The sequence below is a fragment of the Rhinolophus sinicus genome, chromosome X (assembly GCF_036562045.2).
Source record: "Rhinolophus sinicus isolate RSC01 chromosome X, ASM3656204v1, whole genome shotgun sequence".
Taxonomy (NCBI): domain Eukaryota; kingdom Metazoa; phylum Chordata; class Mammalia; order Chiroptera; family Rhinolophidae; genus Rhinolophus; species Rhinolophus sinicus.
Window position 1 is genome coordinate 37,943,374 of NC_133768.1, and position 72,089 is coordinate 38,015,462.

The window sequence follows — 72,089 nt, forward strand, 5'->3', positions numbered from 1 at the left end:
GATCTATTCTTGTCTCGTAGGTTCTACTTTCTTTGAATGCCCAGTTGGAGAAACTAAAGGTTCCACTCTCCTTGAAAGATAGACATTTAAGGAGGAATAATAGAGATATCTGTACACCTTCAACAATCAAACCAAACTTAGTACGTGTATTACAGCAAGCAGTCTTTGGAGCTTGGAAGCCACTTGACTCATAAGAATTTGGGGTCCTACTACTAGTCTCTCTATCAGGCAAAACTGTGCTATTCAAGGTGGATCCCAAGTGCCTTGCACAGAGCCAAGAACAGAAGAGGTACCTGGTAAATGTTTGTGAATGAATAAACTTACGTGTGGAAAAAATGATGACCAATCCATGCAGCCCACCAGGGCAGTGCTTGAGAGCCCTAGAATTGAAATGGCCAACTCAAGATGAAGAGAACTATAGTGTACATAAAAAACTAATATAATATGGTATGTTGGCTATATTTTAATAAAAATCTTTTAAAAAATAAAATACAGGAACCTATTGCAGGCTCTGCTTTCTTGCTGAATTATTTGTGACATTGTGAGAATTTGTAGCATCAGAATAGTGCTGGCTAACTCTAAATTCTTTTTATAGTGAGCTTCTTCTGCAGCAGTTGGAATTAAAATTGGAAACATGCAGGCCTTGAGCGCTAAGCTGGAGATGAAGAGCAGGAAGTGGTAAATGAATCACTACTTTATTAGATCATATCCTCATTTTACAATTCTTTCGAACAAAGACATTTGTAGTCACAAGACTCGTGACCTAGTGGTATAGTTGTACCGATGCCAATAATAATTGTACCATGCTAAAAGCCTACTCGAATCCATCACTGGAAAGTATAAAGAAACCTCGGACACTTCAGGATTTACTGTATTTTTTTCTGGGTAAATTATGACTTTGTAAGGGAAGTTTTGAAAATCAAGACATCAGCTAAAATAAAATATTTTAAACAATGGCATAAAAGGATCAGTGTTCTCTTGATTACAAATAAAATCTATTCTCTTTTTAAAAGAGAAAAAGCATTTAAGACAAAATCCTTTAGGAGCCCTTTCAAACTCCCAAATGTCTGAGTAAGGTTTTAAATAACAATGGATCAGAGAAGGAACCCCTCCCCCCCACACACTACAACATACTTATCTACATTAATTATTACACTAGGCTGAATAAACTAATCCTGAGTATTCAACAATATTATTAGTAGAGGCAGCTCTATTTGAAGCTCTGACTTTACTCCTAGTAATTATGCTTCATTACAGGTATAAAAAAGTTTTCCGTAGTGTGTGTCTTATAAAATCTACTGTGAATGTTAATCACATTTCATCTCATGTGGAGCATTAAGCCTGTGTGTAAATAGGGTAGAATTCAGCATAAAGCACTAATCAGATGATTATAAGGTATGAGACAGAAACAAATAAGTGGCCACTTTTTTTACTAACAGTGCTTAGAATTGCCTGATGAGATTATTCTGAAGAGTTCAAGTTCTAGTTGAATTATTTGTGGTGAAGTGTTATGAGGCTATTCAAAGTATGTATAAACAATAACCTACTCCAATTTTTCATGGATGCCATAATTATTTAAGGTTCCTGTTTTCAGTTAACTTCTAAAAATACAGGTTTGTTTCAGAAATGGATTTTGGAGAATGCTTGAAAATTACAATCTTAAAGAAAAACTATTAGTCAAATAATCTACCAATGAATGGACAGCAGTTCACATTTAGTAAACTATAATTCAAGAAACTATTGTTCACAGTGACTCCCAGAATAGCTTAATTCAGCGTTGTTCCAAGTTTACCCTATGACCACTCCCTTGCAGAGCTCTGTCAACTACCTGCATTCCTACACCTGGGGGTGGAAGGAAATCATGTAAAAAGTCAATAATGAAAGGGGTAAAAAGCATTTTCAGAACCTGATTTTCCCCATTCTTTACCCTAGTGCTCAGAGCAACGGGAGGGGAAAGAATACATGCATTTCAAAGGAAACTACAAAAGCTTATCCACATTTAGATAACCCCAGAAGGTATAAGTTTTACACAGGTCATGGAACCACCCACTTCCATTCAGGAGGTAGTCACACCTACTTTTATGTCCAAAATAAACCTATACAATTGGAGGCATTGTGGAGGAGAGGGAGTCAAAGGTTAATAGTACTTGCAACCAGGCCAGGGGTAAAAGGAATACTGTTTGTAGAACAAGGGAATGAAACAGAGTGCTCAAAGGAAATATTAAAAAATATGCTCTTGGACGAAAATACTAACATAAATGAATATGAACCAGAAAAGGTATTCTTCAACAAATTGATGGGAGAGAAATAAATTTCACAAAATTTATCTTTATTCAAAACATATTTTCTTCTTTTCTCCCCAGCAAGCCAGAAGCATATGCCTCTTAGTAGCATCATTCCTCTGTGAGATCTCACCTGAAGCACAGCTAAAAATGGATCCATATGTACCTTCATAATAGATGAAATTTGCTTGTGTGCTTATAATACAAAATTTAGCAAGGTTTATCATTACACCTGATGTTGTATATAAAACTGTGTGTACTATTTAAAAATCTCTGACAGATTTATAAAATTAACCATAGCACAGGAACTGTATGCTAATGTAATGAGTGAATGACTGCATGTGAATTTCAGCCTACACAAGGTCTGAAAATTAAGTTCGAGAATTTGCTTTTGTGCGCTTACATTGGCAGCACTGTACAAACAGTTCGGTAAGGTTACATAACCTTGGTATATCAGTATCTCATAGCTCTGTTCGTGTGGACGAGTGGTGGTGTCTTGCTGAGTGGCATTTATTATTGTTGTTGTGTGTTTTTATGTGACTTCGCAAGAATGTCTGAGCTTGAATAAGAGCAACGAACAAACATTAAATTTCTTACTAAACTTGGCAAGAGTGGAAGTGAAAGCAGGGACATGTTAGTCCAACTTTATGAGGATAATGCCATGAAGAAATGTAGTGTACAAATAGATTAAACATTTTTCTGAGGGGGCAGAATGTGTCACTGATGAAGACAGGTCAGGGCGGCAGGTAACGAGCAGAACTGACAAAATGTCATCAAAGTGTCAATTTCCACCCTTTCACTTTGAGTTTATGCTTGTCCTTGTAGCTGAGATGCATCTCTTGGAGACACCATATGGCTGGGTTTAGTTTTTTTTATCCAATCTGCTACTCTGTGCCTTTTTATTGGTGAGTTCAGTCCATTTACATTTAGGGTGACTTGATATGTGAGGATTTCCTATCATCCTATCTTTAGTTTTCTGGTAAGACTGTGTCTCCATTGTTTCTTTGCCTTTTTGTTGTTGTCTATTATCTCTGTGTGGTGGTATTCTATGATGTTGCCCTTTGTTTTTTCTTTTATGACAGCATATATTTCAGTTCTGGATTTTTTTTGAGTGGTTACCCTTAAGTTTCTGCAAAAGAAAGTTTGATATTTAGAGTATTCCATTTTCTTCAGCATGCCTATTTTCTCCATTCCCATATTCCAGTTCAGGCCTTTACTCTCCCCCTTTTTTTGTTTTGGTTGCCTCGAATTTTCCCTGTTGACAGTGGTCGAATAGCCTCCTTTAGTATTTCTTATAGTGCAGGTCGTGTATTAGTAAATTCCCTAAACTTCTGTATGCCTGAAAAGGTCTTTATTCCTCATTCATATCTAAAGGATATCTTTGCTGAGTATATCATTCTTGGCTCATAATTTCTTTCTTTCAATAGTTTCAATATTTGGTTCCACTCCATCCTGCCTTGAAGAGTTTCTGCTGAGAAATGTGATGATAATCTAATGGGCTTTCCTTTGTAGGTTACTATTTTCTTTTCCCTGGCTGCCTTAAGGATTCTTTCTTTGTCGTTGATTTTAGACAGCTTCAATACAATGTGCCTTGGAGAGGGCCTGTTGGGTTTGAGGTAATTAGGTGTTCTGTTTGCTTCTTGGATTCAAGGATCCAGTTCTTTCCACAAGTCTGGGAAATTCTCATCAACTATTTGTTTGAATATACTCTCTGTTCCCTTCTCTCTTCTCCTTCTGGTATGCCCACTATTCTTATATTGCTCTTTCTGATGGAGTCAGAAAGTTCTTGCAGAGTTATTTCATTTCTTTTAAGTCTCAAGTCTCTGTCTTCTTCCATTGGTGTCATTTGCAGGTTTCTGTATCGATGTCATTGATTCTTTCCTCCATCTGGTCAACTCTACTACCTAAGCTGGCTATTTCATTCTTAATTTCTTCTATTGAGTTCTTAATCTCCAGAAATTCTATTTGGTTCTTTTTTAAAATTTCAATCTCTTGGGTTAAATGTTCATGTTTTTCTTTGATTGTGTTTCTGAGTTCATTAAAGTGCCTTTCTGTGTTTTCTTGCATCTCTTTGAGTTTTTTTTCAGAACTGCAATCTTAAATTCTCTGTCATTTAAGTCACATATTTCCATATGTTTAAGTTCATTTTCTGGGGACTTTTCACTTTCTTTCTGAGCTGTCTTGTTGCCTTGGTTATTCATGGCAATTACTGATTTATTATTTCTCTTCCTAGACATCTACAGGAGTGGGTTCTGCAACAGGTTGATAGGAAGAGGGCTTTTTTTTTGTTTTCCAATACATGTTGGTAGAATGTTTTATTTTCTCTCTGACTTTAGCCTTTTTTTCTCTCTCTCACATGGTAGTGCTATGTTTTCTCTGCACTATTCTAGCTTCTCACACAATGTGGGGATTCACTGGAAGGCTTTCTTCTCCTCTGTTAACAGTTTGCCTGGGTCATAGGGCACTGCGTCCCTGTGGGGATGCGGAGAGATTTTGAAGTTCCAAAGCTCTTCCTGCACCAGATTCAGAGCCCGTGTGTTTCAACAGTTCTGTTTACTCCTGCAGGGATCCACCCAGATAGGTGGGGACAGGGGCAGGGGTGAGATGTGAGAATTGGCCCACAGCAATGGTGGTGACCACCACCACAGCCAGTCCTGCTTCCACAGATCTCTCCACTTTGCCGGAACTAGTTGATCTGCGAATCTGTGTCTGTGGACCACAGTTCTCAGAACTGGAAATATTCTGTTCTTTTTATCTGAGACTGCTACTGTTCCACTTCTCACCCTGGGCAGGTGGGGGCGGGGCGAGCTCTGGGAGGGTAGGGAGAGGACGGCAAGTCTTAATGCCTAAGGCTTCCATTCTCTGCTCGGCAGTGAGGGCTTAAACCACTATTTTCAGCCTTCTTCCCTCAGTCTTTTCTCAGAGGTCTCTGCCGTCAGTGTTGGGTTCAGCCATGTTATATGCTGCCCCCTCAGCCCTGTGGGCCATAAGTGGAGCACTAGCAGTCCGAGTTCTTCCCTCTCCCGCAGCTGCGGTAGTTCCGGGATGCAGCGAGCTTGGAGCACTGAGCTAGGTCTGCATCCTGGGCCTGCGTGGCTCCGTCTCCGCACTTCTCCCTTCCCTCGTCCCCTGCTCACACAATTTGCCCAGCTTTAGGTGAATTAAGTGGTGAGACTCTTCATCTTGCCTGTCTGCTATGCGGGGAGTCCTCTGTGCAGTTATAGTTTTTCAATTTGTTGTAAATTCCAGGGGAGATTTTCAGAAGCTCACCACTTGCCGCCATTTTGATGACGTTTTGTTTGGTTGGTTGTTTGTTTCCATTTTCATCAAATATCTTTTTCTATCCCTTTACTTTTAGTCTATGTGTGTCTTTCAATATGAAGTAAGTATCTTGTAGGTAGCGTATGTAAGGGTCTTGTTTTCTTATCCATTCAGCCACCCTATATCTCTTGATTGGAGCATTTAATCCATTTACGTTGAAAGTAATTATTGATAGATATGTAGTTATTGCCATTTTATTATTCATATTTTTATCTTTTTCTTTTTTCATCTTAAAGAAGTCCCTCTCACATTCCTTGTAATAGTGGTTTGGTGGTCATGAACTCTTTTACCTTTTGCCCGTCTGGGAAGCTCTTTATCTGTCCTTCAATTCTAAATGATAACATTGCTGGGTCAAATAATCTTGGTTGTAGGTCCTGGCTTTTCATCACGTTGAATATTTCCTGCCAATGCCTTCTGACCTGCAAAGTTTCTATTGAGAAATCAGCTGACAATCTTATGGGAGCTCCCTTGTAGGTAACTAACTGCTTTTTTCTTGCTGCTTCTAAGATTTTTTCTTTGTCTTTAACTTTTGGCATTTTAATTATGACGTGGCTTGATGTGGGCCTCTTTGGGTTCATCTTGTTTGGGACTCTCTACACTTCCTAGGCATGTATGTCTATTTCCTTTCCCAGGTTAGGAAAGAATTCTGTCATTATTTCTTCTAATAGGTTTTCAATTTCTTGTTCTCTCTCTTCTCCTTATGGTACCCTTATGATGTGAATGTTGTTAGTACACTTAATGTTTCCCAGAGGTCCCTTAAACGCTTCTCTTATTTTTTGGGTTGTCTTTTCTTTTTGCTCTTCTGATTGGGTATTTCCTGCTACCTTATCTTCTAAATTGCTGATTCAATTCTCTATTTCATCTAATTTACTGCTGATCCCCCTGATGTATTCTTCATTTCAGTTATTGTAATCTTTGTTTCTGACTGGTTCTTTTTTATGGTTTCTATCTCCATTTTTATGTTCCTTAACTCTTTGTTGAAGTTCTCACTGAGATCATTGAGTATCCTTATAACCAGTGTTTTGAACTCTGCATCTGGTAGATTACTTGTCTCCATTTTGTTTAGTTCTTTTTCTGGAGCTTTTCTCTCTTCTTTTATTTGGGACATGTATCTTTGTCTCCCCATATTGCCTCTCTCCCTATGTTTGTTTCTATGAATTAGGTAGGGCTTCTGTGTCTCCCAAACTTAGTAGAGTGGCCTTATGTAATAGGTGTCCTGTGGGACCCAGTGGCTCAGTCTCCATCGTTACCAGAACCGGGTGCTCAAGATGTGTCCCTTTCATGTGTTTTGTGTTGTAGTTGAGCTTTGGTTGCTGTTTGCTCATCAATAGAAGGGATTGACCCACAGTGTGATTGGTTGTGAGAACTACTGTGACTACAGTGGAGGAGATATGGTGCAGGGGTTGTACCTACAGAATAGGATTCACTTTAGCAGGATTCTGGTTCCTGCCCCGTCTGCCCTTTGGGTGTGTCATAGTTGGAGGTGGCCAGGTGATACTCTGTCTCAGTCCAAAGCTGGCCATAGGGTATAGGAGGAGACTAACTGCAGGCCATGTTCATTATTCATATTTTATCTTGTAGTGCCTGCCTGAGGCCACCTGGCATGAGCCACAAAGTAATTTGAAGATGACTACTGCTCATGCTGTGCTTGGAGGTGCCTCAACAGGCCAGGCCTCGAACAAAGGCCACCTGTACTAGTGCCACGCTTAGGGCTGCTCAGCCAGAGGTACATGACATGCCAAAGCCAGATGCTGCTCGTTTGGATTTTGTGAACCTTTTAGAGATTTTAGGAAAATCTGTAGCATGAGCCAATGCAGGTCATTTGTATGGAAAAGCCACTGAAAGTGGCTTGGGTGTACTCAAAAGTTGTGTGGGGCGGGGTCTCAGAATCACCACTGCAGGGTGAACCAACATTGTTATCCAGGTTGATGGACACTCATATATGGCAGCCACCTGTGTCTGCATGCCAGGAGTGGGCAGGGCTCAACAAAGAAACAATGGTGTCTGCCATCTCCTCTGTCTGGGACAAACCTGCCCCTCTAGCCCTTGTCCTGAAGCCAGACAACTCAATTCCTCCATATATGTACCTGGTGCCTTTTAACTGCTGCCCCAATGCTGGAACTTAAAGTGATGAGTCTGTCAGCAAGTAAATCCATGCGTAGGCCTTTTAAGAGGATTGCCTGAGACTGCAGCTGCCTTTGTCTTACTCAGCCACAATTTCCATTGGTTTTCACAACCAAAATTATGGGGACTTCTCTCCCTGGCACTGAAACCCTAGACTGGAAAGCATTTTGTGGGCCTGGGAACCTTCATTCCTGGTGTGTGTGTGTGTGGGGGGCCTTGTATGGGATAGAATCTCTGCAGCTGAGATATCTCTCCCATTTGTTTTTAAACTTTTATTTATTTAAGTGTGTTTTTCTAGGACCTATCAGCTCCAAGTCAAGTAGTTGTTTCAGTGTAGTTGTGGAGGGCACAGCTCATGTAGGGATCAAACCAGCAACCTTGTTGTTAAGAGCACTGCACTCTAAACAACTGAGCTATCTGGTTGCCCCAATCTCTCCCAATTTTTAATTGTCATGTGTGGATGTGGGATCAGTTCTTTCTGCATCTCTTCTCCTCCTACCAGTCTCAAAGTGGCTTCTTCTGTATGTCCTTAGTTGTTGGACTTTCGTTCAGCTAGACTTCAGGTGATCTCAATGATAGTTGTTCTGAAGTTTAGTTATAGTTTTGAGGTTGTTGGGAGAGGAGGTAAGCACATCATTTACCTACTCTGCCTTCTTGACCAGAAATCTGATGATCAAATATTATAAGCTAGACCCCAAACAATCAGTTTCCAAGTAACTTAACTGCATTCCTGAACAAAGCTCAAGAGTAATTTTAGAATATAAAAATATCTGACACAGAAAAATGCACAATGTCTGGCATCAAATATAAAGTTTCCCAGAATGATTAGGATAATATGATCCTAAATGAGGAGAAAAACCAATCTATCAAAACGAACACAGAACAAACACAGATGTTAAAATAGCAGATATTACAACCATTTATGACTGTATTCCCTATGTCCAGAATGAAAGATGGGTACATGAACAATATTTAAAAGACACAAATAAAACTTTTAGAAATAAAAATTATAATGTGTTAAATAGAAAATACTCTGGATGGGATTAATGTCAGATTAGACATTCCAGGAAAAAAATAGCAAAGTGGAAAACAAAACAATAAAAATTATCCAAACTGCAACACAAAAAGAAAAAAAGTTAAAATAAAAATAAAAATTTTAAAAAGTAAGAAAAGAAAAAAGCAACTAAAGCAAAAAGAAAGGAGCATCATTTATCTGTGATATATGTGTAATTGGAGTCCCTGAAATGGTGAATGTGGAGTCGGGAAAAAACAGATTTGAAGACTCGCCATCAGTTTGTTCTCTGTATCTATGAATCTGTTTTGTTGTTCATTTATTTTGATAACTTTGTGAAGTACATAAGTGTCTAATCATTATGTTGTTTTGTACACCTGAAACTAATAAGATTTTTAAAAAAGAATGGCCAAATTGTTTTCAAATTTCCAGGTCCAAGGATGCAACCTTGAGAGAGCAATTTGTTATTGAGATCATCTGGAAAATATACATGATTAAACCCAGTTAAGTCCTCTATATAAACTTTTAAGATTCTTGCAGGTGAGTGCAGAGATCTACTCGTCTTGTAGTAACAAAAAACAAGCCTTGTAAGTAAATTCCCTTGCTTAGTATACCTGCTACCTACCTACCAATCTGGAGTGGTCTGCCTCTTTCTTTAGTCTCTCCCCTGCCCTCCGAATGAGGGGGTAGCAGTTTCAGATCGCATACAGGAAGCTCCCAAAGAGGTTGTGAACCAACAGTATATCTATATGAATGTTTGCATATGAATGTTCAAAGCATCTTTATTTATAAAAGCCAAAAAGCATCACATCTCCATCAACCAGTGAATGGATAAACTGTTCATTGAACAGAATAACTATTTAACAATATAAAGGAATGAACTATTGACATAAGAAACAACATAGAAGAATCTCAAAATATTATTCTGAGTGAAAGAAGCCAAAGAAAAAAGAGTGCATAATTTATGATTCCATATATATAAAGCTCTAGAAAATGCAAGCTAATATACTTGAGTGAGTGATAGATAAGTTTATTACTTTGATTATGATGACAGTATATATATATATATATATATATATATATATATATATATATATCAAAATTTACCAAATTGCACATTTAAATTATGTGCAGTTTATTATAGGTCAGGTGTTCATCGATAAAGCTGTTTTTAAAAAGGAAGCCAAAAATGGCACTGAACATTTGGATGGAGGATCAGATAGGGAATAGAGCCTCTTGGTATGGGTATTCAACAAAGAAGATTAATATCTGTAACCTATTGCAAGGGAGGTAAATTGTGAAGTATTTACAACTAACAAAAGGGGAAAAAATGTAAATTCTATGTATAACATTCATTTTTACTAATGTAGTTTATGTCATATGTCATAAATATTTTCCTTATTTAAAAAAAATTCTCTAGAAGAGGGAAGGTTGAGGAGTGGAGACGTGGCCCGCACCTGTGGCTGTGGGGACACGGCACACGTCTGCGGCTGTGGAAATGCGGCCGGCATCTGCAGCTGTGGAAACGCGGCCGGCATCTGTGGCGGTGGAAACGCCACCGGCATCCACAGATGCAGAGATGCAGGGGATCCCAGGACGAAACAGAGAACACAAAAGCCAGGAGGTGGGCTCTTTCCCTGCTTCCCACAGCTGATCTCTCCCACTGAGGGGGCAGCATATCCAGCATTTGAGGCAATAACCTCAGCTGATACCTCCAGTTGAGCCCTAGGCCAGACAAAGGACACAAACTCCATACCTGGGCCCCTCCCCCCAACCCCCTCCCTCCCCGCTCTTCCAATTCTACCCCCGCCCTTCCAGAGACTTAAACTGGCCCCTGAACTGAGGAGTAGTGTCAGATTACAGAGGAGCCTTAGTGCTCAAGCTCTGGGAAGTCTGGCGGGCAGCTCTGACCCAGGGAAGAGGCTGGGAAGAGTGTGATTTTTGCTGGGCTAGGAGAGAAGAGAATCTTCCACCCCAAGCCACCACCTTTTCTGGCCTGCAGGAAGAGTGTGACACAGCTGGGCTGGGAGAGAGAAGACCCCTCCATCCCCAGCCCCCACCCTTTCTGGCCTGCCTAGGGCGGGGCAATTACAACTACGGAGGCACTCCCAGGGATCAGCAGTAAGTGCCAGATGCAGCTCTGGGCTTTCAGCAGCTCAGAAATCTCCCACATGCCACACACACACACACACACACACACACACACACACACAAGTGCCCTAAGACTCAGGAGACCTGGGCACAGGGCTGGTGGTGCTATTCTCACTGTGCATATGTGTAGGCAAGGGCAGAAACTGCACTGACTTTGTAGAAACTACCATCCAGACCCCTCAGCCACACGCATCTAAATCTGCACACCCAACGTCACTCTGGGTACCAGGTGACCGGCTCTGCCTGCACAATACGCAGGGGATTCTTTGGTACAGCAGAGGACAACCTGGAGATTACTTGGTGGGCTTAAGCCAAGACTGGCACTGATTTTTGTTTTGTTTTGTTTTGTCTTTATATCTTTGATATCTTTGCCTGTGTTGAGTGGGGGTTGTCGGTTGTTTTTACATGTGAATGTATTTGAATTTTTCATTGTTGTTGTTGTTGTTGTTGTGCTTGGTGATTTGCTTTGTTCTGAAATTGCCCTACCAGGGCCCAGCTTAAGAGGCACAAGATTCAATATATCCAGAGGCCAACTCCAGACCAAACCAGAGTACTACTGGGTTTGACCTACAAGTGACACACCCAGAGGGAATTCTCTACAGGCACAAGAGCCCACAGAGGCCAAACCACATTTAAGTGGTCAACCCTCACGCAGCAGAACACCTTGCGGTGGGCAGAGCCAAGTCTCACAACTAGTCAGCCTAGGAGTCAACCCCACCTACTCACAAGTGAAAAGCAATTAAAGATCTTCTTTAACAGGACAATATACACAACACAAGAGTCACCTTTGGAGCACACGCAGAGGAGAAGAACGAAGTAGTGCAAGTCAAATATAAAGGACACATACTACATAAGATAACCCAGCAAGAACTAAGAACTCTAGGGGATCTACCTAATACATCAAAGCAAACACAGAGAGTCAGCCAGAATGGGGAAACAAAGAAACATGTCCCAAATAAAAGAACAGAAGAAACCTCCAGAAATGGAACCAAATGAAACAGAGGTAACCAACCTATCAGAGACAGAGTTCAGAACACTGATGATAAGAATGTTTAAGGAGCTTAGAGACAACATAAAGAAGGACGTAGAAATCATAACGAACAAACAGTTAGAACTAAAGAACACAATTACTGAAATAAAGAACTCACTTGAACGAATTAACAGCAGGTTAGATGAAGCAGAGGATTGAATCAGTCACTAAGACAAGTTAGCAGAGATCACCCAAACAGAACAACAGAAAGAAAAAAGAATAAAAAACAATGAAGATGGTTTAAGAGACCTATGGGATAACATCAAGCACAACAACATTCACATTATAGGAATACCAGAAGGTGAAGAGAGGAAGCAAGGGATTGAGAACATATTTGAAGTAATAATATCCGAAAACTTCCCTAACCTGATGAAGGAAACCAACATACAAGCCCAGGAAGTGCAGAGAGTTCCAACCAGGATAAACCCAAACAGGTCCACACCAAGACACATTATAGTTAAAATGGCAAAGGTTAAAGACAAAGAGAGAATCCTAAAAGCAGCAAGAGAAAGACAGAGGGTTACATACAAGGGAACTCCCATAAGACTATCAAATGACTTTTCTGCAGAAACATTGAAGGCCAGGAGGGAGTGGCAGGAGATACTCAAAGTGATGGAAAACAAAGGCCTACAACCTAGATTGCTTTATCCAGCAAGGCTATCATTTAAAGTTGATGGAGAGATAAAGAGCTTCCCAGAAAAGAATAAGCTAAAGGAATTTATTACCACCAAGCCAGCATTGCAAGAAATACTAAAAGGACTTCTGTAAATAGAAGAAAGATGAAAACAATCTAACTACAAATTTAAAATGGCAATAACTATGTACCTATCAATAATCACTTTAAATGTAAATGGATTAAATGCTCCAATCAAGAGACATAGGGTGGCTGAGTGGATAAGAAAGCAAGACCCTTGTATATGCTGTATACAAGAGACTCACCTCAGATCAAAAGACACACACAGGCTGAAAGTGAAGGGTTGGAGTAAGATATTTCATGCAAATGGAAATGAGAAAAAAGCTGGAGTTGCAATACTTATATCTGACAAAATAGACTTTAAAATGAAGAACATATTAAAAGACAAAGATGGGCACTATATAATAATAAAGGGATCGATCCGACAAGAGGACATAATCCCAGTAAACATCTATGCACCCAACATAGGAGCACCTAAATATATAAAACAGATATTGACTGACATAAAGACAGAGATCAACAGTAACACTATCATAGTAGGGAACTTCAACACACCTCTGACAACAAGGGACAGGTCTTCCAGACAGAAAATCAATATGGAAACAACAGCCTTCAATGACACATTGGACCACTTGGATTTAATCGATATTTTCAGAGCATTTCACCCCAATGCTGCAGAATACACGTTCTTCTCAAGCGCACATGGAACATTTTCCAAGATAGACCATATGTTAGGCCACAAAACAAGTCTTGATAAATTTAAGAAAATTGAAATCATACCAATTGTCTTCTCTGACCACAGTGCTATGAAATTAGAAATGAACTACAGGAAAAAAAAACTGGAAGACACACCAATTCATGGAGGCTGAATAACATGTTACTAAATAATGAATGGGTCAAGCAGGAGATCAAGGAAGAAATCAAAAGATATCTTGAGACAAACAAAAATGAAAACACGATGACCCAAAATCTATGGGATGCCACGAAAGCAGTCCTAAGAGGGAAATTCATAGCATTGCAGGCCTACCTAAAGAAACAAGAAACATCACTAATCAACAGTTTATCTTCACACTTAAGGGATCTGGAAAAAGAACAGCAAAATAAGCCCAAAGGGAGTACAAGGAAGGAAATAATAAAGATCAGAGTGGAAATAAATGAAATAGAAACCAGAAAAACAATACAAAAGATCAATGAATCCAAGAGTTGGTTCTTAGAGAAGATAAACAAAATTGACAAACCTTTAGCCAGACTCATTGAAAAAAGAGAGGACCCAAATTAATAAAATCAGAAATGAAAGAGGAGAAGTGACAACAGACACCGCAGAAATACAAAAACATTTTAAAAAATTACTATGAGCAGCTATATGCCAACAAATTTGACAATCTGGAAGAAATGGACAATTTTCTAGAGGCATACAACCTTCCAAGGCTAACTCAAGAAGAAACAGAAAACCTGAATAGACTGATTACCACCAGGGAAATTGAATCAGTAATCAACAATCTCCCAACAAACAAAAGCCCTGGACCAGATGGCTTTACAGGTGAATTTTACAAAACGTTCAAAAAAGAATTATCACCTATTCTCCTCAAGCTCTTCCAAAAAATCCAGAAGGAGGGAAGACTCCCAAACACTTTTTACGAAGCCACTATCACCCTGATCCCAAAATCAGACAAAGACACCACAAAAAAAGAAAACTACAGGCCGATATCGCTAATGAACATAGATGCAAAAATCCTCAACAAAATATTAGCAAACAGAATTCAGCAATACATTAAAAAGATCATACACCATGATCAAGTGGGATTCATCCCTGGTATGCAAGGGTGGTTCAACATCCGCAAATCAATTAATGTGATACACCACATTAATAAAATGAAAAATAAAAATCACATGATCATATCAATAGATGCAGAAAAAGCATTTGATAAAATCCAGCAGCCATTTATGATAAAAACCCTTAAGAAAGTGGGAATAGAGGGATCATATCTCAACATAATAAAGGCCATATATGATAAACCCACAGCTAACATCATACTCAATGGGGGAAAGCTAAAACCATTCCCCTGAAGATCAGGAACAAGGCAAGGTTGCCCACTTTCTCCACTTCTATTCAACATAGTGCTGGAAGTTCTAGCCACAGCAATCAGACAACAAAAAGAAATAAAAGGCATCCAAGTCGGTAAGGAGGAAGTAAAATTGTCATTATATGCAGATGATATGATACTATAAATAGAGAACCCTAAAGACTCCACCAAGAAACTATTAGAGCTGATAGATGAATTTGGTAAAGTAGCAGGATACAAAATTAATATTCAGAAATCAGTTGCATTTGTATATACCAATAATAAAACATCAGAAGTAGAAATTAAAAAAGCAATCCCATTTACAATTGCTCCAAAGACTATAAAATACCTGGGAATAAATTTAACCAAAGAAGTAAAAGATCTGTACTCAGAAAATTATAAGACACTGAAGAAAGAAATGAAAGAAGATACAAATAGATGGAAACACATACCATGTTCATGGATAGGAAGAATTAATATAGTTAAAATGTCCATACTGCCTAAGGCAATATACATATTCAACGCAATTCCTATCAAACTACCAACGACGTTTTTCACAGAAATAGAACATATAATCCTAAAATTTATATGGGACCATAAAAGACCCTGGATAGCCTCAGCAATCTTGAGAAATAAGAACAAAGTGGGAGGTATAACAATACCTGACATCAAATTATACTACAAGGCTACAGTAATCAAAACAGCATGGTACTGGCATAAAAAACAGACACATAGATCAATGGAACAGAATAGAGAGTCCAGAAATAAATCCATGCCTATATGGCCATTTAATCTACGACAATGGAAGCAAGAATGTACGGTGGGGTAAAGACAGTCTATTCAATAAATGGTGCTGGGAAACCTGGACAGACACATGCAAAACAATGAAGCTGGACCACCTCCTTACACCATATACAAAAATAAATTCAAAATGGCTTAAAGACTTAAATGTAAGATCTGAAACCATAAAATTCCTAGAAGAAAATATAGGAAGAAACTTCACAGACATTACCTGGAGTAAGATTATTAATGATATATCCCCTCGCACAAGGGAAGTAAGAGAAAAATAAACATGTGGGATTACATCAAACTAAAAAGTTTTTTCACAGCAAAGGAAACCATCAATAAAACAAAAAGGAACCTATTGAATGGGAAAAGATATTTGCCAATGATATATCTGATAAGGGGTTAATATCACAAATTTATATAAAACTCACTCAACTCAACTCCAAAAAAACAAACAACCCAAGTAAAAAAAGGGCAGAGGACATGAAGAGACATTTTTCTAAAAAGAACATACAGATGGCAAACAGACATATGAAAAAATGCTCAACCTCACTAACCATCAGAGAAATGCAAATAAAAACCACAATGAGATACCACCTCACCCCAGTCAAAATGGCTGTCATCAGTAAATCAACAAACAAGTGTTGGCGCGGATGTGGAGAGAAGGGAACCCTTGTGCACTGTTGGTGGGATTGCAGATTGGTGCAGCCACTATGGAAAACAGTATGGAGGTATCTCAAAACTCTGAAAATGGAACTATCTTATGATCCAGCAATTCTACTCCTAGGTATCTATCCGGAGAAATCCAAAACTCCAATTCAAAAATCTTTATGCACTCCTATGTTTATTGCAGCACTATAAACAATAGCCAAGACATGGAAACAACCGAAATGCCCATCGGTACATGACTGGATTAAGAAACTGTGGTACATTTATACAATGGAGTATTACGCAGCAATAAAGAAGAAAGGAATCTTACCATTTGCAACAACATGGATGGACCTAGAGAACATTATGTTCAGTGAAATAAGTCAGACAGAGAAAGACAAATACCATATGATCTCACTTATATGCGGAATCTAAAGAAAAGATAAGTGAATGAACTAATCAGAAACAGTTTTGGAGACATAGAGGAAAAACTGAGGGTTGCTAGATGGGCGGGGGCGTGGGGATAAGGGGGAAGGTGAGGGGATTAGAAAACAGTCGGTAACCACAAGATGGCCACGGGGTTTTGAAAATTGATTTGGGAACGTAATCAATAATGTTGTAAAGATTTTGTAGCGTATCTGATGGACACCTGTCCCATTTGGGAGACTACCTCAGGCATGATATAGATGCCTGATCACTGCACTGTACACGTGAAGCTGAACAATAATGAATGCCAAGTATAATTTTATATATATATTTACAAGAAGCGGAGTACAGCATTAGGAATAGAGACAGTGGAAATGTAATGGCTCTGTGCGATGTCAGAGGGATAGTGGATGGGTGGAGGGGGTTCAGACAGTGTGAGGGATATAAATGATAAACGTCTAAGTATTACTTTGTCTTGTGCACTTGAAGCTAATAAAAAAAAAATCTCTGAAGAGTGTATCCCTTATAAAGCTAATATGATGGATCCTACGTGAAAAAGCATGCCTGTCTACCTGTTACGCAATCTAGATTTAAAAATGTATCACATTTTGCTCCTAAATCATCTGGAGCTGTGTTTTTACTCCATAATTAGTTAGAAAGGGAATATTTGAAGGTACCTCCCTAAAGGATCAGCCAAATCTTTGAAATTGGGCCAGATCAAACTCTTAGGCAGGGCTCTGTCTTGCACTGGTGCTACGTGCTTTCCTGACAATACCCATTCAAAATAATTATTATTGTCTCCATTTTGTAGTTGGGAAAACTGAGCTCAGAAATGTCGTTGGCTTACTCAGTTGTACCACAGGGCATCATCAGGCTCTGTATTAGATAGGCTAGATTATAAATTATAGGATATTCACACAAAGAGCATAAATGTTAATGTTCATTGAGGACCAGGTCTTGTTGTTTTTGGAATTCCCGAGCAGGGCCATCTGTCAGGGGGTGGTAATCACACAGATTCTTGGACTCCACTCAGACCCATAGCAATAGGATTGAATCAGCTGCACTTGAAACTGTGAAGATTATGATGCTCTTCAGTGAATCCCTGATGCTTGTCTTAGCATCTCAGAAGTGCCTGCTCCTGCCTCTCCTTCCCCTCTGTTGCTCATGCACACAGCTGCTGGTCACTCTCTGCTGGCTCCCTCTGTTGCTGTCAGTGTACTGCGTACCCACTTTGTCATCCACCCTGTCTTAATGAATTTTTTTCCCAGCTGTCTCCAGGGCCCAGCCCCTTACTGTCAAGTACAATTCTGTGAAACGAAGGATTATACACGTCAGAGAGTAAGACTGACTGGGCCTTGTGTTGTCCTGAGCTGCTGGGACCTCCATGTTTGGGCACCAGATCCTCGGAAAAAAGAATAGCAAGTGAACTCTGGTGCTAGGCACTGTGCTCAATGCTGTATACACACGATTCCATTTAATCCTCTCCAACCACCCCAAAAGGTAGGTTTCATTATATCCACTAAAAGGACCATGAGGTAAAAGAGGTGAAATAATTTCCCAACATCACATGCAGTGTCAAACGTTTTCTATTTGCCTCTCCACGTCTACACCCCACGTTGCTCTCTGTCCTGAAAGCTGACCTGTATGATCACATCAATGGTCCCTTTGCCCAATTGGGTTCAGCCAAGGTGTGCCCTGCCAGGATATGGGAAGGCAGGAGGAGACTGAGGTCAGGGTAGTTATTCCTTGGCTTCCTCCCTGCAGGATCATTTCAGGATGGCTGCAGCCCTCAACTGATGGTCACAGTTCCTACGAGATGCCCTTCTCTGGGTTACTGTAACTACTCCCTTCTTTTATTCTGTCAGGCCCAGGAGCAGTAACAGCCACACCATTAGTGCACTATCTCACGTGGCTCCCTCTACACTTCCCACACCTTTGTAAATTGTTCCTTATTTAAGCCTTCCTGAAGTCATCCTAATTTGAGTGTGCCATGTGTTTCCTGTTGAGATCCTGAGTGATACACATTGTTATCGAGTAACAGAGGTGGGATTGGAACACAAACGTAGCCCATGTTCTTACCACTACCCTACTCTTATACTCTGACATCCTAACAAGGGCAGGTCCAAAAAAACAAAAACCCAACCAATCAACCAACCAAACAACCACCACATCTCTTGCTCACTCATTTCAATTTAGCAAACATGAACAGAGCATCTACTATGTGTCGAATTGCTGAATCTTTCTGAGTCCCCTTTATCTAGTTCTATGAAGAATGAATAATCTACCTAAATTATAAGAGTGCTCTTAGAATAATATAATATTCTTTATGAAATGAGACTGGAAAAATATGTTATTTGTTTTTTTCTCAGAACCTTTTACAGTGCTACTCGCCCAAGGGTCACCCTCCTGAAAATAAATGGGCCAAGTCTGTACTTATGCAAAAAACTTTACATTGATTTTAAGACCATCAATAGAACTTTTTGCAGATACTTGAAGAAAGAGTCAAAATGTGCTCAAACACTCAATAATTTCCAAAGAAAGATTTTAATGAATTACAGTAAATGCAAATTGATCAGGAGCGTATGGATTTAATTTATCCGTAAGGACATGCATTTAAACATTTAAGGGGAAAATGTGTCTTTTGAAATATATTCTGGATTTTGTCCAATATAAAACATTTAAAACAAATTTTCAGATTTTAGATGAATCTGGATCTCTGCTATGTTCACTCAGTCTTCATCCAGAGATACAGATGGAAAGTTATTTTTAATTTAAAAATGGAATTCTCAAAAGGAGCTAAAAATTGGAAGGCCAACACTCAAGTCCCGGCCTGACTGTTTATTGTGTGATCTTGGCAGAGCTGCTTACTTCTGTGAGACTGTTTCTCTCTTATGAAAACCAGATAATACCTTGTGTACTTCACCTGCTTTCTCTGAGGATCAGATTAGATAATTTATGTCAGAACTTGGTGACTGGTAAAGTGCTACACAAATTAAACAATTATTTGGTGCCATGCACACAGTAGACACTATAAATATTTTCTCTCCATATAAATATTGACTTAAATCATGAAATAAATATGACTTCTTTATTCTTTGTGTTTCCTTTCTATTATCACACTCTCAGTTTAGAGTTCCCTTAACTCTAATCCATTTGACTGAACTGCACATGGGTGCTTATTGATGGTTTTTGACATTAGTTTTTCACAGACTCCCAGATTCCCTGGAAGAAGCACTAATCAAGCTTTATTCAGTTAACAAAGAACTTGCACTTTTATTCTTTTAGTATAGCTTATTGAAATGTATTCTACCAATAATTTTGCTGATCATCTCTGGCCCAGGGCAGGATAAACTGTGCCTGTCCCAAACTGCACCAACCTGTTCAAGGGCATTTACATGGTACAGTGTTGATTTATGCTCACTGTTCCAGTAGCTGAGTCCTTTGACCTAAAGTAACCTCAGGTGTGGAAGGCAGCCATTCAGGAATTCCAGAATCTGTTCTCTCTAGCACACTTTGTTCCCCAACCCCAAAGACAACATTTGTGTTTTGTGGTTATTTTTTTGCTTGTATCTATGCCACATCTGAACTTTTTTAGAGACAGTTTTAGCTTCTTATTTTAAATTTAGACATAGAGAAATAATTTTAGATATAGAGAAATAAAGCAAAGATAGTAAAAAAAAATCCCCATATGTTCTTCACCCAGCTTCCACTAATGTTAACATCTTATATAACAATAGTACAATTACCAAAACCAAGATATTAATGTTGGCACAATATTAATTAAATTACATACTTTATTTTGATGTCACCAGTTTTCCCACTAATGAACATGTTCTGTTCTAGAATACAAATGAATGTACCAAATTTCATTTAGTCATCATGTCTCCTTAGTCTCCTCCAGTCTGTGACATTTCTTCACTCTAACCTTGTCCTTTATGACCTTGACACTTTTGAAAAGTACTGGTCAGTTACTTTGTAGAATGTCTCCCAATTTGGGTTTTCTGATGTTTTCTTATGATTATACTCGGTTTTCGAACGTACTCTGTTACAAGAGACCGTTCGAGTTCTGAAACGTTCGAAAACAGCCGACAGCTAGGCCTCAGGATCTTGCACTCAGTGGAAGCCGCATGACATGTTCGACTTCCGAGGCATATTAAAAAAACCAAAGCATTTACTTCCAGGTTTACGGCATTTGTAAACTGAAATGTTCATCAACGGAGATGTTCGGAAACCGAGGTACTACTGTATAAAGGATATGCATTTTTGGCAAGAAGACCACAGAAATGATGCTGTGCCCTTCTCAGTACATCATATCAGAGGATACATGATAGCAATATGTCTTTTGGCTGCTGATGTTACCCTTATTTGACTAAGGTGGTGTCTGCTGTGTTCCTCCACTGTAAAATTATTATTTTTCTCTTTGTAATTAATAAATATCTTAGGAGATATACTCTTAACATATGGAAATATCCTGTTTCTCCTGAAATTGTTGTTGACTAATTTTGGCTTTCATTAGTGGATATCTTGCCTGCAACAATTATTACTGTGGTGTTCTAATAGTGATTTCGTATTTCCCTCATTCCTTCTACATATATTAATTGTAATTCTTCTGTAAGGAAGAGCTATCTCTTCTCCCTGTTCATTTATTTATTCAATTATTTATTTACATCAGTCTGGACTCATGGATATTTATTTTATCCTGTGGTTTATGATTCAATACTATTGTTATTCATTTTTTCACTCAAACTGCTCCAGCTTTGGCCACTGAAAATTTTTCAGGTTGGTCTGTATGCTTTTCTGATTAGTCCGACACTTGGTAAAGAGCTTCCTTGTTTTCTGGCACACGAGATGTTTCAACCTGTGTTTTCCTTTCTGAGCCCTGGAATCAACCACTTCTTCAAGAATCTCTGGTTCTTTTTATTGGAGAATGGTGTTTTAGAAACCAAGATTTTGGGTACTAATGTGTATTACTGCTTCTAGGCCCTCTCTGTGGACAGAACTAAGAAATATATGTATGCATACATATAGACCTGTATTTCTGTATCTATTTCTCTGTATATATATTTAAAACACATGAGTTCACACTGATAACTATGACCTTAATCCATCATGTGAGGCAGGATTCATTCCCACCTTCCCCTTTTCCTTATTTGTATCACTGTATATCTCCAACAGTGAAACCTGACTCTCATTATCTACAAAATATTTACTTATTTGTTCAACTCTAAAATTCACATAAAGTAACTTCAAAATTGCTAACCCATTTTCTGTAAGAGTCACATTTACTAACTAAAGTGCAGTATTTGTGTACAGTTCTTTCAATCCCTGGGCTTGCAGTATCCACTCAAAATACTGTTTTCCAAAGTTACTTAGGTTAATTATTTCCTTCCCCATGCCTTTCAGCATGGTTATGTTATTTATTTGCAAAACAGTTGGGTTCATCTGTTTTTGTTTGCATTCCATTTTGGGTTCCCTCACATCCTAATTGATTTTTTTCTAATTACATACAATAAAATTCACTCTGTATAGTGCTCTGTTTTATGGGATTTACAAAGTGCATAGAGTCATCTAACTGACACCATACTCATGATAGAGAACAGTTTCATCACAATAAAAATTATCTCATGCCACCCCTTTGTAGTCCATCCTCCCTCACCCCCCCAAACCTGGAAATCACTAATTTGTTTTCCTTCTGTATAGTTTTTCCTTTACCAGATTGTCATATAAATAGAACCATAATAAAATTTGGTCTGTTTCTTTCACTTAGCAAAGTGAATTTAAGATGACTCTTCATGGTTGTGTGAGTCGATAGCTTGTTCCTTTTTATTACTGAAGAGTATTCCACTGTATTGATATACCAAGGTTTGTTTATTCATCTGTCAATTGAAGGACATCTGAGTTTTCAGTTTGAGGCAATGATGAATAGAGCTGTTATAGTCATCTGTGTATAGGTTTTGATGCAAACATAGTTTTCATTTTTCTAGGGTCAGTGACGAAGAATGGGATTGCTGTTATGGGAAACTACCAAACCATTTTTCAGAATGATGGCACCATTTCCATTTCCACCAGCAACATATGTGGGTTCCAACTGCTCTGAATGATCACCAGTACTTGGTATTGGCAGTATTTTTTCTTTAGCCATAACAAGCTGCATGTACAGGTACCTTTTTATTGTCTTACTTTGTATTTCCCCAATAACTAATGATCTTGAGCATCTTTTAATATTTATTTGTGCTCTATATATCTTTGTTGAACCTCAGTTCATCTCTTTTCCTATTGTTGAGTTTTGACAGATTTTTATATGGTCTGGATAGAAGCCCGTTATCAGAAATGTGATTTGCAAATATTTTCTCCCAGTGTACATCTTGTCTTTTTATCCTCTCAACAGTGTTCCTCACAAAGCAAAAGTGTTGTTTTTTTTTAATTTTGATATGGTACCGTTTATTAATTTCAGCTTTTGTGGATAATGCTTTTGGTGTAGTATCTAAAACTTCTTTGCCTAACTCAAGATCATGAAGGTTTTCTCCTTTTTTCTTGAAGTTTTGTAGTTTTATGTTTTACATTTTTGTTTATGAACCACTCTGAGTTAACTTTTTGCATATGGGTTGAGATTCTTTTTTTATTTTTTGCATATAGACATTCAATTTTTCCATCCCATCTGTTGACAAGACTATAATTTTTCCATTGAATTGCCTTTACATCTTTGTTAAAAATCAGTTGACTGACATATGTGCACCTAACAACAGAGTCTCAAAATATGTGAAACAAAAACTGACAGTTAAAGGAAGAAATAGAAAATTCAAAAATAATGCATGGCGACATCAACACTGCATTTTTAATAATCAATAGAACTAGGCAGAAGAACAATAAAGACATAGAAGTTTAATGACACTATAAACCATGTAGGACTCATAGACCTCTATAGAACACTCTGTCCAACAACAGCAGAATACACATTCTTCTCAATTGTATATGAACAATTCTCCAGAATAGATGATATGCTAATCCATAAAACAAGCCTTAATAAATTTAAAAGGATTGAAATCATACAAAGTATGTTCTCTGACCACAATGGAATTAAATTAGAATTTGACAAGAGAAAGACACTTCAGAAGTTCACAAATATGTGAAAATTAAATGACACATTCCTAAATAATGGAAATAATCAAGAAGAACTCACAAGAGAAATGAGAAAATATTTTTCTATGAATAAAAATGAAGATATAACAAAACAAAACTTTTGGGATGCAGCTAAAGTCACACTAGAGGGAAATATATAGCTGTAAACAACTATATTAAAAAGGGAGAAAGATCTCAAATCAATAACATAATCTTTAAAATACAAGGGGGAAAAATCAAAGTAAGGACAAGGAAGAAAATAATAAAGATAAGAGCTGAAATAAATGAAGAGAGAACAGAAAAACAATAGGGAAAAGCAACAAAACCAAAAATTGATTGTTTGAAAAGATCAGCAAAATTAATAAAACTTTAGCCAGACTAAAACAGAAAAAAAATAGAGAAAAGACTCAAATTACTAAAGTCCAGATTGAAAGAGGGAACATTAATACCAACCTTACAAAAATATAAATATTAACATAAATATGAAGAACTGTGTCCACAAATTAGATAACTTAGATGAAATGGACAAATTCCTAGAATGACTCAAAGTATGCTGACTCAATAAATAATACACAATCTGAATATACTTATAGGAAGTAAACACATTGAATTAAAAAAAAAAAAAACTACTCACAAACAAAAGCCTAGGCCCAGAAGTCTTTTCTGGTTATCTTGCACCATTCAGGCTGCTATAACAAAATACCATAAACTGAGTGACTCAATTCTGGAGGTGGGGAAGTCCAAGATCAAGGTGCTAGCAGATTCCGTGTCTGGTGAAGGCCTGTTTCCTTATTGATGGCCATCTTTTCACTGTAACCTCACATACTGCAAAGGGTGAAAGATCTCTCAGGGAATCTCTTTTAAAAGAGTATTAATGCCGCCATTCATGATGGTTCCATCCTCATGACCTAATCACCTCCTGAAAACTCTATTTCCTAGTGTCACCAACTTGGGGAGGTAGGATTTTAACATATGAATTTTGGGAAGACACAAACATTTAGTCTACAGAGCTGGTTAACTTTAACAAACATTTAAAGAATTAATTTGAATTCTTCAAAAACTCTTTAAAAAGATAGAAGAGGAGGGAACTTCCCAACTCATTCGATGAAACCATTATTACCCTGACACTAAAGCCAAATAAAGATACCACAAGAAAGAAAGCACAGGACCGATCAGTTAATGTAATACAAAATAATAGAAATAATGATAAAAACCAGAACATCATTTTAATAGATGTAGAAAAAGCATTTGACAAAATCCAAAAACACTCAAGAAACTAGGAATAAAAGGAAACATCCTCAAAGTGACAAAATGCATCTTTAAAAAATCTCATAGCTAACATTATATTTAATGGCAAACGACTGAATGCTTTCCCCCTAAGATCAGGAACAGGACAGTAATGTCTTGTTCTGACTACTTCTATTCAACATTGTAATGGAGGCAAGAAAATTAAATAAAAGATATCCAGATTGGAAAGGAAGAAGGAAAACCATCTCTTTTTTCAGATAACATGAACTTATATATAGATAATCCTAAGGAATCTACTAAAAATACCATTAGAACTAATAAGTAAAGCAAAGTTGCAAGACAGAAGATCAATAAATAAAAATCAATTATATTTCTATACACTTGAAAAAATAATCTAGTAATAAAATTAAGAAAAAAATTCAATTTAAAAATAGCATAAAAAAGAATAAACTACTTAGGAATAAATTGAGCAAAAGAAGTGGAAAATGTACACTTTGAAAACTAAAAAGCATTGTTGAAAGAAAATAAAGAAGATATAAATAAATGGAAAAAATCTCATGTTCATGCATCAGAAGTCTAATTATTAAGATGTCAATACTCACTAAATTTATCTACAAATACAATACAATTTCCAACAAAATTCCAGCTGGCTTTGTTCCCTAAATTGACAAGATGATCCTAAAATTCATATGGAAATTGAAAAAACCCAGAGTAGCTAAAAATATTTTGAAAAAGAACATAGTTTGAAGACTCACACATCCTGGTTTCAAAACTCTAAAAACAACAGTAATTAAGACAGTGAAGTACTGGCGTCAGGACAGACAATCTACCTTCAAATAATATTATACCACTTCATGTGTAGTGTACAGGCCTTAAATAGTGTACGCTCAATTTCTCTATCCCACTTTTTGTTGAAAGTGCTATATTATCATACATTTTACTTTTACATATGCAATAAACTCAATTTTGTTTTAATCAGTTTTATTATAGACCAATTTAAAATAAAAATATTTATTTTACTTTAACTTATACCATTTGAAGTGCTTTTCATCTTTTTGTTTTTAAGTTTTTACCTGGTAGTCACATTCCTTCTGCCTTTAATTTTTCTGTTCGAGTTTTTATTTTTTGTTGGTTTCAGAAAGTGTTTATTTCTACTTCGTTTTTAAAAGGTATTTTTGTGGGCTTTAGAAATTCTGGATTGAAAGATTTGCTTTTCTTTCAGCACTTTAAAATTGTCACTCATTGTCTTCTGTTTTGCATGGTTTCTGAGTATGGTAATTCTTATCCTTCTTACTCTGTACGAGTATGTAATATCTTTTTTTCCTTTGGATGCCTCAAGATACTCTCTTTGTATTTTGATTTCATCAGTTTGATCACTTTATCTGTAGGTGGGTGTTTTGGGGGCATTAGATTTTGTTTTTTTCATATTTATCTTTCCTGTTGTTCTGAGCTTCTTGGATCTGTAGTTTAGTGTTTGTCATTAACTCTTGAAAATTCTCAGCCATTATTTCTTCAAATATTTCTTCTGCCCTATTCTCTTTCTATTTTCCTTCTAGGATTCTAATTGCATGAGTGTTAGACTGTCTGATGTTCCATATTTCTAGAATGCTCTGTTCTATTTTCTTTTCTATTTTTTTCACTCGTGTTTCTCTCCGTGTTCAGTTTTGATCATTTCTATTGACCTACCTTCAAATTCATTGCTTCTTTCCTTGGCTGTGTCAGGTCTGCTAATGATTCAAAGATATTCTTCACCTCTGTTGCTGTGTTTTTCATTTGACTCATTCTTACACTTTTGATCTCTCTGTGGAAATTTGCCACCTGACTATGCACATTGTCCACCGTCTCCACTGGGGCCTTTAGTATATTACTCATGGCTATTTTAATTCCATGTCAGATAGTTCCGACATCTGTGTTATCTCTGTATCTTGTTCTGTTGCTTTCTTTGTCTTCTGGAAGTGTTTTTTGTTTCCTTTTCTATGCCTCATAATGTTTAGTTGAAACCCAGACATCTTGTGTAGTAGAGTGGATACCAAAGTAAATAGTTTTTATGCCTGGAAATGGGCATGCCTTTCCTTTTGCCTGGCCTTTAGCATGGAGGTTTGAATAATCTAGTCAGGAATTAAGCTGGGTTTGAAGTTTGTTGTTGCTTTAGTGTACCTTCAATGCAACACTTGAAATTACTGTAGCAATACCTTGTGTTTAGGCTGGAGGCTGACTTGTTAGAGGGATCTTCTAAAAATGTCACATCAGCTTTAGGTTTTCCTTTTAAACTGTGACTGTTTCTACAGTCTTGCAACTAACTCTTTTGGCAGTATTCCACTCTTACTTGTTACTTGACACATGTTAGATGGTTGTAGGAAATCATGGCAGTGGTATATCTACTGTTCTGATTAAAATTCACTTTTAGGCAGACCCTATGTCTTTGGATCTCTGGTATGGGGCCTTCTTAGTGCTCCAGACCCTACCCCACATATGTTTCAGGGCCTTGTACCCATTAGTGCTCTTCCCTCAGAGATATAGGTTTATTTTTTTTCTGGTCCCTTCTCCCAGCTCCAACAGATTTTCAACAATGTTCTATGGACAGCAGTGATTGTTGCCCTGCCTTGCACAGATTAATGCATGTGTTCCATAAAGGATACAGGGGAGAAAGTGCAGAGTTTCCTGCCTTTTCCACAATGCCTTTTCTACAGTTCTTCTCCCCTAGGCCTTTACCATGAGGGATGCTTTCTCAAAATTCTCAGCAAGTGGGGTCCATGGAGAAAAACTTACTTTATATCTTCAGTCCCAGGATCTCTGCACTCTACCATTTGTCCATACTCAACCTCCACTGAGTTTAGGTGAATTTTTCATACTCGTGTCTAGGAACGTCTGCCCCAGGTAAATATCCTGTCTCCAGGATGCTTGCCTCTCCTTTGATTTCAGGCTAGTTGGTTACCCTGCTACTCAGCTCTCTCAAGAAAACGTATGTACATGCAATTTGTCTGGTCTTTTGTATTGTAGAGGTGGGAATGACTCTCTCCAGCTTTCTACATCCTTGTATTGAAATCAGAAATCCCTCAAGGAGATGTTCAAAAACAATTTTTAATTATCATCATAGCAAAGAGGTTACTCTAACAAAAGCCATAGAGTTGCAGCTCCAATGGCATAGCATACAAACGGTTGTTCAGATCAGTCTGCTATGAAACAAAAGACAAATAAGGAAAGATGGTATTGAATATTATATTCTAGAAAAAGATTTTAGCATTTTCTCATCTACCCCTTTAGCCCACAGAAACGTCTCTGCATCACTAGGCCCTTCCATGACCAACCACTCAATAACAACAAAGTGAAAATTTGGTGTAATTGTAAATTCACAGTATTTGTGCTTTTTATTTAGTCCATTGCATCCTGAGCTCTGTTTCTTCTTCTAATTTGAAGGCAAGTAGAGAAGCAGTCCTTAAATAATGAAAAGTAATAAGTAAACAAGAGCTGCTAGGGTGTTTTTCACCATTGTGCCTTCAATCAGTTGCAGCTATGGACCCAGCCTATGCTCACTGAGTCCATTCAGCAGTCAAAGCCAGGCCCTCACTTTAGTTACAGGCTAAATGTTCTCACTTTGAAACCTGTGTGATCTCATGGTGGTTTGCAAACCTGACTACACATCGAAATTATTTACTGAGCCCACACTAGAGGTTTTGATATAGTATATCTCGGGTAATGACTCTGTGTTTCTACCAAGTTCTCCAGGTGATTCTGAAACAGCTGGTTTGTCTTTAGAAGCAGGGAAGTTGGGGATGCAATCTGGATCCTTAGTTCTTCATTCTTTAGATGGTGTGTAAACCACAATCAGGGTTACATTTATGGCATATTAGTACCCACAGGGCCTATTCTTGTTTCTCTAGCCACACAGTTTAAGTTCCTTGCAGCAATTTGCATCTGACTATTCATTCCTGGAAGGAGTTCTTGGGCTTTGACCTCTGTGGGGGCAGAGCCCCAGAAAGCAGTTTCCAGGCTCTCGGCCTCACATAGACAGGTGCTGGCTCAGGTAGTAAATGGCCATCAACTGTGATTGCATGGCCATCAGCTGTGGCTAGTTAGCCGTCAGCTGTAACCAGTGAGCCATTGGCCACTAATATAACTGCTGTGGCTATGCTAGCAGAGAGAGGGAGAAGAGAGAGAAAGAATGGGGGCTAGTAAGAAGATGGCGGCTGGGCTGGCAAGCGTGGATGGCGGTTTGCGGACAGTGTGGATCCAGCCTCCAGTGAGAGTATAGTGCCGCCAGAGAGAATATAGTGGTGTGACTCCCCATCTATGGCTCCGTGCGTGTTCCTTTTTGGCCTCACCATATCCTGCGTTCTTGTATGGGGAGCGGGAGCAGAGACCCCGCAGGCCGCCCCGCACGACAAATGGCGCAGCGAGCAGGGTCCCCCGCACGACAAATGGCGCAGCGAGCAGGGTCCCCCGCATGACAACCTCACTCCAGCCAACACTCTATCATGAGGAGCCTCGTTGCCTAACATTTTGCTAAGATCTAGGTGTGAAGACAGCTTCCAAGATGGCCCCCAAAGATCCCTGACTCCTGATATTCAGTTATGTAGTCCCCTCTTACATTGTACCATGGTTAATCCATGTGAAAAATTGCATGTGGCAGAAGTGGGGATATGTCACTTTCAATATTAGGTTACAAAAGACTGCAGCTTCTCTCTTGGGTACCCTCTCTCAGATCACTCTCTGAGGAAAGCCATGTTGTGAACAGTCCTACAGAAAGGCCCACATGGCCTATGTTTCATTCTTTCTATCAACAGTCATGTGAGTGATCTTGAAAGTTAATTCCCTAGTCACTTCAAGATGACTGCAGTTCTAGCTAACAACTGGACTGCCGTCTCCTGAGGGACCCTGAGCCCAAATCATCCAGCTAAGCCTGTTTCAAATTTCAAATCCTCAGAAACTCTATGAGATAATCAATGTTTATTGTTTTAATCTTCTATGTTTTGGGGTAATTTGTTCCAAAGCCATAGATAACTAATACACTGGGTCAGACCCACGGCTGAATTCTGGAGCCAACAACTGAGGAGAGAACTCTCCTGACTCCCAGATTGGTTTTCTAGCAGGCTGCAGGCAGATTCCATCTGCTTTCACAAAATGGTTCATTTCTTCAGATAGCTTTCCCAGTTCATGCTGTCCTGCACACCAAGATCAAGAACAGGGCAGTCTAACTGTGGAGTTTCTCAGTACAATGGGCTCTGAAAGAAGCCAGGCTCATCACAGCTCAGCTATCTATGATTAAAACATCCCTTCCTCATTTCACCTTTTCAAAAGCACCTGAATACCATGGTGATTGATGCTATAAAACAGGCAGCCAGTGGGCAAGAGAACAATGAAAGTATGTGCTGTACAGAAAACAGGAGAATTGTCCACACATAAGGTCTTTGGAAAGGAAGCTTCCAGGATTCACAGAGGTATGCTGTGAAGGGCAGGAATGCTAGCACTCACAGAAAGCAAGAGAGGAAAGCAGCTTCTGATTAGCATAAAGCAGCTAGGTGAAAGGCAGCTGTTTAAGCAACAGGGTCTAATGTGTAAAGGGGAGGCCATCATGTTGCCTTGATTTGGGGCAACAAGGCAGAATGGAATATGCCAGATCATTGAAAAACCTCTGGAATTTAAAATGAGGCTGATTCAAGTCAATTAGCACTAAGCATGCACATCCAATCCAGGTACTGACTTTGGGAGACACATGAGATCATTGAAAGGTGTGATTACGATGCTTAAAAAGCTGACATATACACCATGGAGATGTGAGGCACCTTCACTTGAACCTTCCAGGCCATAATACAACATAGTCATCCTGGTTATTCTGTTTGTCCACCTCTCCTATTCACATCTCTCTCCAGCTTTTCTTGCCCTGATCTGTGCTGTACAATAGACCATTCCCCGGGTTCCTTTGGCTTCTGGCTTCTAGTTGGGATCAGCCAATCGAGGCACTCTCCGTAAAATAGAAGGTAGGAGGATAGAGAACTCAGGGAATGTTTTCCCTGTCCCTCCCTGCTCTGGGCTACTTTCTTGGCAGTGGCTGCATTCCTCTGCATATGGCCCCTGCTAGATGAGCCCTCCTCCAGGGCCAGCTCACATTTGCTCTAGTAACTCTGCTCTTTCTCCTTGTCCCAGCAGGCCTTGGGGTAGTAATGGTCTGCTATTGCTGGGCTCTGGGACCCTTAGCATCCCTACTTGGTGGCCTTAACCCAGCCTGCTCTTCCATAAGTAGTCCTTTCATTAAAGTCTTTTAAACCACCTGAATTAGATTGTTTCTTGTCAGGATCCTGACTAATACAAAAGTTCATTCATTCATTCATTCTACAACTACTTATTGAGGCTGTCTTATAGACCAGGAAATATGCTAGACATTGGTGATTCAGGGGTAAACACAATTTATTCTTCATCTTCGTAGAACATACATTCTAGTAAGGGGAAGAGACAATAAACTAATAAATACAAGGGGAGCCAAAAAAATGTATACACATTTTAAGAAAGAAAAAAATTTGTACTAATTGTAATACTCAATATATACCAATAACAAAAGATGAACACAAGTTACGTTTGACTTCTGCAATTACAAGATGTGCTCAAAGTGGTTACCATCAGTGTCCAGACACTTCTGATTACAGCGAACTACTGCTTTAGTATAGATAACATTTCTTAAAATGTGTATACACTTTTTTGACACCCCAGTATATATCATTTTAGTCAGCGTACGGTGGCAAGAAAATTAAATCAGGGCAAAAATATTTTTAAAAAGTAATAGAGATATGAGAGGGATTATTTTATTTATTTATTTACACTTTATTTATTTTGACATTCAATATTATTTTATACTGATTTCAGGTGTACAGCATTGTGGTTGGACATTTATATAATTTAAGACGTGATCCCCCTGACAAGTCTAGTACCCACCTGGCTCTATGCATAGTTATTACCATATTACTGACTATATTCTCTATGCTTTACATTCATATGACTATCTTCTAACTGCCAATTTGTGCATCTTAATCCCTTCACCTTTTCACTTTGCCCCCCAAATCCCTCCCATCTATCACCCTGATAAATCTAGTACCCACCCATCTGATACCATACATAGTTATTACAATATTATTGACTATATTCCTTATGCTATACCTACATCCTTATGACTATTTGTAACAACCAATTTGGACTTCTTAATCCCTTTCCATTTTTCATTCACCTCCAAACCCCCTCCCATCTGGAAGCCATCAAAATGTTTTCTGTATCTATCAATTTGTTTCTGTTCCGTTTGTTTTGTTCTTTAGATTCTACATATAAGTGAAATCACATTGCATCTGTTTTTCTGTCTGACATACTCCACTCAGTACAATATCCTCTAGGTCCATCTATGCCACCACAGATGGCAAGAAGCCCCTCCCATCCATGGCCCAGCAATATTCCACTGTATATATGTACCATCTATTCTTTATCCATTCATCCACCAATGGACACCCAGGCTGCCTCCACATCTTGACTATTATAAACAATGCTGCAATGAACATGTGGATGTATTTGTCCCCTCAAAGTATCATTTTGAGTTTCTTCAGATAAATACCCAGAAGTGGGATTACTGGGTCCTTCTTTGTATCTTGTTATAGTCTTTGTTTTGAAGTCTATTTTGTCTAGTGTAAGTATTACTATCTCAGCTTTTTTGTTTGTTTCCATTTTCATGAAATATCTGTTTCCTTTACTTTCAGTGTGTGTGTCTTTCAATATGAAGTGAGTCTCTTGTAGGCAGCTTATGTAAGGGTCTTGTTTTCATAATCATTCAGCCACCCTATGTCTCTTGATTGGAGCATTTAATCCATTTACATTGAAAGTAATTGTTGATAAATATGTAGTTATTGCCATTTTTATTATTCATATTTTTAATCTTTTTTTTTTCTTTTCATCTTAAAGGAGTCCCTCTAACATTCCTTGTAATACTGGTTTGGTGATGATGAACTCCTTTAGATTTTCCTTGTCTGGGAAGCTCTTTATCTGTCCTTCAATTCTAAATAATACCTTTGTTGGGTAGAGTAATCTTGGTTGTAGGTCGTTGCTTTTCATCACTTTGAATATTTCCTGCCAATCCCTCTGGCCTGCAAACTTTCTTGAGAAATCAGCAGACAGCCTTATGGAAGCTCCCTTGTAGGTAACTAGCTGCTTTTCTCTTGCTGCTTTTAAGATTCTTTCTTTGTCATTAAGCTTTGGCATTTTAATTATGGTATGTCTTGGTGTGGGCCTCTTTGGGTTCATTTTGTTTGGGATTCTATGCACTTCCTGGGCTTGTATATCTATATCTTTCACCAGGTTAGGGACATCTTCAGTCATTATTTGTTCAAATAGTTTTTAAATTCCTTGTTCTCTCTCTTCTCTTTCTGGTACCCCTATGATGTGAATGGTGGTATGCTTGACGTTGTCCCAAATGCCCCTTAAACTCTTCTCATATTTTTTAATTGTTTTTTCTTTTTGTTGTTCTGATTGGGTGTTTTCTGCTACCTTATCTTCTAAATAGCTCATTTGATCCTCTGCTTCATCTAATCTACTGTTGATTCCCTCTAATGTATTCTACATTTTAGTTATTGCATTCTTTTTTTTAAATTAAAGTTTATTGGGGTGACAATTGTTAGTAAAATTACATAGATAGTTACTGTATTCTTTATTTCTGACTGGTTATTTTTTATATTTTCTATCTCAAATTTTGTTTCCTTGCTCTGTAAAGTTCTCACTGAGATCACTGAGCATCCTTATAACCAGTGTTTGGAACTCTGCCTCTGGTCGATTGCTTGTCTTCATTTTGTTTAGTTGTTTTTCTAGACCTTTGTTCTGTTTCTTTTTTTAAAATTCAGGACCTGTTTCTTTGTCTTCCATTTTGGCTGCCTCCCTGTGTTTGTTTCTATGTATTAGGTGGAGCTACTATGCCTCTCAGTCTTAGTAGAGTGGCTTTATGTAGTATGTGTCCTATGGGGCCCACTGGTGCAGTCTCCCTGGTCACCTGAGCTGGGTGCTCCAGGAGTGTCCCTTGTGTGGGTTGTGTGTGCCCTGCTGTTGTAGTTGAACCTTGGTTGCCATTTGCATATCAGTAGGAGGTATTCACCCTCAGGATGATTGGTTGTTAGGACTGGCTGTGAGTACAGTAGAGGAACTGTGGGGCAAGGGTGACCCTACAAAGCAGACTTCACTTTAGTGAGGTTCTTGTGTCTGCCCAGTCTGCCATTTGGCTCTGTCATCCTTGGAGGTGGCTGGATGATGCTCTGGCTTAGTCCAGAGCTGGTCACCAGGCGAGATGAACTATTTTAGATAAGAAAATCAGGGAATCTCTAAGAATGTAACATTTCAGCAGAGAGATAAATAAATTTAGGGATTAAGCCATATAGTTATTTAGAGGGAAGATTTTTCCAAGCAGGAGGAATAGCAAGACCCTAAGGTGCATAGCAATAAGTACAGTGTGGCTAGAGCAAAGTGAGCAAATTGAGTTTGGGGTAAATAAAGTTGGAGAGATAGTGAGGAGGAAAATCACGTGTGGTACTACAGTACTTTGAGTCTTATACTCATTATAATGGAAATCCATTGAAAGATTTGAACAGGACAGTAATGTGATCTGGTTTATATTTTAGAAAGTTTACTCTGCTCTATGGAGAATTGGCTATTGGGAGCAAGGGTGTACATTTGGAAGACATTCAGCAATTCAAGCAAGAAGGCAAGAGATGACAGAAGTAATGAGAGGTGGTCAGATTCAACGTGTATTTGAAGAAAGGGCCAGCAGAATTTGCAGTGGATTAGATGTGAAGGTGTGGGCAAAATAGAGTAAGGGTTGGAAAACTACAGCCTGCAGGTAAAATCTGGCCCAACACCTGTTTTTGTAAATAAAGCTTTTATGGAACACAGTCACATTCACTTGTCTATGGCTGCTTTACTGCTATAGTAGCAGAGTTGAATACTTGTGACAGAAGTTGCATTGGCTGCAAAACCTAAAATATTTACTCTCTAGCCCTTTACAGAAATATTTGCTTATCCCTAAACAGGAACATCAAAAATGGCTCCTATGTTTATGGCCTAAGTAGCTGTGTAAATGACAGCACCTTACACTAGGATGGTAAGGTCTGCAGGAAGGTTGCTTTGGCCAGGAAGAATCAAAGCTTAATTTTCACAGAAAGTATATTTCAGACGATTATTCAATACCGAATCAAGATGTAGTATAGGCAATTGTAAGTAGAGTCTGGCATTTAGGGGAGAAGTCAGGGCTGGAAATAAAACTGTGGGCAGAGTCAATACAGTGGAGGGATTTAAAGCTATGGAATCGTATGTGATGACTTCGAGCAGCGATTCCCAAACTTTCTTGGTTTACAGAACCCCTAGGATCCCAGTAATTTTTTCACAGAACTTCTATGCTAAAAGAGATTCCCAACAATTTTGTTTACCAAGTAGTTAAGTCTAGACAATTTAGTAAGTATTTAGGTCTTAAGAACTAGAGATCACTTGACAAAGTAATACACAAAATTGAAAGATAAGATATTTATATTTCATTCTTAAATAACCATAAGATTTGCCTCCTGCTTATCTCTCCAACTTCATTTACCCAAAACTCACCTTGCTCATTCTGCTGTAGCCACAGTGACCTTATTGCTATGCACCTTAGGGCCTTGCTATTCCCCCTGCCTGGAAAAATCTTCCCTCTAAATATCTATATGACATATTCCCTAAATTTATTTATCTCTCTGCTGAAATGTCACATTCCTAGATGTTTCCTGATTTTCCTATCTAAAATAGTCCCACTCATATCTCTATCACTTTTTAAAACTCTTTTTGCCCTGATTTAATATTTTTCTTATCATTTTACACTGACTGAAATGATATTATATATTTATTATATATTATTAACTGGATTATGGTCTTGGTGGGCAGTGTACAACTTCTCAAACCTTGGAATCAGATTGAATACTGCCACCCTCATATCCTGTTTCACATTGATTTTTGTGTAATATTTGTTTTTGATCACAGCAAGCCCCCAAGCCCAGCATCACAAAAGGTTGGAGCTATGAACTACCTCATGCTAGTTGTTTGCATAGTGTTTGCCATATATCAAGAATCACAACTGAAATGCCCATCGGTAGATAACTGGATTAATACACCTGAAATCTATGTAATTTTACTAACAATTGTCACCCCAATAAATTTAATTAAAAAAAAAAAAGAAACTGTGGTACATTTATACGATGGAGTATTATTACTCGGCCATAAAGAAGAATGAATCTTACCATTTGCAATGATATGGATGGACCTAGAGACCATTATGCTAAGTGAAATAAGTCAGACAGAGAAAGACAAACACCAAATGATCTCACTTATATGTGGAATCTAAAGAACAGAGTAAATGAGCAAACTAAACAAAAATAGTCTCAGAGATGTAGAGAAAAAACTGATGGTTGCTAGATGGGAGGAGGGTGGTGATGAGGGAGAAGGTGAGGGGACAAATTAGTAGTCACGATATTGCCAGAGGGATATGACAGACAGTTTGGGGAATATAATCAATAATGCTGTAAAGATTTTGTAGGGTGTCAGATGGGCACTTGTCTTATCAGAGAGACCACTTCATGGACCATGTAGATGCCTGACCACTGCACTGTACACCTGAAGATGAAGATGAATAGTATTGAATGTCAACTATAATTATATATATATATATATATATATATATATATATATATATATATATAGTCACAGGATGTGGAGTACAGCATAGGGAACAGAGTCAATGGAATTGTAACGATTATACACGATGTCAGAGGGGTAGTAGTTTGGGGAGGGGGGTTACCACTTTGTGAGGGGTGTAAATGTCTAACTATTACATTGTTTTGTACATCTGAAACTAATAATAATAATAATAAAAAGAATCACCATGTTTCCTTCCAAATTTTAAAATATCCTAAGGAGTCCCTGAGAGCTTTTACAGTATACTCAAAATACCCTGGTGGACAGTTCGGGAACCACAGACCTAGGGAGTAAGTGTGGAAAGAGAGCAGAAGAGATCTGAAGATCTCCTGGATTACTCCACCTCTAAGAGAAAAGGAAGATGATCCAGAAAAGAAAGCTGAAATGCAGAAGCCAGTAAGGTAGGAAAAAAACCCCAAAATATGCTAAAAGTCAAGTAAAAGAATTGTCTCAAGAAGAGACAAACTTTGGGGAAAAGAGTAAGATAAACCATGAAGAAATTCTGAAGAGTGATGTCAGCAAAATGGTGGTATATGAATTTCTAGTGCTTGTTCCCTCCCAGCAATATCAATTTGAAAAACTATCCACACACAAAAATACCTCACAAGAGCAAAGGATTCTGGGTCAGGGATTACAGCATCTGGGTAGAACACAGAAATAAGAAAAAATTCATTGAAGAGGGTAGGGAAAACAGTTTTACATTACTCTCATCATCCTCCCCCGCCAAGTCCAGGTAGCCCACCATGGAGAGACACACACATTCTCTTTCCTCCCAGGAAGCTCCTGTGGCCGTCGGGTCCTGGCCAGGTGAACCCAGGTCCCTGGCCCACCCCGGTGCCAGACCAGCTCCTGCAGCCCTAGGCCCCAGACCTCACCACACCAAGCTAGTCCATGCAGACCTAGGTTCTAGACCAGCTCTCATGGATCCAGGCTCTAGGCTTACCCCAGTGCTAGACCTGCTCACACAGCTCTAACATCACTAATCATCAGAGAAATGCAAATCAAAAACCACAATGAGCTATTATCTCAGACCTGTTAGAATGGTTATTATAAAAAAGACAAGAGATAACAAATGTTATGGAAGATATGGAGACAAGGGAACCCAATGCTGTTGGTGGGAATATAAACTGCTACAACCACATTGAAAACAATATGGAGGCGCCTCAAAAAATTAGAAATAGAAATCCCATATAATCCAGCAATCCCACTTCAGGGTATTTATCTAAAGGAAATGAAATCACTACCTCAAAGAGATATCTGCACTCCCATGTTCATTGCAGCATTACTCACAATAGCCAAGACTTGGAAACAATCTAAGTGTCTGATGGTGGATGACTAGATAAAGAAAGTGTGGTATATATACCAATATGCAATGGAACATTATTCAGCCACGAAAAACAAGGAAATCCTACCCATTTGCAACAAAATGGATGAATCTTAAGGGCATTGTGCTAAGTGAAATAAGTTAAAGACAATACTATATCATCTCACTTATATGTGTAATCTAAGAGAGCCAAACTTATACAAAATACACTTAGTCATGGGGATGTAAAGTACAGCATAGGGAATATAGTCAATAATATTGTAATAACTATGTATGCTGCCAGGTGGGTACTAGACTTATCAGAGGATCACCTTGTAAATTACATAAGTGTCTAACCACTATGCTGTATACCTGAAACTAATATAACATAATATTGAACGTCAACTGTAATTGAATGAGAGGATGAAGAGTAAGTGGTACACAAATATAATGGAATATTGCTCAGCCATGGAAGGGAATAAGTTCTTGCCATCTGTAGCAGCATGGATGAACCTGGAGGGTACTGTGTTCAGTGGAGTATGTCAGACAGTGAAAGACAGATGCAATGTGATTTTACTACTATATGGAATTTAAAGAACAAAACAAAAAACAAACAAAACAGAAACAAAATCAAACTCATAGATACAGAGAACATTTTGATGGTTGCCAGATGGGAGTAGCATTGGTGGTGTGGGTGAAAAAGTGGAGGGGATTAAGGAGTACAAATTGATTGTTACAAAGTAGTCATGGAGATGTAGGTTATAGGATATAAATATATTCAGTAATATTGTAATAACTATGTGTGGTGTCAGATGGGTACTAGATTTATTGGGGTGATAGATGGGAGGGAGTTGGGGGGCAGGGTGATTGCTATGTAAAGTGGCATTTAATTCAGGGAACAAGCAATATTACTGGTACCACACTAGACTACTTTCTGGAAATCATTTAAATGTCTTACTTTTAAATATTAATTTCAATTTAAAATATTTAAATTATTAAATATTTCCATGCATGTCTCAACACATTATTTCTGAGAGCCAAAAAAGGATGGCTCCCATGAACCCACAACACAGTCTGACAGCTGCTGTCTACACACAACACCCACGCCATTCTTCCTCTCTACTGCAGCTCCCTCTTATTCATGTCCACTGTCCACTAGCTTTGTGGAGAAGTCTCTCTACTACTACCACTCACTATGAGAATGTCTGCATTTGTGCCAAGGATGCTAGCTCTGATGCTTGCAAAGCTTCCCATCCTCAGTGCTCCCAAGCATGGTTAATTTCCATCCATTGGCAGGTGAGTGTCCTCTTTTACAATTCTTTACTTACTTGACCTTTTATTTATTTCTTCATTCAGATATTTATGGAGCACCCCAATGTGTCAAGCACTATGCTAAGCACTAGGAAGGCAGATGAGTGCAGTGTTTAAGAACATGAACTGCAGAGCCAGATAGCCTGGATTCAAATCCTGGCTCCATTATTTACTAGTCATCTGACCTTGTGAGAATTACTAAGCTGTTTGTGTCTCAGTTTCCCTATCTGTTAAAAAACAGAGAGACAAAAACAGTGACTGCCTTACAGGACTTCGGTAAGGATTAAATGAATGAATATGTGTAATTTTCTAAGAACAGTGTCTGGCATACATTAAGTAATAAATAAGTGGTAGTTATTACGATTGGAGATTTAGCAGTGAACAAGACATGCATGATCTCTTTCCTTATGGAATTGATCATTGAGAAACTAATGGGAAGCAATTTTTCACCTGAGTCTCAAAGAAGTGCTGCTGTTCCCACAATATTATTCAAATTATACACACACACACACACACACACACACACACACACACACAATTTTACATATATATAGTTTTGCCAGTATTGTTCTCTTCCAACCAGAGGCTCAAATCCAATTCAAAGGGCCTGTATTAGTCAGCATTCCATCAGGAAACAAATGGCACTAAAATAGATAATTGAGGAAAGTTTCATAAAGCGCTATTTCTAAAGGTATAGGCAGAGGTTAGGGAAATGGTCAAGGCAAAGTGCAATTCTCTGAGGCTAGCAACAAAGGGAAGCTATTATCTCCCAGTCTTGAATAGGCAAGAAAAAGAAGTTACAGGAACCAGGGAACATATGACCAACAGGAGCCTTGGTGGAAGCTTGGGTCAAGGATACTGTCAAGTATGGTAACCAGGCACGGAGGGAACCAGAGAATACAGGGGTTGCCAAAAAGTAAAAATAAAAATACGCATTTTAAGAAAGGAAAAAAATGCATTAAAATTGTAATACTCAATATATACTGATAAAAAAAGATGAATACGATTAGGGTCATCAAAATGGTGGCAAGAGGTGAGCCTCTGTAAGGCTCCCCTGGAATTTACAACTAATTGAACAACAGTAAATTCCACAAAGGATTCCCTGCACAGCAGACAGGCAAGACAAAGAGGCCCACTACTGAATTCACCTAAAGGAGGGCAAATCGCGTGAGCGGGGGAAGGGGGAAGGGAGAAGTGCGGAGACGGAGCCACATGGGCGCAGCATACAGACCTAGCTTAGTGTACCGAGCTCGCTGTAACCCGGTACGACCACAGCTGCGGGAGAGGGAAGAACTCGGACTGCTAGGGCTCCGCTTATGGCCCACAGGGCTGAGGGGACAGCATATAACATGGCTGAAACTAACGCTCAAAGCCGAGAACTCAGAGCAAAGACTGAGGGAAGAAGGTTGAAAATAGTGGCTTACGCCCTCACTGCCGAGCAGAGAACGGAAGACTTAGGCAATGAGACTAGCCGTCCACTCCCTATCCTCCCAGAGCTCGCCCTGCCCTCACCTGCCCAGCTCTAAAAGCAGAAGAGTAGCAGTGTCAGATCAAAAGAACAGAATATTTGCTGCTCTGAGAACTGTGGACTGCACACACATTCGCAGCAAAAATAACCAAATAGAATTTCTGGAGATTAAGAACTCAATAGAAGAAATTAAGAATGAAATAAACAGCTTAGGTAGTAGAGTTGACCAGACGGAGGAAAGAATCAGTGACATCAAAGATAGAAACCTGGAAATTACACAGACGGAAGAAGAAAGAGACTTGAGACTTAAAAGAAATGAAAGAACTCTACAAGAACTTTCTGACTCCATCAGAAAGAGCAATATAAGAATAATGGGCATACCAAAAGGAGAAGAAAGAGAGAAGGGAACAGAGAATATATTCAAACAAATTGTCGATGAGAACTTCCCAAACTTGTGGACAGAACTGGATCCTGGAATCCAAGAAGCAAATAGAACACCTAATTACCTCAATATCAACAAGCCTTCTCAAAGGCACATTGTATTGAAGCTGTCTAAAATCAACGACAAAGAAAGAATCCTAAAGGCAGCCAGGGAAAAGAAAACAGTAACGTACAAAGGAAAGCCCATTAGATTATCATCAGATATTTCAGCAGAAACTCTACAAGCCAGGACGGAGTGGAACCAAATATTCAAACTATTGAAAGAGAAAAATTATGAGCCAAGAATAGTATATCAAGCAAAGATATCCTTTAGATATGAAGGAAGAATAAAGACTTTTCCAGACATACAGAAGCTGAAGAAATTTTCTAATACACGAACTGCACTACAAGAAATACTAAAGGAGGCTATTTGACCACCATCAACAGGGACAATATGTGGAAACCAAAACATAAAAAGGGGGAGAGTAAAGGCCTGAACCGGAATATGGGAATGGAGAAAATAGGCATGCTGAAGAAAATGGAATAGTCTAAATATCAAACTTTCTTTTACATAAACTAAAGGGTAACCACTCAAAAAAAATCCAGAACTGAAATACATACTGTAATAAAAGAAGAAACTGAGAAACATCATAGAATACCACCACACAGAAATAATAGACAACAACAAAAAGGCAAAGAAACAATGGAGACACAGCCTTACCAGAAAACTAAAGATAGAATGACAGGAAATCCTCACATATCAATAATCACCCTAAATGTAAATGGACTGAACTCACCAATAAAAAGTCACAGAGTAGCAGATTGGATCAAAAAACTAAACCCAACCATATGCTGTCTCCAAGAGACACATCTCAGCTACAAGGACAAGCATAGACTCAAAGTGAAAGGGTGGAAATTGACACTCCAAGCAAATGGTACCCAGAGAAAATCAGGTGTAGCCATAATGATATCAGATGAAACAGACTTCAGGGTGAAAAAGATAACAGGAGACAAAGATGGACATTTCATAATGGTGAAGGGGAATGTACAACAAGAAGACATAAGAGTCATCAATATTTATGCTCCCAATCAGGGAGCACCGAAATATACCAAGTAACTACTAACAGAACTAAAGGGAGAAATTGACCAAAACACAATTATACTAGGGGACTTAAATACATCATTGACAGCTATAGATAGATCATCCAAACAGAAAATAAATAACGAAATAGCAGTCCTAAATGACACATTAGATGAAATAGACATAATTGACATTGATAGAGCACTTCATCCTAAAACATCAGATTATACATTCTTTTCTAGTGTACATGGAACATTCTCAAGGATAGACCATATATTGGGACACAAAATCAGCCTCAGCAAATTTAAGAAGATTGAAATTATACCAAGCATATTCTCTGATCACCAGGCTTTGAAATTGGATATCAAGTGCAAAAAGAAAGGAGAAAAAACACAAATACATGGAGATTAAACAACATACTTTTAAAGAACGACTTGCTCAAAGAAGAAATTAGAGGAGAGATCAAAATATACATAGAAACAAATGACAATGAAAACACATACTACCAAAATTTTTGGGATTCAGCGAAAGCAGTTTTAAGAGGGAAATGTATATCATTACAGGCCTATCTCAAGAAACAAGAAAAATCCCAAATAAGTACCCTCATGTTACACCTTTAAGAACTAGAAAAAGAAGAACAAGTGAAACCCAAGGTCAGCAGAAGAAAGGAAATAACAAAAATCAGAGCAGAACTAAATGAAATAGAGAACAAAAAGACAATAGAAAAAATTAATGTGACAAAGAGCTGGTTCTTTGAAAAGATTAAGAAAATTGACAAACCCTTGGCTAGACTCACTAAGATAAAAAGAGAGAAGACACTAATCAACACAATCAGAAATGAAAAAGGGGAAGTTATCACGGACACCACAGAAATACAAAGGATCATCCAAGAATACTATGAAGGACTATATGCCACCAAATTCAATAACCTAGAAGAAATGGACAAGTTCTTAGAAACATATAGCCTTCCTCTTCAAGGCTGAACCATGAAGAACTGGAAAATCTAAACAGACCGATCACCAATAACGAAATTGAATCAGTCATCCAAAACCTTCCCAAAAGCAAAAGTCCGGGACCAGATGGCTTCACTAGTGAATTCTACCAAACCTTCAAAGAGGATCTAATACCAATCCTGCTCAAACTCTTCCAAAAAAAATTGAAGAAGAGACAGTACTCCCTAACTCATTTTATGAGGCCAACATTACCCTGATACCAAAACCTGGTAAGGACAACACAAAAAGAAAACTACAGACCAATATCTCTGATGAATACAGATGCAAAAATCCTAAACAAAATTCTAGCAAATCGAATACAACAATGCATTAAAATATTATTCATCACGACCAAGTAGGGTTCATTCCCGGGGCACAAGGATGGTTCAACATCCGGAAATCCATCAATGTGATACATCACATAAACAAAATAAAGGACAAAAATCATATGATTATATCAATTGATGCAGAAAAAGCATTTGACAAGATACAACATCCATTTATGATTAAAACACTTAATAAAATAGGTATAGAAGGAAAATACCTTAACATAATAAAGGCCATATATGACAAGCCCTCAGCTAATCTCATAATTAATGGTGAAAAACTGAAGCCCTTTGCTCTACGTTCAGGAACACGACAGGGCTGTCCCCTATCACCTCTGCTTTTCAACATAGTGTTGGAAGTCCTTGCCAGAGCAATCAGGCAAGAGAAAGAAATAAAAGGCATCAAATTGGGAATGAAGAAGTTAAATTATCACTCTTTGCACATAACATGATGCTATATATAGAAAACCCTAAAGACTCCACCAAAAAGCTGTTAGAAATAACGAATACGGTAAAGTTGCTGGCTACAAAATCAACGTACAAAAGTCCATTGCAGTCCTATATACTAACAATGAAATCTCAGAAAAAAGAAATACAAAAAACCATTCCTTTTTAAATTGCAGCAAAAAAATAAAATACCTAGGAATAAAGTTAACCAAGGATGTGAAAGACCTATATGCTGAAAACTATAAGACATTTTTGAAAGAAATTGAAGAAGACACAAAGAAATGGAAAGACATTCCGTGCTCATGGATTGGAAGAATCAACATAGTTAAAATGGCCATATTACCCAAAGCAATATACAGACTAATGCAATCCCCATCAAAATCCCAATGGCATTTTTTAAAGAAATAGAACAAAAAATCATCAGATTTGTTTGGAACCACAAAAGACCCCAAATAGCCAAAGCAATCTTAAGAAAAAAGAACAATACTGGAGGTATCACACTCCCTGACTTTAGCTTGTACTACAGGGCTACAATAATCAAAACAGCATGGTATTGGCAGAAAAACAGACACATAGACCAATGGAATAGAATTGAGAACCCAGAAATAAAACCACATAAATATGGACAGATAATTTTGACAAAGAAGCTAAAAACATACAATGGAGGAAAGACAGCCTCTTCAATAAATGGTGCTGGGAGAATTGGATAGCCACGTGCAAAAGAATGAAACTGGACTGCTATCTGTCACCATGTACCAAAATTAATTCAAAATGGATGAAAGACTTAAGCATAAGACCTGACACAATAAACTGCACAGAAGAATACATAGGTACTAAACTTATGGACCTTGTGTTCCAAGAACATTTTATGAATTTGACTCCAAAGGCAATGGAAGTAAAAGCTAAAATAAACGAATGGGACTATATGAAACTTAAAAGCTTCTGCACAGCAAAAGAAACCATTGACAAAATAAAGAGGCCACCAACTGAATGGGAGAAGATTTTTGCAAACAGTGCCTCCGATAAGGGCTAATATCCAAAATATACAAGGAACTCATGCAACTCAACAACAAAAAACAAACAACCCAATTGAAAAATGGGCAGAGGACCTGAAGAGACATTTCTCCAAAGAGGACATACAAATGGCAAATAGACATATGAAAAAATGCTCAACATCACTAATCATCAGAGAAATGCAAATCAAAACCACAATGAGATATCACCTCACCCCAGTCAGAATGGCTATCATCAACAAGACAAATAGTAACAAGTGTTGGAGAGGCTGTGGAGAAAAAGGAACCCTCATACACTGTTGGTGGGAATGCAGACTGGTGCAGCTGCTATGGAAGGCAGTGTGGAGGTTCCTCAAAAAATTACGAACAGAATTACCATATGACCCCGCAATCCTTCTCCTGGGTATCTACCCAAAAAATCTGAAAACATTTATACATAAAGACACGTGTGCTCCAATGTTCATCGCAGTTTTGTTTACGATGGCCAAGACATGGAAACAACCAAAATGTCCTTCGATAGATGAATGGATAAAGAAGTTGTGGTATATGTACACAATGGAATACTATTCAGCGGTAAGAAAAGATGATCTAGGAACATTTGTGACAACATGGATGGATCTCGAGATTATAATGCTAAGCGAAATTAGTCAGATAGAAAAAGCAGAGAACCATGTGATTTCACTGATATGTGGTATATAAACCAAAAACAACAAAAGAACAAGACAAACAAATGAGAAACAGAAACTCATAGACACAGACAATAGTTTATTGGTTACCAGAGGGTAAGTGGGGTGGGGAATGGGAGATGAGTGTAAGGGGGATCAAATATATGGTGATGGAAGTAGAACTGACTCTGGGTGCTGAACACTCAGTGGGATTTATAGATGATGCAATACAGAATCGTACACCTGAAATCTATGTAATTTTACTAACAATTGTCACCCCAATAAGTTTTAAAAATTTAGAAAAAAAGATAAATGCAAGTCATGTGTATACATTTTTTTGAAACCCCAGGTATATACCTTGACTTGATTCGTCTACCCTCTGACCTCCTTCTAGTGCCTTCCATTGGCTGAAAACCAAATAAAGCCAGAGGGCCAGGAGGTCAAAAAATTTTTAAAACACTTAAGTATATCAAAACATGTAAATAAGGAAGGGGTGAAATGCAGTGACTGGGCACAACATAGGCAGCTAAAATGGCTTTCTACACCTTAATGATGATATTTGTTTTGGGAAAAGATTTTAGTGTCAAGGAAAAATAATAGTTGAAGTAACTCAATAGAGGTTACAGGTTTTATTCAGATGATACACATCAAGGAGAGCCTCAAAATTAGGTAACTCCCTGAGCTGAAAAAGAATTGGAGAAGAGACAGTACATGACTTTGGTCTTATCCCCAGTTGCAGTTTTCTTTATCTGTGACTGCTACAAAACTTGTGCTTGGAATGGTTGAGATAATTTGGTTTTCATGCCTGTATCTTGGAATCACCAAAGCCATCTCATTTTGGTAGCTAATAGAACTGTCTTTCCAGAGCTATCTTTGTAAGCTTTGAGAGTTATTTGTAAGCTATCTATTGTCAGCCTAGTTTCAGGGGAGTGGGAGATAGAAAAGTGAAAAACAAAATGGGAAAGAGAAGAGAGAGGAGGGATAAAAGAAAAGGAGGTAAATGTTTCAGCAAGAAAAACTGAGGTCTGCTTCAATTCTTTTACAATGCCTCTTCTTGGTCAAGATAAATAACTTTCACCTCCAGGCAAATCTTTTGGGAGAGAAAACAAAATTACAGGGATGTATAATGTTCAGGAATTGAGTCAAGAAGGCTCACAGATTATGTTGAAGGAGAAGTTTTTTCTTTGGTCTTCTGTCTTTAGTCATAGCTTGGATCATCTGTGTGGACAGGGCAGTGTTGCTGGTCTTGATTAGATAGTTTGGATGCATTTGAGGAGAGGTATTCTTATCAGAAGAAAAAGAAAGTTATCATTAGCCCTTGGGGGAAAGTATATCCCAAGGATTGTATCCCTATTGTTAATACCCAGGGAAAGAGGTCCCTTCCCCAATCACCTGATGATGATCTATAGGTCCCACTGGACAGGGCTACATCATTCACTCAATGAATGTTTTGGTTGGCTTCACAGATGTGTTCACTCAACATCATACATTTTTGGGTGGTTGTGTGTGCAACAATCATTATTGACAACTGCACAAATGCATCCCCTAGATGCCAGGAAGATTTCTAATGCCAGTCAATGATAGACGACAGCTTCTAGAATTCCTCCATTTCATGAGCAAGTGTTTCAATAGTTTCATGACATCGTTGGTGGCATGGGTGACTTCAGAAATGACAGCATGGAAAACTCCAGTATTGCATCAAAATCTTCAGAATCCCTTAGGGTTTTTCCTTTAGGGATAACTGCTGCATAAAACCTGGTGCAGGTGGTGGTGAACACATCTGAACTGATTCCAAGTCATTTAGCTTCTATACGCAATTCCTTTTCATCACTTGCTGAAAATGGATGTTTTGCAAAGAGTGGTATTCACCCTCAATCATGGATTATTCTTCTGGTTTGGGAGTGAGAGTTTGACTCCTGAATTAAAGAGGAGATAAATTCCACATATCAGTGAAATCACATGGTTCTCTGCTTTTTCGGTCTGACTTATTTCGCTCAGCATTACTCTCTCAAGATCCATCCATGTTGTCACAAATGTTCCTAGATCATCTTTTCTTACCGCCGAATAGTATTCCATTGTGTATATATACCACAACTTCTTTATCCATTCATCTATCGAAGGACATTTTGGTTGTTTCCATGTCTTGGCCACTGTAAACAAAGCTGCAATGAACATTGGAGCACACGTGTCTTTATCTCTAAATGTTTTCAGATTTTTTGGGTAGATACCCAGGAGAGGGACCCAAAAACAACAAAAGAACAAGACAAACAAATGAGAAACAGAAACTCATAGACACAGACAATAGTTTAGTGGTTACCAGAGGGTAAGGGGGGTGGGGGGTGGGGGTGGGAGATGAGGGTAAGGGGGATTGAATATATGGTGATGGAAGGAGAACTGACTCTGGGTGATGAACACACAATGGGATTTATAGATGATGTAATACAGAATTGTACACCTGAAATCTATGTAATTTTGCTAACAATTGTCACCCCAATAAATTTAATAAAATAAAATTTTTAAAAAAAGGAGATAAATTCAGATAGGTGAGAGAACATGGTTCCATCCAATTGGCTAGCAAAAACCAATAATCAGTGGACAAAACACAGAGAGAGAGAGAGAGAGAGAGAGAGAGAGAGAGAGAGAGAGAGAGAGAGAGAGAGAAATATGAATCCCTTGAGCTGTTCAGGGTGCAAAACACTCCTACTTTTATCTTTGTAGTTTTCCTGGATGAAGCTGGCCCAATGATATTCAACCCCTTAAACTGGGCCTGGCAGGTTTCATTACAATATCTCAGGCCCATAAATCAGAGGATTAGAAACAAATGTTTCCTTTTGAGAAAAACAAGCTGCCCTTCTTTGGGGAGTATACTTGGTATCGTGTGATAATCTTGGAGATTGTTGAAGACCCATTTGAGGTGGGACCTTATTCCAAGTAACAACAATAATCGCAGACAGATTTCCCTAGGGGTAGGAAACAGGGACTTTTAAAAGGGCAATGAAACTGATTGGAAAAGATGAGCAGAATCAACAATCATAGATGACATTAGCTTCATAAATATAAAGCTGAGCCAGAAAATGCCAAAATTTGGGGGTACTAAGGGAAAGAGAAAAGAAAACGGTGCAAGGAAAAGAAAAAAAATAGGAAGAAGAAGAAATAGCAGAGTGAGGATAACACTTGGAGATACAAGTTGTTCTTGTTGTTCTACAGAGATACAAATTCAGAAATAAGAAGTAAAGAATGAGAAACAAGGTTAGGATGAACAGTGAAATGATAAAATTGGGACAGGGTCCTTCTGTCTTAGGTAAAAGCTATCTGTTATTCAAGGTATCTGCTTGTACTAAGTTTCTTGGGAAAATTGTCTTTTTTGTGCCATCATCTGCTTCAAAAGAGTTTCAAGAAACTCTCAGTTTTACATCTCCAGTTAAGGAAGAAGATTGAACTGAGATTTATCACAGTGAAGTGTGTTGAATTTGGAGGTATGAAGCCAGGGAAACATGGTCACAGTATACAATTTATAGCCAAGTCTTGTATAAAGCAGGAGACAGGAGAGCTGCAGGGACTGGTACAAGGAATGAGTAAATCTGCAATGGTGGGTGATCGTCCTACTGGTGCTTTGGGTTTTAGGAGATACTGGGGAAATTTAGGAAGAGGCATTGTGGAATTTCATCAAGTTTCTATGGTCTTTCTTTTTCCCACATTTGTAAATGATGAAGCCCAGAGGATATTGGAGACTGAGGAAAATAAATCAGAAAACTGAGATAATTCTAAGGAGGAAAATAGCTGGGAAAACGAGAATGCAGGGTAGTCAAGGGCAGCCACCAAAGATGGTGTACTGGGTCATCCCAATCAAGGAGATCAAGAAAAAATCCTTCAGGTGGTGAGCTCTTTAATAGTGGCTTTGCAATAGTGGCCAAAATGTCCCTTTCCTAATAGGTTGGGGGGGAGAGTGGAGCAGGGGGAAAGGATGGAAGGTCTGAGGAGAAAAGCATGTTGAGAAGTTAAGGGTTGTAAGGAGACAGACAGGAAACGGTTGTATTTGTGGAAGGTCCTTTGTTTCCCTTAAGCTGTTTAAGGTTTAAACTGTATTGCCATAAGCTAGTGATATGAGGTTGTCCTCTCTCTCTCTCTGTCTCTCTCTGTCTCTCTCTCTGTCTCTCTCTGTCTCTCTCTGTCTCTCTCTCTCTGTCTCTCTCTCTCTGTGTGTGGCTCTGTCTCTGTCTCTGTCTCTGTCTCTCTCTCTCTGTCTCTGTCTCTCTCTCTCTCTCTTTCTCTCATATTACCCACAAAATGCTGGGCTAAGTGTTATAACTCATGGATAGGTGTGGTCTGAAAAACAGCATCTGATATTTCAGGCTTAAGACCATTAATTTAAAAAGGTGTTTTACGTATATTTGTACACCTGAAGCTAAATGGAAGGAAGGAAGGAAGGAAGGAAGGAAGGAAGGAAGGAAGGAAGGAAGGAAGGAAGGAAGGAAGGAAGAAAAAGGTGGTGATCATGTGTAAGGGGTGTTCTTAATCAGTTCCTAATGTTGGAGACAGACTCATCACACCCTTGTTGACAGGACTAGATTATTCCCCAGTCAATGAGAGAGGAGAAAACTTCAGTAATCACCTTTAAAAGACTTTCTTCTAGTATATCTAGGGCTTTAGCATACCTGGAGAAAGCGCTATTTCTATGAGGGTTAGCTAAATCTTCATTTTGTGGCCATTTGGCTTTGTCAAATATGTTCTGTCACCCCCTGGTCCTACTAAAAGGTGTGCTGATGTAGATCAGAGAGCTTAGGAGCATAATAAGCCCCCAAAATTACCCTGAGTTGCTCAATACATTTCTCTCTATCCTTTGAAGGATTTGGGAAATCTTTGATTGTGGCATGGAAGTCAGCCCAAGACCAGGGTATGAAAATAACTTGTAATTGAGGTATTGGGTTTGGGTCAGGACCTTCTTGGGAGGGAGAAGGTGAAAGTCTGGGTTTAAAGGTGAGAGGGAGCTGAGAAAAGGCTGGAGGAGGAAAAGGGAGGCAGAAAAGCAAGGAGGGAGGCCAGAGAAAAGTGGGATTATAAGAGGCAGAAACAGCAAGACAGAGGGGAGGCAATTTTTATGGACAGAGAAGGCTGAAGTTGTTTAAGAGAGACCTCCATAGACAGGAGTCTGCCTGAATTGTTCCTTTTTTTAGTGGTTTCTCCTCCTCCTCCTCCTCCTCCTCCTCCTCCTTCTTTTTCTTCCTCCATATTAAAGAAAATCACCTATTTTAAGTTAGCTATTTTATTTTCTTGTGTTCTAAGGCACCATGCAAATTTACATGTTTTGGCTTGTTGTAAGAGGCCCCAGGAGCCATTGGAGTTCAATATAGTCTTTTGTGAAGTCCCACCACTCAGAGAGAAATATAACAGTTAGATCATAATGGTAGAACATATGCTCAGTGGGGGTGCATGGGGGTTGGGTAGATTGTGTCTTCCATAGTAAAAGACGTTCTAGATTGAAGGGAGAAGGGCCTTGTCCTACCTTAGGACCATCACCTAATTCTCCACTTGTCCAGATAATCCCAAAAGATAGAAGGAAAACAGAGGCAGTGACCTGTCACACAATAGGTCAACCCTTTAAAAAAAATCCAAGCCTGAAACCACTATGCAACAAGGAAAAACTGGGGCATAAGATCAGAGGAAGACTTACCTCTGAACCCAAAAGCTATCACGAAGAAGGGAGGAGGAAAGGGTTCCTCAGCACATTCTGTCCTTCTCTGAAACTTCAGAAGGATACAGGGCTTTTCTAGATCCTATCCAAGTCATGGAATCAAAGTGTCAAGAAAAAAATAGTTAAGTCACCCAAATAGAGGTCGAAGGCTTTATTCAGCTTATGTGCATCAGGGAGCATCTCAAAATTAGGTAACTGTGAACTAATATAGGATTGGAATTGTTATAGGGCAAGAAGAGAGGGGTATGTAACTTTGGTCTTGTCCCAGGTTACAGTCTCCTTTATCTGTAACCACTGCAAAACTTGCTGTTGGAAAGGTTAGGATAGGGTGACTTTCATGTCTCTTTCTCAGGTCGTTAGTGCAATCTCATTTTGGCAGCTGACAGACAGTTCTTTCAAGAGTGATTTGCAAGCCTTGATGGTTGTCTGTTAGCTGTCTAATGACAGTTAAGGTTCAGGGGAGCAGGAGGTAGAAAAGAAGAAAAGGGTAAGAGAGAAGACAGGAGAGGGGAAGGAAAGGAGGCAAAAGTCTAAGCAAGAAAAATGGGTCTGTTTTAATTTTTTTATAATTTTTTAATAATAATAGGAAATAATAACCTGGGTACATATAGGGGCATGATCAACTTAGGGCATTACTCCTTTAACCACTTAGTGAGCGTAGGGTATAAGTCTGTGCTTTGCATTTAGTAGGCACTTGGCAATGGCCTTCTCAAATATAGCAGGAATCTTTTGGCCACTGCAGTAGCAGCTAAAGCAAATCCCTAATGGGTAGGTTTTCTATTACTAAAACTGAAGCCAGCCAGGGAATGGGAGGCAGAAAAACTGGATAAATTTTATGGAACAATGCATTCCTGAACTCTGCCCAGCCACACCCTTGTTCTATCTCGAGGCACTGGCCACTCCTGAACATGGAATTCACACACAAGCCAGTGGCCAAGTTCAGAGCTGAGGAACACCTTTGTCTATGAGGAAATGTGCTAGTCTGATCTCTTCCCATTTCCCAGAGGCTACAAACATGAGAGGCTCACACAGTCTTGCATTTCCCTGCCCAGCAGTGGGGTACAGGCTGACTCATTCACAAGCAAACATTAAGCAGCTATTCTGCACCCGCCTCAGTGAATAAAAAAATGAATATTACCAAATTATGAATAAAGAGCTGATAAACTTAGCTGTATTCATACATTTATTTGCTCAACTATGTGTTCTCCCAGTAATGGCAAAATCCACCATTCATGGGATCTGAATATCAGATCATTAAGAAGTTCAAAGTCTTAAAGTTTTGTGTAAGGATGGCAGAGGTCAAAGGTAAGGAGGAAAGATAGAACCTGAGATGTTTAACTTCCTAGCTGATCAACGACTTTTGTCAAAATATCAGGTCTTGTCCTAGAAGCCACTGACGCAGCCCCAATCCCATACCTTGTTCTCTTTATACTTGTTCTGGTTCCAATGCTAGAAAGGTGATTTTCTTCTTTATATATTTAATTTTGATGTACTATGGTTAAATAATGGGCTTTGACATGTAGAGGAATACAAGGGCAAAAAAAAGAGCATAATAGAACAAATGTGAAGGGTAATTTCCCTGGTACAGCTCACCTAGCCAGGAACATTAGAAAGGTCATAACCAAACTTAATGAAGTGTGCTTCCAACACTAGGCCATACTGTAAAAGATCCTTTGTCTGTTACCTTTGGTAGGGTTCCTAGAAGCAGTGGCTGACATAGGAATTTCTGTTGAAGTGATGTACTGAGGAAGGACAGTAGACTGGGGGTGGCGGTGCTGACGCTTGCAGGAATGTGATCTAAGCAGAATACTAGTTTCATCCTGATCCTACAGGGAGTTCTGGAGAACCAGTCCTACCCTTGTTTCAGTCAGGTATTGGCCAAGGTCTGCAGTAGGCAAGGGATTTGGAGATTATTGGGCAATTTTCTCTGGAGAAGGAGGCAGCTAGAGAAGAAGGCATCTGTAAGTTATTAGCCAACAGTCAGTCACAGCAGCTGGAATATAAGTGTGAGAGCAAGAAAAGGGAATCTGTGAGAGGTATCAGCAGTGTCCACTACCACTTCCTCCATCATTATCTTCTAAATCAGGAGTCAGCAAACTTTCCGTAAAGGGCCAAACAGCGAATAGTTTAAGCTTTGGCCATATGGTCTCTGTCATAACCACTCAACTCTATTGTTGTAGAAAAACAAAAAGTTGCCATAGACAAAATGCAAGTGAATGGACAAGGCTGTGTTCCAATAAAATTTTATTTACAAAAACGGGCAATTATGTTTTTAGCCCATCCTTTTGGAGACGAGTCATCTTGGTCTGACACTACCACCAGGTATGAGAGGCAGAGGTGGACTGGGTGGAAAAGATTGGGCTTCTAATCACAGCTCTGTCTCTCCCCAGCTTTTTCAGATGCACATGCCAGAAACCCAACTTAAATGAGATCAAGGAAAATGGAATAGAGGAGAAAGAGTACTTAATGGCTCAGGTAACCTAACCATGGTAGGCTGACCTCAGAGACAACAGCTCCAGGAGCTCGAACTCTTTAGGACCTGCCCTCTGCATATTCAATATGTTGGCTTTGGTCTCTCTTACTGTCAGTGGACTTTACTTCTTGCTCCAGGGAACATGGCCTCTGGCAGTTCTGGACTTAAACATTGACGGCCCCAGCCCTGGAGACGAAAAAGGATCTTCTCTATTCGGAGCTAGCGAAAAAGGTCATGGGGAAAAAAATGGATCGTGTGCCTATCCATGGATTTTTCACCCCTCCCTCCTCTTCCCATGGCCAAGATGATAAATAGGGTCTGAAACAAGAAACATAACAAGGAGAGCCTAGACCTGGCCACTGGGGAATCATTTTGATGCAGAGTCTCCCCAAATTATATCAATTACAGTAACTTTGAGCTACTAACTTCTGGAATCTCGGTTTCTTCTCCCTCCCCTCTCTGTCCAGGGTGAGATTTTAGTACTCAAAAAATACTTTTTCAGACCTACCTTGTACCAGGTATGATGCTAGGTAGGTAGTGTGAATTTAGTATGAACAAGACAAAAATGTCTCTGCCTTCACTTACCTTCCTACAAGTAAGATTGGCAAAACCCACAACAGCTAGCCCTGATCTTTGGTCCAATGGTTTGAGAAACACTGAACAGGGTATGTTGCTGTAAAGAATAATCCCCATTCATTGTCTCCACTTCTTCCCTCATTGTCTCTATCCTACGACACTGTGTTCCATCGTTCAACTGAAACCACCCTGGAAAAAGTCACCAGGGACTTTCTTATTGCCAAAATGAATGCACTGTTTTTGCCTTCACTTATATTGAACTTGGGGGCATTTTATGTAGCTCTCTACTGCCTATATTCTAAAACTGTCCTTTCTTACCTTTGGTGACATGTACTCTTCTGGTTCTCCTCCTAGATAACTGGATGAGGTCAGTTAATTATGCTTTTTAGTTTTAACTGTCTATACTTTTTGTAAATAGATTTTATATTGAAAATTGAATTTTAACATAAAATAATTTCAGTTAAATAAAGTTAATAAGAAACTAAAAAAGTCAAGGATTCAAGAGAAAATGCATTTTAATCTAACTCTAATTTTATCTGGTTATCAGGATAATTTCTGTATATTTCATTGACTTAGTCTCTAAGAAGAGAGGATATTGCTAGATTCAATTTAATAAGCATTGACTGTACAGTCTCTGTATTAGGCATACTCACACACAAACACACACACACACAAACACACACACACACACATATGTATATAAGCCGTGGGGGGGCAGGAAAGCTTTTGTAGATGAGATGATAATTGTCTTGAGATATGAGCAAGTGAACAAGGTGGCATGCCAGCCAGGGTTAGGGCAGGTAGATCAGAAATAGCAAAGTTGTGCTGGGAGTCCTGAGGAGGTCTTTATGCCTAAGTCTTGGGGTGGGGACAGAGGGGCCAGGATGAGGCCAGAAAGGGAGAGAGGCATCAAATGAAGGAAAGAAATATGAAATTTGAATTTTTCAAGCAGACAATAGGGAAGCAGCGGAGCTGGAGTTTCTTAATTTAGGCTATTAATATGGTTGACCATCTCTTTATATGTGCTAACCATTTCAATTTCCACTGGGTTGCCTATCTTTTTTTTAATCAATTGGTAGGGCTTTATGTAATCTGGATCTTAATAATTTGCCTGTTTCTAGTGTTGCAAATATGTTCTCTCATTCTGTCACTAATTTTTATGCTGGCTTATGCATCTTTGCCATACATAAGGTGTTTTACTTTAGTGAATTCAGAGAATTAATTTTGTGCCTTAAAAAAATCCCTCTCCATTTCAAATGTGAAAAATATTCTTTTGTCTAATTATTTTATAATTATCTTTTATGGTTAGTTCTTTATTCTCTCTGGGAATTATTTTTGTGCATGGTGTAACGTAGAGATCTATTTTTTTCCCCAAAGAAAGAACCATCTTTCACAACACCATTTATTGTACAGTTTATTATTTTCCACAGTATGAAATGCCATCTTAATCACATTCTAAATATTCCAGATTTCCCTATGCATACTAATGCATGTTTCCTTATGCACATAAAATATGTATAAAATTGGAAAACACCAAAACGTAAATAAGAAAATGGTCAAAATACATGAACAGACAATTCATAGAAAATATATTTAGCTAATCTCCAACCTGAATGGAAACTTAAACTGCTGATTAAAATAAAAGAAAATAGTTTACTTTTTACGTCAGCAAAACAAAATATCACACTAGTGATTAAAAATAAATCAATTAGCAAAGGTACATTTTAATGAACATTCTCATTCTCTGCTGATGAGAAAATAAATTGGTACAACCTTTCTATCTTTAAAACATTAATTCTCATTAATACAACAAATCATCTTTTAGCTGTGTATTCTAAAGAAACAGATTTAGTCAAGGATTTATATAAAGGATGCTCATCACAGGGATATTTAAAACCATAAAAAGTTTAAAGCAACCTGAATGTTGAACAATGGGGATTAGTTAAATTAATTATGGGGTATGTATATGAAAGATCATGGTTTTGTAATTAGATTTTTGAATAGTTTATTAGTAAAGAAAGTGGTTTCTACATAAGACTTAATATACACTCATTAATAATAAGACTTGCCAAACTAATTTAATTTTTTGTAGGGGTAACTGGACTAATGTATAAATAAACTTCAACATATCTACAAGGGTCTATACTAATTCCTGGTACACCTGGTGGGTTATAGTTGCCAGGAGTTAGATATATAGAGGTAAATAAAATGTAATCCCAGCCTTCAAAAAGTTTATAATACAAAGATAAAGGAAAACAAACAAATGGAAGATTATAATATAATGTTCCATATGCAAAGAATATTCAAACTCACCCCATGAGAGAAAACAGAAGAAAATGGGTATGAACTGTCTAAGGGCATCAGGGCAGTATGACAAAGGACTAATAAACCTGGATTTCTGCAAGATGTTTCAGACTCTCCCATTCTCTGTATAGATCTTAATGAAAAATGCTGGAAGGATGGCAAATCAATTTCATAGGTCCATTGCAGAACTGTAGCTGATAATCAGTCTCTACTAGAATATGTCAGGATGCTGTACTTGATCTTCCTGCTTTTTTCAAAATGTTTTAAATGATTTGGATGAAGACACAGAAGATGAAAGAAATAGTTAACTTAAAAGATGAGGGAATCGAGTTAAAAAATGTCTGTCAAGGCTGAATAATGAACCTCACTGACAGGATGAGGGTTAACCAGATTGCAAAGTCCCAGATTTAATTCAAAGTCTAGTGTAGTTTATATTTTAAAAGGTCAAAGAAATTTCAACATCTTATTGGAAATCATAGCTAATACAATAAGACAAAAGGAAGTAAAAGGTTACCAGATTGGCAGGGAAGAAATAAAACTGTCTTTGTTCATAGATGACATGTTCATCTATATAGAAAATCTGAAAGAATCAGCAACAGCAACAACAAAAACTTCTGGAATTAATAAGCAGTTATAGTAGAGCAGCAGGATACAAGGTTGATACACAAAAGTCAATTGCTTTTGTGTATACCAACAACTAATAAGTGGAATTTGAAGTTAAAAACACAATTATAACTTCCATTATTACACCCCAAAATTAAATACTTAAGTATAAATCTAACAAAATATATCAGGAAAACTACAAAACTCTGATGAATGAAATCAAAGAAGAAATAAATAAATACAGAAATATTTCATATACATGAGTAGGAAGACTAAATATTGTCAGTTCTTTCCAACTTGATCTACAGATTAAATGCAATCTAAATCTAAATCCCAGCAAACTGATTGGAAATTAACAAGAAGAGAGGAAGGCATAAGATGGCAAATTAGGTAAATGCTATGCCTGCTGCCTCCCAGGATCACACAAAAATGACAACTCAATTATACAACAATCAACCTCAAAAATCATCTGAAAGCTAGCTCAACAGACCTCCTATAACTAAGGATATATATTTTTTAAAGGCCACGTCAAAATTGGTAGGAGCAGCAGAGACACGAAATGGGCTGATCCCAAACCCACAGATAGTGACTGAACACAGGGAGGGACACTTAGGTGGTGGAGGGCCCCCTTAAGAGAGAGGGGCCCCAGCCCCACATCGGGCTCCCCAGCCCAGGGGTTCTGTGGTAGGAAGAGGAGTCCCATAATATCTGGCAGTGAAAATCAGTGAGGTCTCTGTCCATCTGTCCTGGTGAAATGGGAAGTGGCTAGAAACCCAGATATCCTCTTAAAGGACCCCCACACAGACTCACTCACTTGCAAACACTCACTGGGGCTCCAGTGGAGGAGTGGCAATTTGAGAGGCACCAGAGACATATGGGAAAGACTGAGTTGTGTGGCTTCATGATGAGGGCTGGAGGGACAGCCGCCATTGTTCCTGTGTGAAGCTTGTCTCAGGTATAACCTACAGTAAGTCACCATCTTTTAATGTTGAACCCTCCCCCAAAGGGTCAAATCTGAGACTGCATTGGTCTGGTAAAATCCGTGAGCTTGCACCACCTTGGTGACAACCTGAGTCCCTGCTCTGTCCAGCTAGAGCTGCATTGCAGGGGGCACACTTGGCTCCTGGGCAGCAGGCCTTGCCCCACAAACTGCAGAAGTCCTTTTAGAGCAGTAGAATACCTACAGTGATCTGGAGAACTTTTGGTGGCAGGCAGTCAGCCACAACTTGTGCTGCAGCCTCTCTTGGATGACTCCAGGGTATCTGCAGACCTGAGGAGAGTTTTGTGAAGTGGTCACAGTGAAGCACTGGTGCAAGAACTGAATCTGCGTTAACTTTGTAAAAACCTGCCATACCTCCTGACTCCCTGGGACCCTGCCCTCCCCAGCTAGAGTTGCATCACTGGGGACTCAATGCCAGGTCAACTGGCCCAGCCCATGCACCTAAAGAGGCTTTTTCAATGGCTGAGCCTTATGAGAAGCAGACAGGTGGCAACCTAGGGAGGCCCTGGGACTCTTGCTAAGGTGCCCCAGACCCAATACTGGTGGAAGATGGCCTCAGTTCAAGAAGAGTCCACCTCCACATGCCTCCAGGTCCAACACAGGTAGAATAAAACCATATATAGCTTTGTAGCTCCTACCAGGTAGCCCCAGGCTGGTCACAGACAAGGCTGAAATTGGCCTGCATGGGAGCCCCTCCCAAGAGACACCAGAAACAACACACACAGAAGCCAGCTTCAGAACACAGCAGGGTACTATGTGGTTAGCACCACAGGTGGCAAACCCAAAGGGTGGGCTCAACAGGCACAAGAGCCCATGGGGCCAAATCCCCCTCTGAGGGGTCGGACCCCACACAGCAGATCATACACTGTGGGTGTAGCCAGTCCTCACAGTCAGTCATCCTGGGAGTCAATCCCACCCACTGATACACCAAAAGCAGTCAAGGCTCAACTACATAAGAGAACACACACACTACACAAGGGATACTCCTGGAACACATGTACAGGTCCTCAGAGAGACTGTGCAACTGGACCACACAGGGCACATACTACATGAGGCCACCCAGGAAAGACTGAGATACATAGGAGATCTAACTAGTGCATAGAAGTAAACACAGAGAGGCAGTCAGAATGAGGAAACAAAAAAAATATGTCCCAAATAAAACACCAGGAGAAAGCTGCAAAAAAGAACAAAATGAAATGGAAGCAAATAACCTCCCAGAGACAGAGTTTAAAACACTGGTTATAAGAATGCTTAAGAAACTTAGTAAGAACTTCAACAAAGAGATAGTAAGCATAAAGAAGGACATAGAAACCACACACAAAAGAACTAGTCATAAATAAAGAATACAATAACTAAAATGAAGACTACACAAGAAAGAATCAACAGCAGGTTAAATGAAGCAGAGGACCGAATCAGTGATTCAGAAGACAAGGTAGCAGAAAACATCCAACTGGAAAAACAAAAAGAAAAAAGAATTTAAAAAAATGAAGATAGTTTAAGGGAACTTTGGGACAACATCAAGTGTAACAATATTTGCATCATAGAAATACCAGAAAGAGAAGAGAGGGAGTAAGGGTTCGAGAATCTATTTGAAGAAATAATGACTGAAAACTTTCCTAACCTGGTGAAGTAAAAAGATATACAAGCCTAGGAAGTACAGAGAGTCTCAAACAAGATTAACTCCAACAAGCCCACACCAAGACACAAAATAACACAAATGGCAATGATTAAAAACAAATAGAGGATCCTAAAAGCAGCAAGAGAAAGACAGCTAGTTACATACAAGGGAGTGCCCATAACTATCAGCTGATTTCTCAACAGAAACTTTGTAAGCCAGAAGGGAATGCCAGGAAATATTCAAAGTGATGAAAAAGAAAGACTTACAACCAACACTACTCTACTCAGGAAGGCTATCATTTAAAATTGAAGGAGAGGTAGAGTTTCCCAGAGAAGAAAAAACTAAGGGAATTCATTACCACCAAGCTAGTATTATAAGAAATGTTAAAAGGACTTCTTTAAGAAGAAGGAACAAAAAAAGAAAATAAAGAAGAAGAAGAAGAAGAAGAAGAAGAAGAAGAAGAAGAAGAAGAAGAAGAAGAAGAAGTAACAAAGGGGGAAAATGAGCAAACAAACCAAAGAAGATAAAAAAATGTGAATAATAATATGACAATATGCAACAATAATCAAAACAGCATGGTATTGGCAGAAAAACAGACATGTAGACCAATGGAATAGAATTGAAAACTCAGAAATACAACCACATAAATATGGACAGATAATTTTTGAAAAAGAAGCTAAAAACATACAATGGAGAAAAGACACCTCTTCAATAAATGGTGCTGGCAGAATTGGAAAGCCACATGCAAAAGAATGAAACTGGACTGCTATCTGTCACCATGTACCAAAATTAATTCAAAATGGATCAAAGACTTAAGCATAAGACCTGACACAATAAACTGCATAGAAGAAAACATAGGTATTAAACTTATGGATGTTGGTTTCAAAGAGCATTTTATGAATTTGACTCCAAAGGCAAGGGAAGTAAAAGCTAAAATAAATGAATGAGACTATATCAAACTTAATAGCTTCTGCACAGCAAAAGAAACCACCGACAAAATAAAGAGGCAACCAACTGAATGGAAGAAGATTTTTGCAAACAGTGCCTCCGATAAGGGGCTAATATCCAAAATATACAAGAAACTCATGCCACTCAGCAACAAAAAAACAAACAACCCAATTGAAAAATGGGCAGAGGACCTGGAGAGACATGTCTCCAAAGAGGACATACAAATGGCAAATAGACATATGAAAAAATGCTCAACATCACTAATCATCAGAGAAATGCAAATCAAAACCACAATGAGATATCACCTCACCCCAGTCAGAATGGCTATCATCAACAAGACAAATAGTAACAAGTGTTGGAGAGGCTGTGCAGAAAAAGGAACCCTCATACACTGTTGGTGGGAATGCAGACTGGTGCAGCCATTATGGAAGGCAGTGTGGAGGTTCCTCAAAACATTATGAATAGAATTACCATATGACCCAGCAATCCCTCTCCTGGGTATCTACCCAAAAAATCTGAAAACATTTATCCATGAAGACCCGTGTGCTCCAATGTTCATTGCAGCTTTGTTTACGATGGCCAAGGCATGGAAACAACCAAAATGCCATTCGATAGATGAATGGATAAAGAAGTTGTGGTATATACACACAATGGAATACTATTTGGAGGTAAGAAAAGATGATATAGGAACATTCGTGACAACATGGATGGATCTTGAGAGTGTAATGCTGAGTGAAATAAGTCAGACAGAAAAAGCAGAGAACCATGTGATTTCACTGATATGTGGTATATAAACCAAAAACAACAAAAGAACAAGACAAACAAATGAGAAACAGAAACTCATAGACACAGACAATAGTTTATTAGTTACCAGAGGGTAAGGGGGGTGGGGGGTGGGAGATGAGGGTAAGGGGGATCAAATATATGATGATGGAAGGAGAACTGACTCTGGGTGGTGAACACACAATGGGATTTATAGGTGATGTAATACAGAATTGTACACCTGAAATCTATGTAATTTTACTAATAATTGTCACCCCAATAAATTTAAGAAAAAAAAATCAAGAGCAAAAAAAACATTGTGACTACATAAATATCAGCAAATTCCTTGCCGGGGGAAAAAATGACAATATGTCCCTATTATTAATCACTTTAAATGTAAATAGATTAAATGTTCCAATCAAAAGACATAGGGTAGCTGAATGGATAAAAAAACAAGACCCATGCATATGCTGTCTACAAGAGACCCACCTAAGATGGAAAAACACACATAGCTTGTAAGTAGAGATGGAAAAAGTTGCTTCATGGCAATGGAAATGAGAAAATATCTGGGGTAGCAATACTTATATTGGACAAAATAGACTTTAAAAAATAGACTATAAAAAAAGACAAGGGAGAATAGTTACATAGTGATAAAGGGATCAATCCAACAAGAGGACATAATCCTATTAAACATTTATGCACTCAACCTAGGAGCACCAAAATCTACAAAAGGTATTTTTGATGGACAGAAAGGCAGAGATCAACAGTAACACAATCATAGTAGGAGACTTAAGCACCGTTCTGATACTTATGGACAGATCTTTCAGAAAGAAAATCAACAAGGAAACAGAGGCTTTAAATGACACACTAGAGCAGATGGATTTAATCGATATTTTTAGAACATTTCACCCAAAGCAGCAGAATATACATTCTTTCTAAGTGCACATGGAACATTTTCCAAGATAGATCACATATTAAGCTACAAACATGTCTCAATAAATTTAAGAAGATTGAAATTATATCAAGTGTCTTCTCCTACAACAATATTATGAAACTAGAAATCAATTACAAGAAAAAAACTGGAAAACTCACAAATGCATGGAGGCTAAATAACAAGCTACTAAATAGTGAATGGGTCAACAATGAGATCAGGGAAGAAATCAAAATATATCTTGAGACAAACGAAAATGAGCACACAACAACCCAAAATCTATGGGACACAGCGAGAGCAGTTCTAAGAGGGAAATTCATAGAAATCCAGGCATACTTTAAATAAAGCAAGAAAAATCCAAAATAAACAGTCTAACTTTACACATAAGGGAACTGGAAAAAAACACACCAAAGAGGCCCAAAGTGAGTACAAGGAAGGAAATAATAAAGATCAGAGTGGAAATAAACAAAATAGAGGCTAAAAAAAAATTACGAAAGATGAATAAAACCTCGAGCTGGTTTTTTAAAAAGATAAGGAAAATTGACAAACCTTTAACCAGACTCATCAAGAAGAAAAGAGAGAAGACCCAAATAAAGAAAATCAGAAATTAAACAGGAGAAGTGACAACCGACACCACAGAATTACAAAAAAAATTTAAGAAAATACTATGAGCAACTATGCTCCAACAAATTTGACAATCTGGAAGAAATGGATAATTTCCTAGAAGCATACAGTCTTCCAAGGCTGAATCAAGAAGAAACACAAAATCTGAACCAATCAATTACTACTAAAGAAATCAAATCAGTAATCAACAGTTTCCCAACAGTTTGTAGCTTAAGATACAAACTGTTGGCTATACAGGTGAATTTTACCAAACATTCAAAAAAGAATTAACACCTATTCTCCTCAAACTATTCCAAATATTCAGGAGGAGGGAAGGCTCCCAAGCTTATTTTACAAGGCTATCATTACCCTGATTCCAATATCAGACAAAGACATTACATAGAGTAAAACTATAGGCCAATATTCCTAATGAACATAGTTGTAAAAATCCTCAACAAAATATTAGCCAACTGAATTTAGCAACACATTAAAGAGATCATACACCATGATCAAGTGAGATTCATTCCTGGGATGCAAGGTTGAATCAATATCTGCAAATCAATAAATTTGATATACCACATAAGCAAAATGAAAAATAAAAATCATATGGTCATATCAATAGATGCAGAAAAAGCACTTGACAAAATACAGCATCGATTTATGATAAAAACTCTCAGTAAACTGGGAAGAGAGGGAACATATCTCAACATAATAAAGGCCATATATGACAAACCCACAGCTAATAGCATATTCAATGGTGAAAAGCTAAAAGCTTTCTCCTTAAGATGAGAAACAAGACAACGATGTCCACTTTCACCACTTTTCTTCAACATAATACTGGAAGTCCTAGCCAGAGCAATCAGAGAAAAAAAATGAAAGGAATAAAAGGCATCCAAATTGGAAAAGAGGAAGTAAAATTGTCATCATTTGCAGATGACATAACACTGTAGATAGAGAACCCCAAAGATCCGACCAAAAAACTGTTAGAACTGATAAATGAATTCAGTAAAGTAATAGGATACAAAATTAATATTCAGAAATTAGTTGCATTTTATAGACCAATAATGAAATATCAGAAAGGGAAATTAAAAAACAATCCCATTTACGATTGCATCAAAAAATAAAATACCTAAGAATAAATTTAACCAAGGAAGTAAAAGACCTGTACTCAGAAGATTATAAGACATAGAAGAGAGAAATTAAACAGATACAAATAATGGCTATGATCAACAAGACAAATAATAACAAATGTTGGAGAGGCTGTGGAGAAAAAGGAACCCTCATACACTGTTGGTGGGAATGCAGACTGGTGCAGCCGTTATGGAAGGCAGTGTGGAGGTTCCTCAAAGAATTACGAATAGAAGTGCCATATGACCCAGCAATCCCTCTCCTGGGTATCTACCCAAAAAATCTGAAAACATTTAGAGATAAAGACACGTGTGCTCCAATGTTCATTGCAGCTTTGTTTACGGTGGCCAAGACATGGAAACAACCAAAATGTCCTTCGATAGATGAATGGATAAAGAAGTTGTGGTATGTATACACAATGGAATACTATTCGGCAGTAAGAAAAGATGATGTAGGAACATTTGTGACAACATGGATGGATCTTGAGAGAGTAATGCTGAGCGAAACAAGTCAGATAGAAAAAGCAGAGAACCATGTGATTTCACTGATATGTGGTATATAAACCAAAAACAACAAAAGAACAAGACAAACAAATGAGAAACAGAAACTCATAGACACAGACAATAGTTTAGTGGTTGCCAGAGGGTAAGGGGGGCGGGTGGTGGGGGGTGGGAGATGAGGGTAAGGGGGATCGAATATATGGTGATGGAAGGAGAACTGACTCTGGGTGATGAACGCACAATGGGATTTATAGATGATGCAATACAGGATTGTACACCTGAAATCTATGTAATTTTACTAACAATTGTCACCCCAATAAATTTAATAAAATAAAATTTAAAAAAAAGATACAAATAAATGGAAACATGTACCACGCTCGTGGATAGAAAGAATTAATATAGTTAAAATGTCTATACTATCCAAAGCAATTTATAGATTCAATGCAATCCCTATCAAAATACCAATGGCATTTTTCACAAAACAAGAACAAATAATCCTAAAATTTATATGGAACCATGAAAGATCCCAAATAGCCATGGCAATCCTGAGAAGAAAGAACAAAGTTGGAGGTATCACTTTACCTGATATCAAATTATACTACAAGACCCCAGTAACCAAAACAGCATGGTATTGACATAAAAACGGACACATACATAGATAAATGGAACAAAATACAAAGCCCGGAAATAAATCCATGCTTATATGGTCATTTAATCTATGACAAAGGAAGTAAGAATATACTTTAGGGTAAAGACAGTCTATTCAATAAATGGAGCTCAGAAAACTAGACATATACATGCAAAAAAAAAAAAATTGAAACTGGACTGCCTTCTTACACCATGTACAAGAATTAAACTCAAAATGAGTTTAAAGACTTAAATGTAAGACCCAAAACCATAAAACTCCTAGAAGAAAACATAGGCAGTAAACTCTCAGACATTACCTTCAGTAATATTTTTACTGATATATCTCCTTGGGAAAAGGAAACAAGAGAAATGGGATGACATCAAACTAAAAAAGATTTTGTACAGCAAAGGAAACCATCAACAAAACGAAAAGACAGCCTACTGAATGGAAGAAGATATTCACCAATGATACATCTGATAAGGGGTTAATATCCAAAGTTTATTTAAAAATCTCAACACCAAAAAAACAAATAACCCAATTTAAAAATGTGCAGAGGACCTGAAAAGACATTTCTTCAAAGAGGACATAAACATGGCCAACAGACTTATGAAAAGACGCTCAATGTCATTAATCATCAGAGAAATGGAAATTAAAACAACAATGAGATATCACCTCACTCCTCTCAGAATGGCTATCATCAATAAATCAACAAACAGCAAGTGCTGGTGAGGATGTGGAGAAAAGGGAACCCTCGTGCACTGTTGGTGGGATTGCAGATTGGTGCAGCCACTATGGAAAACAGTATGGAAGTTCCTCAAAAATTAAAAATAGAACTAACTTATGACCCAGCAATTCCACTCCTGGGTATTTATCCAAAGAAACCTAAAACACTAATTCAAAAAAAAAACATGTGCATGCTTATGTTTACTGTAGCACTATTCACAATAGCCAAGATATGGAAACAACCAAAATGCCCATCAATAGACAAATGGATAAAGAAACTATAGTACATATGCGTATAGACAATGGAGCATACTCTGCCATAAAAAAAAAAAAAGAAATCTTACCATTTGCAATAACATGGATGGACCTAGAATATATTATGCTAAGTGAAATAAGTCAGACTGAGAAAGACAAATACCATATGATCTCACGTATATGTGGAATCTGAAGAACAGAATAAATGAACAAACAAAACAGAAATAAACTCATAGATACAGAGAACAAATTGATGGTTACTAGATGGGAGCAGGGGTTGGGGAATGGGTGAGAAAAGTGAAGGGATTAGGACGTACCAATTGGTGGTACTGGGATCTGAAATACAGTAGGGGGAATACAGTCAATAATATTGTAAAAACTATATGTAGTGTCAGATGAATAGTAGACTTGTTGAGGTTATCACTTTGTGAGGTGTGTAAATGTCTAATCACTGTTGTTTTATACACCTGAAACTCATAATAAGAAAGAAAAAAAGTCCCAGCAAGTTATTTTGTGGATATCGACAAACTGATTCTAAAATTTATATGGAGAGGCAAAAGGCCCCAAACAACCAACACAATATTAAAGGAGAAAACCAAGTTGGAAGACTGACACTACTCAAATTGAAGATTTACTATAAAGCTATGGTAATTAAGACAATGTGGTATTAGTGAAAAAATAGACAAAGAGATCAGTCTAACAGAATACAGAGCACAGAAATTAACCCCCATAAATATAATCAATTGATCTTTGACAAAGGAGCAAAGGCAGTATAATGGAGCAAAGACAGTCTTTTCAACACATGGTTTTGAAACAACTGTACATCCACATGAAAAAAAAAATGAGTTTAGGCACAGACCTTATACTCTTCACAAAAATTAACTCAAAATGAATTGCAGACCTAAATGTAAAATGCAAAACCATGAAACTCCTAGAAAATAACAGGAAAAACCTAGATGAGCTTGAGTTTAGCAATGACTCTTTAGATGCAACACCGAAGGAATGACCCTTAAAAGAAATAATGGATAAACTGGACTGTATTAAAGTTAAACATTTCTGCTCTGTAAAAACTGTCAAAGGGGTGGCCAATTAGCTCAGTTGGTTAGAGCGTGGTGCTAATAACATCAAGGTTGCTGGTTCAATCCCCACATGGGGCACTGTGAGCTGCGCCCTCCTTAAAAAAAAAACAAAAAAAAAAAACCACTGTCAAGAGAATGAAGACAATCCACAGACTGGGAGAAAATATTTGCAAAAGACATCAGATAAAGGACTTTTAACAATAATATACAAAGAACTCTTAAAACTCAGCAATAGGAAGACAAACAACCCTATTTAAAAATGGGCCAAAGATCATAACAGACACCTCACCAAAGAAGATATGCAGATATCAAATAAGCATATGAAAAGATATTCCACATCAGATGTCACCAGGGAAATGAAAATCAAAACAACAATGAAATACTACTCCACACTTATGATGTCAGACAATTAAGTTCATGAACTTATCTTAGAAAAAGTGCTACATACCTCATTGCTGAATATTACTATGGTCACCTTCAAAGTAGTACTCCCCTTGGGACGCTATGCACTGACGCCAGTGCCTAGTCCACTCTTCAAAGCACTTTTGGAACTTGTTTTCTGGAATGGCCATCAGAGCTGTCGTCGTATTACCCTTGATGTCCTGACTGTCATCAAAATGTCTTCCTTTCAATATTTCCTTTATCTTTGGCTAAAGACAGAAGTCATTGGGGGCCAGATCAGGTGAGTTGGGAGGGTGTTCCAAAACAGTTATTTGTTTACTGGCTAAAAACTCCCTCACAGACAGTGCCGTGTGAGCTGGTGCATTGTCGTGATGCAAGAGCCATGAATTGTTGGTGAAAAGTTAAGGTCGCTTTCCTCTAACATTTTCATGCACCCTTTTCAGCACTTCCAAATAGTAAACTTGGTTAACTGTTTGTCCCGTTGGTACAAATTCATAGTGAATAATCCCTCTGATATCAAAGAAAAAAGGTTAGCAACAAGTTCTTGAAATTAATTGAACTTTTAGAATGACTGAAATTAAGAACACCAAGAGCACTAAATGCTGGTGAGGAGGTGGAGCAACAGGAACTCTCATTCACTGTGGATGGGAACAAAAAATGTTACAACCATTTTGTAAGATAATTTGGCAGTTTCTTATAAAACTAATACTTAGAATACTTTCACCAAATTGTCCAGCAATCATGCTCCTTGATATTTACCCAAAGAAGTTGAAAACTTACTTTCGCACAAAAACCTGCACATAGATGTTGTTGATAGCAGCTTTATTCATAATTGCCGGAAACATCCAAGATTTTCTTCAGTAGGTGAATGGATAAATAAACTGTGGTACATCCAGACAATGAAATATTATTCACCTCTAAAAAGAAATGAGCTATCAAAACATGAAAAGACATAGAGCAATCAAAAATGCATATTAGTAAGTGAAAAATAGCCAATGTAAAAAGTCTAAATACTGTATGATTCCAAGTATGTGATATTCTGGGAAAGGCAAAACGATGGAGACAGAAACGACAAAAATCAGTGGCTGCCAGGGGTTAAAGAGGAGGGAAGGATAAATAGGCCAAGCACAGAGGATTTTTAGGGCAGTGGAAATATTCTGTATGATACTCTAATGGTTAATACACGTCATTATATATTTGTCTAAACCCATAGAATGTACAACACCAAGAGTGAACCATAATGTAAACTATGGACTCTGGATGTGATGATGCATCATTATAGGTTCATCAACTTTAAAAAATGTTTTATTCTGGTGGGAGATGTTGATAATGTGGGAGGCTCTGTGTGTATGAGGGTGCAGGGTATCTGGGAAATCTCTGTACATTCTGCTCAATTTTACTCTAAAAAATAAAGTCTGTTTTTGAAAAAGACCAAGGCAATTCATTGAATGCAAGTTCAACACAATCTTAGAGGCCACCAATGAATTTCTGTCTGACATTAGATGTGCCAGCATCTCGGTGATCTGCACTGGACCACACCTGAAACAAGACAATATTTCCCTTTAAGAAAGGACTGTACTTTCCCAGATACATTGGAAACAGAGGAGGGAAATGGGACTGTTCTGCATGAGAAAGAGAATATGAGAGTCATCCCCAAATGTCTGATGGATCACACTTATTCTCTATGGCAACATAGGGAGACTTAAGAACATTAGAGGGGGACATATTTCTCAACATTTGAGAAAGCACTTATGAGCGCTTACTTTCCAACAGATAGTGCATACAAATAACATTGTTGAACACATATTCTGTGCAATGGAGTTTCTCATTTAATTCTCACTCAATTTTATGAGGTCAGAATTGTTGTTATGTCCATATTACACACATAAAATAGATTTGCTGAATTGAATTAAAATTTACTCAAACTGCCCATAAATAAAACTGATTGCCTTCAAGGCAGTAAGAATACAGGTTGATGCAAAGGGCATGCAGTACTGGGTCATTTCCAGTCTAATATTCTATAATTTCATGATTAGATGAACTCAAGATCATGTGGGACATAGTTACCCTGTTCAGGAAAAGTATGTGAAAATTCACTGTATAGTCATTCAAAAAGAAGTGAGAATGAAGAGTTTTTCTGTATATTCCCTGTCCTTCCAGAGGGGCAATCAATCACATCTTTCATAGACAGCTCCAGAGCTATCAACTTGCTAAGCCACTGTAGCCACTATAGTTGGTGAATTAGATGCCCAGCCACATTGTCTGAAGGAGACCAGAAACCCTTGATTTCTCCCACACCAAATGTTCTTAGTCTCTGCTGTGGTGACCTCAGTTAAAATGCCATAGATTCTTCCTCTATTTCCCTGACTGGCCCTCCTATTCCTTAGCTGAGATAGGAGTCTTATCTACCATACAGTTGACATTTCTGAGCACTTATTATGTGCTAGGTCTCATGTAACCTTTCCAAACAGCCTATAATAATAGTAAATACTATTGCTATTTCCATTTTATATATATAGAAACTAAGGTTTAGCAAGTACCTGAAGTATCAGGACTACTATAGTCTGGACTTAGGATTCTAACCTAGATCTGTTGATTTCCAAACCCATGCTCTTATCCATCATACCCTGGAACTAGTTCACTTTGCTAAGACACTCATATCTTGCCTAAATCTTTCCATGCTTAGGATCATGGATTGGTTACCTATAACCATGGAGCTTCTACTCAGAAGAATTATAGAATTTCCCACCACACAAATAGTCTCAGTGCTGTGCCCCACCAGCTAGTTTAGATGCCACAGAGATTGATTTTTGAACCAGTGGTAGACCACCTTAATGTCCTGTAGAGCCAACCACCACGGTCAAATTGGTTTCTCCTATGCCTCCTTATGCAGGCCCATATTGTCAGATTTCCACCATAAATTAATAAAGATCATAAGGATGGAAGAAGGGGAGAGGGTGTTTGAATTAAACGTGAAATAGTCACCTTGAAATTTTTCTCTCTTTCAAGCTCTTGAAAGATAACTGAATGAGTTGTCACAAGTAACTTGGGGGGTGGGGGAATTAGGAGCAAAAGTTTGTGAAGTTTGAAGGAGTACAGGAAGCTATAACAAGGGCATCAGCAGAAACAGCAAAGAAGTAACAACATATTTTATGCAAGAGCCTATTAGAAAAGGGAAACATATGGAAGAAGGCAATAACAGGTTATTAAAAGCAGGAGGGCAAGTTTTCACTTGAGGAAAGTCTATAGAGATCCCAAATTAGCTGGAGAAGCATTCCCATTTTGAGTACAGCAACTATCTCAGTCCCATGAACCCTGGGCCTAGACCAGGGATTGGCAATGTTTGGTGCTCAGAGTTCCCTGAAATAAAGTTTGGAATAGGCAGAGGGATTTAGTGGGCTTACCTCAGCATCAGACATGGTTGCACATTAAGGACCTAAGTATTTGAGCCCTGAGTAAACTTTCAAGTATGTGAAGAGGATGCCACCACTCCCGCCTGTTCCTGGAATACTGGGATTCTGGAAATTTGCCAGTCCTGCACTGTGGATGCATTCTGACACCTACACAAGAGCTTCAGAAGCTGAGAATAGCTACCTATAGTGGGATGCTGGAGCTGAGATAAAGGCAATGGCCAAGGGAAGGTCTCAGGAAGTAGTCTAACTGGCCATGCTATGTGTGAGCAGCAAGAGAGAGATGTCACTGTGTGTTTTCATCCAGAAGGCTTGTAAAATCTCTGGAGAAGGTCTGTGAAGGTATTGAACCAGACACTTACAAATGAATTTAATTGCCATTCGATTGTTATAACAAATGAGTCTATTGTAAACTCATTATGATTGATTGTATGAGCCTGTTGACCAACTACATCCTTGTTATACCATGTTTCCCTGAAAATAAGACTGGGTCTTATATTAATTTTTGCTCCAAAAGATGCATTAAGGGATATTTTCAGGGGATGTCTTATTTTTTCATGTACAACAATCGACATTTGTTCAAATACAGTCATGTCATCTTCTTTTGGAACATCGCCATAATGTACTAAATGCGTCCATCTGGCTGACAATCTTAACTGGGGCTTATTTTCGGGGTAGGTCTTATTTTCAGGGAAACACGGTAGTTGTTATAATTACTAGCTAAATGTGGCTATCACCAAATACAATGTGTTTTGTTTTTTTTTAAATCTTTGTCATAAAGCAGTAAGCCTCAA